General features: G+C 41.6%; 1 protein-coding gene across 1 annotated transcript; it reads left to right on the forward strand.

The window, feature by feature from the left end:
- The first annotated feature begins 838 nt into the window (after positions 1-838).
- LOC114647614 (uncharacterized) lies at positions 839-54095 on the forward strand. The gene is made up of 6 exons (XM_028796223.2): positions 839-1078; positions 25872-25964; positions 27667-27708; positions 31699-31844; positions 39304-39411; positions 53061-54095. The coding sequence occupies exons 1-6, from the start codon at positions 943-945 to the stop codon at positions 53184-53186; spliced, it is 651 nt and encodes a 216-aa protein (XP_028652056.2). The 5' UTR covers positions 839-942; the 3' UTR covers positions 53187-54095.
- Positions 54096-72089: the final 17994 nt, after the last annotated feature.

Genomic DNA, 72089 nt, shown 5'->3' on the forward strand with positions numbered 1-72089 from the left:
ACACCAAACTGCTCATCCACTATGGTGGTCTCTTCCCTTTGCCTTGTCTTTATCTCTCCTACCAGGAGGACAAAATAGCCCAACTTGGTGCCAGTGTGAAGCCCAGATAAATAGACAGTATCATGTAGGGCATCAGGCTGTAAAATTTAGGCAAAACCTTAATAATGGAACCAGATCTGTCCTCTCTACTCAGAAAAAACTCCAATACAGATAGCAAAACAATGGCACCACTACAGACCAGTAGAAATGGCTGTGTTTGTTGGCCAGCAAGAGTCAGTTTCACAATTAACCATTTAGAGTGACTCCATTGCTAAACAATGAGAACAAGCCCTGTTCACGCCAATCTGTGTGACTCGAGCATTGAAAAGTGAGAGTGATTCCATTAGTCACTAGTTATAGAGTGAGACTTGTCCACACATAACAGTGACAGCAATTCCATTACTGACCACTCAGGATGAGTCCTGTGCAGATCAGTGCTACTCTAACGCTGGTCAGCCATTTAGCTTCGGCACAAACCTTGTGACTCCAGTGCTGAGCAGACCCTGAACGACCAAGGATGCACATCTGCAGTCTGTGGCTGACTTTCTGTAAACATTATGACACTTGGCAAGGATTCTGATGGTGGCAGAGGTGCCAGTTATCACCAGTTGTCAGCGTGGGAATGTTCCAGATGAGTCCTTATTGAAATTCCCCTTGAGTTTGAGACTTTTCATGCTTCTGCTTTTCCATTCTTGGTTCGAACTGATATTCTTTACAATGAAGGAAGCACTTTTCTTTCTTTTTTCTGGTGGCCTTGCTTGGTTTCCACTTTTTGTCACCAACAGACAAAAATGCTAAATGAGCTGAAGTTTTTAGTCTCTCCAGACGTCACTAAGAAGCTCTCTGATTCTGATGTCATTTTGAGCTTTGTCCTTCAAGCAGTTCTGTCACCATCTGCTAGCAATGAAGAGCGTAGACTATGATTATGAAAATGCAGCAACTTGCCTAGAGGGGCACAGGGTGGCACCCCCCAGTGAAGACGGCTATGAATGTGTGGAGCTGAGCATCCAGAGAACGAAAGCAGGAAGTCACCCACCAGGTTAGTAACAAAGAAAATGGAATTAAAGGAAGAGCTCTCTCTAGGAGGCATGAGGAACTTTCTTCTTGAAGGTGATGTTGGCATGCAGTCTGGGCAAATATGAGGTGTGGCTTTATTTGTAAATGGTGCTTTGCACCACAAGCTGGCATTGAGTACTATATGGACAGACCACACAGAGTAGAAGGTAAAAATATATAAAATAAAGACTTTAAGCTGCCCTGCGGTGGGCTGGCGCCCTGCCCAGGGTTTGTTTCACCTTGCGCCCTGTGTTGCCTGGGATTGGCTCCAGCAGACCCCTGTGACCCTGTGTTAGGATATAGCAGGTTGGCAAATGACTGACTGACTTTAAGGTTAAAAAAAATGTAGGAAAGCAAGCAGACTAAAGTTGAACCTGAACTGTTCATACTGGAATGGGCTGGTGGTCTCTCCATTGTTGGTTCTTGACTTGCACAGCTCTGAACTGGATTAGGTGGTCTCCAAAATGAATGCCGGGTCTTTATCTATTTTAATTGTATGATGAATTAGCCCTTTGGTAGTGCAAAACATTATGGTGTAGTCATTTTGTGACAACATGTGGCTCAACAGATGGAACATCCATCCATTTTCCAACTCACTGAATCCAAACACAGGGGTCTGCTGGAGCCAATCCCAGCCAACACAGGACACGAACCAATCCTGGGCAGGGTGCCAACCCACCGCAGGACACACACCCGGGCCAATTTAGAATCGCCAATCCACCTAACCTGCATGTCTTTGGACTGTGGGAGGAAACCAGAGTGCCCGGAGGAAACCCACGCAGACACGGGGAGAACATGCAAACTCCACGCAGGGAGGACCCGGGAAGCGAGCCCAGATCCCCAGGTCTCCCAACTGTGAGGCAGCAGCGCTACCCACTGCGCCACCGTGCCGCCCAGATGGAACATGCTGCTTTGAAATCAATTTTGAACTCAACATTAATGGAGTGATATTAGAGTGGCATGGTGGCTCAGTGCTTAGTGCTGTTGTCTCACTAAATCAGCCTTGACTCCCACACCTGCTTGTGTCTTTAAGAGTTTCACTCTGCCGTATGTCCCACGTCCAAAGAGCTGGGCACCTCTGATAAATTAGCGGTGCTGTAAATTGTCTCAGTATGAGTGTGTGTGTGTGTGTGCATGGGTAACCTGCGGGGTACTGGTGCCCTGTCCAGGGCTGGTTCATGCCTTGTATTCAATGCTGCTGGGATAGCATCTGATTTCCTTGAGTCTGCGCTGGATTCAGTTGGTTTGGATAGATGGAAGATGATGATGATGATGATGATTATTGTTCAAAGTATTTTCTGGGTTAGTCCTGTTTCTACAGCCTATATTGGGCCTAAGGGCAAGACACAGGGCAGTTTTATGTGGTGTGTGTGCGTGTATATGTGTTTATTGTTTAGGAGATTGCGTTTGGGTTTAGGAATTTCCTCCATTTCCTATGTAATTAACATGTAATTAAGATGGCTGCTTTCTGTGGTTCTCTGTCTTTGTATTGGTTTAAACGCGATGTCTTTAGGCCAGTGGTTCCCAAACTTCTCTATGCCCTGCACCCCTAAAAATATTTAATTTATGTTCATAACCCCCTCCCCCACTACAAATGCAATATCATATTTGTAGATGAAGAAGTCAAATTTAAATTTTTTGAACCACATACAGTACTGCAGGTGAACTAGCTGAACTCAAAAAAATGAATTTTTTAGATTTAAATCTAAATTGAGCAATTTATAAATCTCAACAATTGTGTAAATGTGTTCCCTGTGATGCTTAGACACTCAATTGACGATCTGGGGTATCCCACAAAGCATCATGTGTTGTGAGGAAACAACACACAATCAATGATTTAAGGTTTTGGGGGATTGGTGACCCACGAAACATCAGTTGCTGGTCCACTGCTAAGCAATGAAACTCAGTCGACGAGCTTTGTCTCCCAATAACACCGGCACTGCAGTTCAAAAACAGACGTGCCGCACACTCCAAATTGCTGCGCTACTACCAGGACCACCAGCAGGAGAGATGGGCTGAGCGTAAGCAACAGGTGTTGCCTCCAATTCAGTCCCCCCTTGCCGTCCCCTGGCAAAACTTGAAATCAATTATGCTTCACAATCAGGGCTTCGACAGCAATCAATAGTAGAGCTCGTCCTTCTCAAGACAACATTGCAAGGTTCAAATTCAGTTCACTTAAAATAAAAGTTATTCGCCATTATGAATGCTCATCCCCCAGCAAGGAACCCACTAGAATGTACATCTCTCCGGCTCACTCTCAGGCGATAATTCAATTCATAACATAGAACAGGAGCACAAACTAAAACATGACCCATAGGTGACGGCACACTGCCAGACACCTACTGTACCACAATCAAGTCGGACCAGGCACCTCACTCAGTTCTGGTGAATCACAATGCAGTCCTTCCTCTTTGTTGCACCCCCTGAAATGTCATCTCACACCCCTGCTAAGCTTTTGTGTAGTGTGTGTGGGATAACACTAGTGGTCGATATGACAAATGGGCACAATAATCACCTGGTCCATTCTCCATTGTACTTCAACATTTTATTTGTTTGTGCATTTTGTACGTTGTGTGCATTTGGTATGGCAATAGTATTTCGTTTGCCTACCAGCGTTACGTCTGCTCTGTTATGGTGGACAGTTTTGTCTGTCAGTATAATTCTGTCTCAGTATAGTTTATGTGTGGCCTTCTCTAGTATTTCTAATCTGATTTGTATGTGCTGACTAGTTTGTGTTGTGGTGCCAGTTCTTGATGTCTAACATTGGCCATTGGATTGTGTCTGTGCATGTTGTCTGCCTGTGTCCTTTACAACCTGATGTGATGTGTTGGATTGATTCTTGTTCCTTGTTGCAGTATTGGCATATAAGGTCTGTAATGTTAGCATCCTTAGGAATATATTTCCTGTAGTTTTTCATGTTTATGATCTGATCTTGTATGACTAGCATAAACCCGTCTGTCTCACCAAACAGATCATCAGGCCTAGCCAACTGTTTGATGCAATCTTATCCACACAAGACTCGTCAAGTTCATGAGGATGTCTGCCAAGCAATGTTCTCTGGGTTCATGCTTGTGTTTTAGGTTGTGTGGTTTGTTATGTCCATAATAGGTAGGTTTAGAAGTATGTAGTTTGCCTGCATGAATGTCTCCAGCAGGGGGCGCCTGCTCCCTGGGATTATGTTCTTTACAGAAATGCTGGACATACTTGAACTTGTATTGTATATAAACCTCTTCAGTAGCCATGGTGGGAATAATCAGACAAGAAAAATATGGCACATACATATATATCTCGTCAGGTGTACGCACTTTTGCATCCCCTTATGGGGATTGTCGGAGGCTTTCACTCCCAGCTCCCAGTATACATTGTAGTATAATCATTTTTTACATACATCTCCAGGCTGAATAGAAGCCTTTGGAGCAATAAAATCATCGTCCAGCTCTTCATTGGGAATGCTGATGTTTGTATGTCCAGTTCGGCTTCTGGCTTCTAGAAGGTCCTTCACTATTACAAATACTCACACAGAATGCATATCCAGTGAGCTTTTATGAAACCAGGTACCATCTGAGCTTATGGTACATGCTGTATGAACTGTGCTCTTCTAAGATCCAAGTAGCACCTTTTCTCCTGTCTGTTCACAGTGGAGCTGCTCTAATCACTCTTTGTCTCTGCCTGAGGTGATGGGTCAAGTCTGCTTTAATCATCCAGGATCCTTGCCTGAAAAACCTGTACATGCATACATGCAAACACAATTAGGCTCACAAATCACAATTATCAAGTAGGTTTTTTTAAAATTCTGGTTGCAATGAACTATTGCTTTGTGTATTGTTGATGTATGCTGTTTCATGTGGAAGAACTTTCTTAAATTATTAATCAGTGTATTGTATAAATTAATTATATTTATGAGACCCCTTCCTGAGTCATTCTATGGATGCTTTGAGGTGGTGTTGTCTGTGTTTTGTGAGTACTGGTCATGTTCTCCTATGGGTCTGTAGCCAATGTATAACTCCAAAGGAGTGCGTGAGTATTGACATGGTGTGTACTGATGGCTCTAAACACACATAGTGTTGTTGTTCTAGAGAGTCTCTTATAGAGTTTATAGACAGTGTATGAGTACAGTCTGTATGTAATAAAAGTGTTATATTTTTACTAGCCATTTTTGTGGGGTACCCACAAATGCATTTTTTTGTAGTCAAAGACTCCTGTGTGTAAGTTTCTGTATTTCTTGTATACCTGCTTGAATATCACAGTCTACTAAAACCCGGTCCCTGCATCCCATGTGTGGCCTTAGGGGTGTGCGGGGCCTAGGGCTGACCAACACCACGCATGGCTGGTTACATCAGACGCTGTTACCGGTATGTGTGGACTGTATAAACTTGTGCGCGAATTTAATAAAAATAATGTTAACATACACCAGATTTTCTCATTACAGTATTCAGCTACATTTTTGCAAAATATCATGCAGTCTTCATCAAAATATAACGATATAATCTATTAAAAAAGTATAATTCATAATTCATGACAATACCATGACTAAATGCGATGCAGTGTCATGCAGAAATCAGCAGGGCCTCTTCTAGAAAAGTACCCAAATTGCAAGTATACTCTGATAGATAGATAGATAGATAGATAGATAGATAGATAGATAGATAGATAGATAGATAGATAGATAGATAGATAGATAGATAGATAGATAGATAGATAGATAGATAGATAGATAGATACTTTATTAATCCCAAGGGGAAATTCACATACTCCAGCAGCATCATACTGACAAAAAACAATATTAATTAAAGATTGATAACAATGCAGGTATACAGACAGACAATATCTTTGTATAATGTTAATATTTACCCCCTCGGGTGGAACTGAAGAATCGCATAGTGTGGGGGAGGAACGATCTCCTCAGTCTGTCAGTGGAGCAGGACAGTGACAGCAGTCTGTCACTGAAGCTGCTCCTCTGTCTGGAGATGATACTATTTAGTGGATACAGTGGATTCTCCATAATTGATAGGAGCCTGCTCAGCGCCCGTCGCTCTGCCACAGATGTCAAACTGTCCAGCTCCATGCCAACAATAGAGCCTGCCTTCCTTACCAGTTTGTCCAGGCATGAGGCGTCCCTCTTCTTTATGCTGCCTCCCCAGCACACCACAGCGTAGAAGAGGGCGCTCACCACAACTGTCTGATAGAACATCTGCAGCATCTTATTGCTGGCGTCCTTCTAAGGAAGTATAGTCGGCTCTGACCTTTGTTACATAGAGCATCAGTATTGGCAGTCCAGTCCAATTTATCATCCAGCTGCACTCCCAGGTATTTATAGGTCTGCACCCTCTGCACACAGTCACCTCTGATGATCACGGGGTCAATGAGGGGTCTGGGCCTCCTAAAATCCACCACCAGCTCCTTGGTTTTGCTGGTGTTCAGTTGTAGGTGATTTGAGTCGCACCATTTAACAAAGTCCTTGATTAGGTCCCTATACTCCTCCTCCTGCCCACTCCTGATGCAGCCCACAATAGCAGTGTCGTCAGCAAACTTTTGCACGTGGCAGGACTCTGAGTTGTATTGGAAGTCCGATGTATACAGGCTGAACAGGACCGGAGAAAGTACAGTCCCCTGCGGTGCTCCTGTGTTGCTGACCACAATGTCAGACCTGCACATACTGAGACGCACATACTGAGGTCTGTCTTTAAGATAGTCCACGATCCATGCCACCAGGTATGAATCTACTCCCATCTCTGTCGGCTTGTCACTAAGGGGCAGAGGTTGGATGGTGTTGAAGCTGCTAGAGAAGTCCAAAAACATAATTCTTACAGCACCACTGCCTCTGTCCAAGTGAGAGAGGGATTGGTGTAGCATGTAGATTATGGCATCGTCCGCTCCTACCTTCTCCTGGTATGCGAACTGCAGAGGGTCAAGGGAGTGGCAGACCTGTGGCCTCAGGTGGTGAAGCAGAAGCCACTCCATGGTCTTCATCACATGTGACGTCAGAGCGACAGGCCGGAAGTCATTTAGCTCACTAGGACGTGAAACCTTTGGGACTGGGGTGAGGCAAGATGTTTTCTAAAGCCTTGGGACTCTCCCCTGTTCCAGGCTCAGGTTGAAGATGCGCTGTAGAGGACCCCCAGCTCCGATGCACAGACCTTCAGCAGTCGTGGCGATACTCCATCTGGACCCGCTGCTTTGCTGGCTCTGAGTCTCGATATGCAGGATGTCATAGTCATAACTCACATTGATGTCATGTCAGCCGGTTATCATTAACGATACATGTTTTTGTGCATTAATATTCGGAAATGTTTATGGCCTACAAATAAAATGTGTTTCAGTGTTTCGACAGGAAGTGTGAAATTAACGTAGAGGTATCATCATGAAATCACTTACCGGTTTCCAAGTTCAGAGACGAAAATCCACTTTTATTGCCTTCTGTTTGGAAAAGTCATTAATGACATCTTCGTAGTCTAATCTGGATGCAATGTCTTTTTCTATAGATAGGAGAAGCCAACCCAGCGACTAATGGGCTCTACCTATTTTAGGAAGGGATTATACTGGAAACCCTTTTTGGGCGATGAAGGTGGACTATGGAATGTTTTCAAAGATGTACATGTATGGAATTTAACCTTGAAGAGGGATTTTAAAAGGGTTCCTCTTAGAAACATCTCAAATATATATATACTGGAGAATGTAACTTGATAAATCTGCTCGAACGGGACACGTGGACCTCAAAAGCGGGGCCCCCTTAGGTGTGGGGCCTGGGGAAGGTTGCCCCATTTGTCACTCCCAAATGCTGCTCTTGCCTTTTCATTGTTCTGTATGTAATAATAATAATAATATACAGTAATCCCTCCTCCATCGCGGGGGTTACGTTCCAGAGCCACCCGCGAAATAAGAAAATCCGCGAAGTTGAAACCATATGTTTATATGGTTATTTTTATATTGTCATGCTTGGGTCACAGATTTGCGCAGAAACACAGGAGGTTGTAGAGAGACAGGAACGTTATTCAAACACTGCAAACAAACATTTGTCTCTTTTTCAAAAGTTTAAACTGTGCTCCATGACAAGACAGAGATGACAGTTCTGTCTCACAATTAAAAGAATGCAAACATATCTTCCTCTTCAAAGGAGTGCGTGTCAGGAGCACAGAATGTCACATAGATAGAGAAAACAATCTCTAGCAAACAAATCAATAGAGCTGTTTGGCTTTTAAGTATGCGAAGCACCGCGGCACAAAGCTGTTGAAGGCGGCAGCTCACACCCCCTCCGTCAGGAGCAGACAAAGAGAGATAGAGAGAGAGATAGAGAGACAGAGTTTGTTTTTCAGTCAAAAATCAATACGTGCCGTTCAAGCTTTTAAGTATGCGAAGCACTGTGCAGCATGTCGTTTCAGGAAGCAGCTGCACAAAAGATAGCAACGTGAAGATAATCTTTCAGCATTTTTAGACGAGCGTCCGTATCGTCTAGGTGTGCGAACAGCCCCCCTGCTCAATCCCCATACGTCAGGATCACAGATAGTCAGCGCAAGAGAGAGAGAAAAGTAAGCAATCTAGCTTCTCAGCCATCTGCCAATAGCGTCCCTTGTATGAAATCAACTGGGCAAACCAACTGAGGAAGCATGTACCAGAAATTAAAAGACCCATTGTCCGCAGAAATCCGCGAACCAGCAAAAAATCTGCGATATATATTTAAATATGCTTACATATAAAATCCGCGATGGAGTGAAGCCGCGAAAGGCGAAGCACGATATAGTGAGGGATCACTGTATTATTATTATTAATCTTATTATTATTATTAATTATAGTAGTAGTGTTAGTATCATGTTTCCTGTGAAAGGAAAACTTCTGAAAATTTCTGTGGTCCTATTAATGAAAGATAGAAACTCTGTGGGTCAGTAATGAAGGTCAAGTCAGACAGTAGTAAACATTTTATTATATAATAATAAAAATCATCACAACCTGGAATTTCTTTCTTTCTTTCTTTCTTTCTTTCTTTCTTTCTTTCTTTCTTTCTTTCTTTCTTTCTTTCTTCAGCCTGCTCTATTATTTACTATACTGTATATGAAGAATTTCAATGCAAAATTCCATACATTTAATTGAGCCAAAAAAAAAAAGTCACTAAACACAATGGAGAACTCTAACAAGTTAATTAAATCTATATTAAAACATTCCATTTAAATCTAAAAGTAATGTGACTTTTTAAAAGCATTTTTGGCAAAACATATCCACTAAAAGTTCTTATTTGACAAAAGTTACATAAGTGCATAAGCGATGTATGCATTTAATAAATATGACACACAAAATAAATTCAACTAAAGCAAAGTAAGAATAGACATTTTAAAACCAATTTCATAATAAAAAGACTAAGAAGGATGTACTTTAAACAAAAACATGGGGGTAATCAGAATATAGGAGGCACAAAAACAAAAAATCACTTCACAAACACACAGCAAACAAGGTAACAAGGTCCACAAAAGGATCTGGGAAGAGCTTATGAGGCTCCATGTCCATCACGAATCATTTCAACAGCACCTACAGTACTCTCCATATTGAGATGATGCTCCATAACTCTTTCAGCACTTTCACCAGCCTCTCGATTTTCTGCTGTTACTTAACTTTGACCTGCAGATGAAGTGGCCTGAAGCACATCACAAATCTGACACTGTCAATTCAGAAAAAGCTCACTATTACTGTAAAGGTACACATACAGTACAGGAAACAAAATCTTAAAGTGACGAGCAGCTAGTGATGACTGCTTTGTGCAGAGACAAATGATACATAACATGGAGTAATTCTGATGTTTGATTGTAGAAAAAATGAAAAATTTAAAACTGCAATATTTGAAAATGTGCTGTGTATGCTTGTCAGTATGCCTTCAACTCAGTATCTAATGTTTGGTGGATCCTTTTCATTATGCAGTGTATGCGCCAGGATGTGTATACAGTTGGGGATTAATTGATTTGTAAATGCATTGTATACTAAACGACACATCATACAATAATTAACACAAAATAACCAAATAACTAAAATACACAATAAACTTAAACAAACCACATGGCTAGAAGGAACTTCCACAACCGCACCGGCTGTGTACGAAGAGCTCAAAATATTAAATCGGTTTGTACAAAAACGGGAAGTGGCGTTACTGACCATCTGAAGTACAAGCGCTTATCTTACAGTAACATGACGAACAGTAAGTCATGGCATGTTTTTCTAAAATATGGTTTAAATACGACATGAGACTCTCTATCAACGATCTTTCTACACCGGCCGTCCAAACAAACAAACAAACAAAGGGACAGGCCTACGGAGTTTACCACGTTTTGTGATATACGGTAACCCATCATACTATGTGTTTATTCTCGTACCTATTTAATCAAACGTATGGCCATTGCAAACCAAAGTCAACACTAGCAGCATCAAGAACACAGCAGAAAAGTGGCCTGGACAGGACAGTCCATCCCAGGCACAAACATGCACACGTCCTCACTCGCTTGTGCCAATGTAGGGTCATCCATACACACACCGCGCACGATCCGTGGATGTTGATGAGAAAAACAATGTACCAAAAACAGAACGTGAAGAACGGGCACATTCAATACGAGTCCATGTCGCTTGATCAGTGAAGCAGCAGCGCTAAACACTGAGCCACTATGCTTCCCCAAAAAATATGCGGGGCGGACACTGAGAGAGACCTTCCTAAGGTTCCCACGGAATAACAGAGGGGGCGGAGCCATTGAGTAAAGTCAGCCGTGGAAGAAACCTGTACAAAGACTGGAGTAGGACGGGAGAAGCACCTGTTTGTCAGACAGAAATAGGCTACCTATTAGACTCTCCTCCGCTAAAATGTCTGTAATAGAAATAAACGCAGAGGTGGCGTCACCAGACGCTGTTCACGGCTAAACCTGAGTGGGCGAGAAGAAGCTGCGCATCTCACCAGTGTCTCCGTTTAGACAGGGGCTGACCCATTGACCGCACTGTAGGTGAGCATCAAGGTTCTGAAGTTATCCTGAAGTTAATGCATGCTGCTTACCGGGAGCCGTCTTAATTGGTTATATTAGTTTATTACCTTCAAGGACCAGCTGTTGATTTATTTTGAAAAAATCCTTTCACATTCTGTATTTTAAACTTATCACGTTAGGACCTCTGCTGTCTCAAATTATTTGGTATTGCTCTGTTAGTTGACACGTCTGACTTGCTTCTGCACAATTAATTAGCTGGGGTTTAAAATGATTATCGAGGTCATAAGCTGTTGTTCCTTTCTTCCTGAATGTTCTACCATGGTAACTGTGTTACTCATTCATCTGAGTAACGAAAATGGCATGCAGAGTGGAAGCCTTAGTTACTATTAGGGAATTAACGCTTAAATATAACAATATTGTATATTATTATTACTATCATTATGTTGCCTGGTCGGTGGTGCAGTGGGTAGCGCTGCTGCCTCACAGTTGGGAGACCTGGGTTCGCTTCCCGGGTCCTCCCTGCGTGGAGTTTGCATGTTGTCTGCGTGGGTTCCTCCGGGTGCTCCGGTTTCCTCCCACAGTCCAAAGACATGCAGATTAGGTGGACTGGCGATTCTAAATTGGCCCTAGTGTGTGCTTGGTGTGTAAGTGTATTTGTGTGTGTCCTGTGGTGGGTTGGCACCCTGCCTGGGATTGGTTCCTGCCTTGTGCCCTGTGTTGGCTGGGATTGGCCCCAGCAGACCCCCATGACCCTGTGTTCAGATTCAGCAGGTTGGAAAATGGATGGATGTTGCCTGGTTTCAGTATACTCAGTTGACAACCTAACCTGCACATGTCTGAGGTGTGGGAAAAAATAACTAAAATAATAGTAAAATTTCCTTAATTTAACTACATAAGCTCAAATAACAGCTCAGTATTGTTACTACTTGTCCGTCCACCCAAACATTCCTAAACCTAAAGCCATTTGACAGCTCATCACTTCTTCTAATGACCTTAGAACAAATCCTGTAACATTCATCCATCCATCATCCATCCAACAATCCCTGGAGAGGGTGCCAGTGCAGCACTGGGTGAACTCATACACACACACACATACACACACTTGGGTCCTCCTCCTCCGCTTAAATCCAGTTCCTGCACATGGTCTCTGTGGAGTTTTCATGTTCTCCCTGAGTCTAAAGTGGGCTTTATACTGGATCATCTGGTTTTCCTTTCCCCAAAGATTTGCCAGTCAGGTCTGTTAGTGATTCCGTGTGGATGTGTGTGTATGCCCTATGAGTGAATACCACGTTGTCCAGGGCGCTTTGCTGTTTTGCACTTTGCGCTGCAAGGTTAAACTCCTGGCTATTACTGTATCCCTGAATTTGATTAACCAAGTTGTTTGAGAATATTATATAATAATAATAATAATAATTAATAACTATTACACAGGACTTCACCTCAGGTATTGCCATGGCTGATCCCTCTTTGTCCTTGCCTCTCAGTTAAATCTGTAGACCATTGTGCTGACATTATATGGAGACCCTCTTCCATCCGCTTCACAGCTTCCCAAGCAATTAAAGATAAATTTTTTTTTTTGTGCAAATAAAGAAAAAAATGAAACAAATTAAAGGTGTATCATTTCAATCCCAATATGATTCGCCTACAAAAATGCCATTACTTACTAGCCATTGAGGCCACTGGGGGCCATCACTGAGCCCCAAACCTTTGACAACATTACTCCACACCAGTCCCAAATATAAAAATGCTTATTTTTAATTAAAAACAGTACCTTCTCATTGGTTCTACCCAAATCACGACTCTTTTCCTTTTCTTTTCTTTTTCCTCCACTCCTCCCAGGAAGGTGGAATAGCTTCTTTTGAACCCAGACCAGGAGTACTTCTGGCATAACAAGACTGCCACCTGGAAGCACTTCTGGGCCAAGCAGAACCTCTCCCTGACAGGGGATTAAGTTTCTGACAGCTCCCCTTGGTCACACTCAAGGACCCCAGCAGGGCTGCCCAACAGAACTACAATTCCCATGCTGCCCTGCAGGTGTCCAAATGGGAGCCATACCAGAGGGATGCTGCTGCCCCCCCCCCATAAGGGGGGACACATGGCCCTGGGTGGTAGTCTCCGTCTGTCCTTCCACTATGATAACCTCCTGACTGGGAAAAGTATCACTAACCAACCTGGCCAAGATGCACATCCATCCACATCCTTCTATTATATGGGCAGTATATGGCATGTTGTCTATGACACCAGGATGGATTTGTTATGTTATACAATTACCTAAGGTGGAAGGTTAGCATTACCTTAGCACAACTCAGGAAATTCAGCTTTGTTTTCTTCAAATTGTTCAATTTGTAGGTTTAAATTTGTAGGGCGCTCACATAGAGTTTCCACCTTGGGAACTTTTATTTACCATCTGTCCGACAGCACAATACTGTAACATGATTATAAAGTCTATTATTGACCTATGAGCAATCCCTAAATAGAGCAGAAAACCGATACAAATTCACTTCCTGAGTTCAGATTATGGTGAGCCGTTCATCTCAGTCGAGTCCCAAACGTTGTCTGCATCATTCCCCTGGTAGCACTGACACAGTAGATTGTGCCCTTTTGAGCTCCAAATCCCAAAATGAATGAATTCTGTAAATTGTTGCTCTTTGCTTACACATAAATACACATAAACAGTCAATGTTGTCCTCTCTGCAACTCAAAGTCACCATAAGTGTCCCTCTTGTCCGCTGGAAGAAACTGCAGGTCACCCAGCTAGGGACTTCTGAGTAACCCCTGCATGTACCCCTTGGACTTGCTGATGTTATGTTTTATTTATTTTAATTATTTTTGGCCATTTATATAAGTGTTGTGTTCCACCCTTCCTAGCATTTTTGGGAGGAGTCTGATCTTCTTGTTTATTTGGTTATTTTTAATGATGTTAATATTTTTCAATTATGTTTTGTTGTATTTATGCAATTCCGTTTGGAAGTCAAATGGCTTGTCCTGTTGCACTGGTGACACGGTGGTTGTTGCATTTAAATCTGGCACTTTTGGATATTGGAGTTAACCCTCTGTGGATAAGTAAAACACTTCCTTGCAGTTCTCTGTAGTTTAGTTTTATAAAACAAGTAAAGAAGTTTGTTTCAGTATTTTGAAGTTGGCTTGTTTTCAGAACTACTCTGTTTATTGTTTGTCTTCAAAATTTTGATATTTGCCTGTCTGACTTCGCTGTGGGGCTTGTCCATTAATCTTGTCATGACAGCCTGTGTGTACCTGAGAATGAGCAGAACAGCCATGGTGTACCTTTGGAGTAGGACAATGACCATCCATGATCAAGCAGCCTGGATCCAGAGTCCAAGCTGCCCAACTTTAAGTAGCTGGTATTCTTTAAACCTCCTACATGAGCTCAGACTCCTTCCATGACTGAAGTTGTATTCCAAGGTCCAAAAGGTCTAGTATACTGGAGTCTGTCATGTCATATATTATCCCCGACTCTCACCCTTCACTGTGCGGTGGGTGAGTTGTTATGTGTCTTAATTTGGGTGGAGCATAACTGGGCTCTGTGGGTCACACAGCTGCCAAGTGCCTGCCATTGAACACCTCTGCCAGGTCCTGGTATCCCTGTGGAGGATTTATTTAGAAACTTCTATGTTTTGCAGTTTTGCATATTTTGCACTTTGTTTTTTTATTTTGACTATGTGATTATTATTACCCCTCCTTTAACTGCCACCTTATCGTGGTGGAGGGGTTTGCGTGTCCCAATGATCCTAAGAGCTCTGTTGTCTGGGGCTTTATGCCCCTGGTAGGGCCACCCAAGGCAAACTGGTCCTAGGTGAGGGATGAGACAAAGAGCGGTTAAACAAACCTCCTATGATGAAAAACCATTTTGGACGGCGTTTTCCCTTGCCCGGACGCGGGTCACCGGGGCCCCACTCTGGAGCCAGGCCTGGAGGTGGGGCTCGATGGCGAGCGCCTGGTGGCCGGGCCTGCACCCATGGGGCTCGGCCGGGCACAGCCCGAAGAGGCAATGTGGGTCCCCCTTCCCATGGGCTCACCACCTATGGGAGGGGCCAAGGAGGTCGGGTGCAGTGTGAGTTGGATGGTGGCCGAAGGCAGGGACCTTGGCGGTCCGATCCTCGGCTACAGAAGCTGGCTCTTGGGACATGGAATGTCACCTCTCTGAAGGGGAAGGAGCCTGAGCTTGTGCGCGAAGTTGAGATGTTCCGGCTAGATATAGTAGGACTCACCTCGACGCACAGCTTGGACTCTGGAACCAATCTCCTTGAGAGGGGCTGGACTCTGTACCACTCTGGAGTTGCCCCCGGTGAGAGGCGCCGAGTGGGTGTGGGTATACTTATTGCCCCCCGACTTGGAGCCTGTACATTGGGGTTTACCCCGGTGGACGAGAGGGTAGCCTCCCTTCGCCTTCGGGTGGGGGGACGGGTCCTAACTGTTGTTTGTGCGTATGCACCGAACAGCAGTTCGGAGTACCCACCCTTTTTGGAGTCCCTGGAGGGGGTGCTGGAGGGCATACCTTCTGAGGACTCCCTCGTACTGCTGGGAGACTTCAATGCTCACGTGGGCAATGACAGTGAGACCTAGAAGGGCGTGATTGGGAGGAATGGCCCCCCCGATCTGAACCCGAGCGGTGTTTTGTTATTGGACTTCTGTGCTCATCACGGATTGTCCATAACGAACACCATGTTCAAGCATAGGGGTGTTCATATGTGCACTTGGCACCAGGACACCCTAGGCCTCAGTTCGATGATCGACTTTGTGGTCGTGTCGTCGGACTTGCGGCCACATGTCTTGGACACTCGGGTGAAGAGAGGGGCGGAGCTGTCAACTGATCACCACCTGGTGGTGAGTTGGCTTTGATGGTGGGGGAGGATGCCGGTCAGGCGTGGTAGGCCCAAATGTGTTGTGAGGGTCTGCTGGGAACGTCTGGCAGAGCCCCCTGTCAGAAGTAGCTTCAACTCCCACCTCCGGCAGAACTTCGACCACATCCCGAGGGATGTGTTCCGTGCCTCTATTGTTGAGGCAGCTGACCGGAGCTGTGGCCGTAAGGTGGTCGGTGCCTGTCGTGGCGGCAATCCCCGAACCCGTTGGTGGACACCGGCGGTGAAGGATGCCGTCAATCTGAAGAAGGAGTCCTACAGGACCCTTTTGTCCTGTGGGACCCTGGAGGCAGCTGATAGGTACCGGCAGGCCAAGCGGAATCCGGCTTTGGTGGTTGCTGAGGCAAAAACTCGGGCATGGGAGGAGTTTGGGGAGGCCATGGAGAACGACTTTCGGACGGCTTCGAGGAGATTCTGGTCCACCATCCGGCGTCTCAGGAAGGGGAAGCAGTGCAGTGTCAACACTGTATATGGTGGGGATGGTGCGCTGCTGACCTCGACTCGGGACATTGTGGGTCGGTGGGGGGAGTACTTCGAAGACCTCCTCAATCCCACTAACATGCCTTCCAATGAGGAAGCAGAGCCTGGGGACTCAGAGGTGGGCTCCCCCATCTCTGGGACTGAGGTCACCGAGGTGGTCAAAAAACTCCTTGGTGGCAGGACCCCGGGGGTGGATGAGATACGCCCGGAGTTCCTCAAGGCTCTGGATGTTGGAGGACTGTCTTGGTTGACACGCCTCTGCAACATCGCATGGACATCAGGGACAGTGCCTCTGGATTGGCAGACCGGGGTGGTGGTCCCCCTCTTTAAGAAGGGGGATCGGAGGGTGTGTTCCAACTACAGAGGGATCACACTCCTCAGGTCCCTGGAAATGTCTATTCAGGGGTCCTGGAGAGGAGGGTCCGTCGGATAGTCGAGTCTCGGATTCAGGAGGAACAGTGTGGTTTTCGTCCTGGTTGCGGAACAGTGGACCAGCTCTACACCCTTAGCAGGGTCCTGGAGGGTGCATGGGAGTTCGCCCAACCAGTCTACATGTGTTTTGTGGACTTGGAAAAGGCATTCGACCGTGTCCCTCGGGGAATCCTGTGGGAAGTAATCCAAGAGTATGGGGTACCGGCCCCCCTGATAAGGGCTGTTCGGTCCCTGTACGATCGGTGCCAGAGCTTGGTCCGCATTGCCGGCAGTAAGTCGAACCCGTTTCCAGTGAGAGTTGGACTCCGCCAGGGCTGCCCTTTGTCACCGATTCTGTTCATAACTTTTATGGACAGAATTTCTAGGCACAGCCAGGGCGTTGAGGGGGTCCGGTTTGGTGGGCTCAGGATTGGGTCACTGCTTTTTGCAGATGATGTTGTCATGTTTGCTTCATCAGACCGTGATCTTCAGCTCTCTCTGGATCGGTTCGCAGCCGAGTGTGAAGCGGCTGGGATGAGAATCAGCACCTCCAAATCCGAGACCATGGTCCTCAGCCGGAAAAGGGTGGAGTGCCCTCTCAGGGTTGGTAGCGAGATCCTGCCCCAAGTGGAGGAGTTCAAGTATCTCGGGGTCTTGTTCACGAGTGAGGGAAGAATGGAGCGTGAGATCGACAGGCGGATCGGTGCGGCATCCGCAGTAATGAGGGCTCTGTATCGGTCTGTCGTGGTGAAAAAGGAGCTGAGCCGCAAGGCGAAGCTCTCAATTTACCAGTCGATCTATGTTCCTACCCTCACCTATGGTCATGAGCTATGGGTAGTGACCGAAAGAACGAGATCGCGAATACAAGCAGCTGAAATGAGTTTCCTCTGCAGGGTGTCTGGGCTCTCCCTTAAAGATAGGGTGAGAAGCTCAGTCATCCGGGAGGGGCTCAGAGTAGAGCCGCTGCTCCTCCGCATCGAGAGGAGTCAGATGAGGTGGCTCGGGCATCTGATCAGGATGCTTCCTGGACGCCTCCCTGGTGAGGTGTTCCGGGCACGTCTAACCGGGAAGAGGCCCCGGGGAAGACCCAGGACACGCTGGAGGGACTATGTCTCTCGACTGGCCTGGGAACGCCTTGGGATTCTCCCGGAAGAGCTAGAAGAAGTGGCCGGGGAGAGGGAAGTCTGGGCATCTCTGCTCAAGCTGCTGCCCCCGCAACCCGACCTCGGATAAGCGGGAGACAATGGATGGATGGATGGATTATTATTACAAGGAGAACCTAAAAGAAGTACTGTACCACATTTCAAACATTTATTCTACAAAAACGCTACAAGATAAAACAAATTTTATTACAATAATTCTTTGCATTTATATAGCGCTTTTCTCACTACTCAAAGCGCTCAGCAATTACAGGTTCAGGGCCTTGCTCAAGTGCCCAACAGAGTAGAGTCCCTGTTTGGCATTTGCGGGATTCGAACCGGCAACCTTCCGATTGTCCGTGCAGATCCCTAGCCTCAGAGCCTTACGACACAAGTATACAAAAATAGATTTACAAATAGGTATACAAAATAGATTTTTTTCACTGTGTTTTAAAAATGATGTCTTCAAGGTGGTGGCCGTCATTTGCGATACACTCTTCGAGATGATGTCTGAACACTCGTATGACTCGTTTGGCCATTTCAAGGGGAATAGCGTCGATTTCATGGCAAATAGTGTCCTTGAGGTCTTCAAGGCTTTGAGGTCAGTGTGTGTATACATTCAACTTGAGAGAGCCCCACAAGAAGAAATCACACGGAGCGAGATCAGGTGAACAAGAAGGACACCTGACATCGCTGCACAGGGAAATCAGCTTCCCAGGAAACATCTTCCGCAAAACTTGCACGAATCTCCACACAGTATGAGCTGTTGTTCCATACTGTTGAAACCAGGAATCCACCACATCCATTTCTTCCAGTTGGGGCCGCATAAAGTTCTCTAGCATTTCAATGTAATGTTCTGAAGTGACTGTGACCATTGCTCCCCCCTCCTCAAAAATGTAAGCGCCTACAATGCCAAATTCTGCAATGGCACACCAAACTGTAACACGCTCACTGTGCGGGGGTCTCTGATGAAGTTCACGAGGGTTGGTTTCAGCCCAGAAGCAAAAGTTTTGCTTATTTACGCACCCATTCAAATGGAAATGTGCCTCGTCGCTGCACATGATGATGGCATCTCAATGAACTGTTAGCAGAATATTTGTGCACAACTCTCTATGGCTCTCACAGTCTCTCTCAGTGAGTTCCTGCATTGCCATCATTTTGTATGGATAGAAATTAAGGTCCTCATGCAAAATCCTCCTCAAAGACATTTTGGAAATGCCTATGGCAGAAACATTTTTGCACGCTGAACGTCTAAGAGACTGCAAAATTGCTGCCCTTACAGCTTAGATGTTTTCAGGCATTTGTACAGTCCAAGCACAGCCTTGAGATTTTCTGTTCAATGTTGTACCCATCTGTCTAAATTTAGCCACCCACTGAAGAATTGTTTTCCGATATGAGACGTCACCATTAGGAGGAATGCTGAAGTGTGTTCAGAAGGCGCGTTGTGTAGTGATGATGGATTTGTTGTTTTTGAAGAACGCACAGTGTGCAGCGGACCAAGGCATGAAAACTAGAAGGGATCGCCTATCAAAGGACCCCCACTCTAACCCATTCAGCTGCCTCTACCTTGCGCAATGACTTTCAGAAATGTGGTACTTTTTTATTTATTATTTTTTATTTATTATTATTTATTTTATAAAATTATTATATTATTTTTTTATATTTTAAAAATATAATTATTTTTTTTGGGTCACCATTTTGTATCTTGTTTTTTATCACATTGCCACCATTTTGTACATTTTTGAGTGTCTGTAGCTGGGTTGCATTTAACAACTAACTCCTGTTGCTATCATGAGACGGCCAGAAATCATGGCGTGTGACGTCATCAACTTGATGATATTTCAGATGGTAGCAAATTTTAAGCAGACACCAGGTTTTTGTATTTGTTAATAGTGGTAATCAGTGAAATTTGGCAAAGCGTTTTTCACAGTGAATATGATGTGTTCAATGGTGGTCTTGTTCACCAAATATTTTCCTGGAAGTTTGCTGTGCAGATGGATTTGTCAAACATTTTTTTCCTAGCACCGTATGATAATTTGTGAGGCCAGCGTGACATCACAGAATAATCACGCATGAGCTTTCACTCTGATGTCACTGCCCACTCAGTACTCTGGCTGCATTTGCACTCCACAGTTTTTCCATTTGAGATATTCATTAGCTGACCATAATGAGTACTACCACCGAATATATAACACTAATTCCTTTGTGCTCACTCACTAGCCACTATGCCACATGGGTAATTTTGTATGCCAGACAAATTCATGCACAATTAGCCATAAGGTGCAGCAGTCAGAATAGCCCTTAAAGGATCTCTCCCACTTCGAAGCCAGAAAACACAGGAAAAACTGTGAAGTAATAATAACAAAACATTTATCACTATTTACAAGGTGTTTCAATCGTCTGGATGGAAGATAAAAGTGCAAAGCATCTGCACAGAGATTGGAAACAAAAGGGACTTTCCGGCTACATCCAGAGACGCAATTTCAAATAATGGAATAAGTCTATCCCATACTTTGCTTCATGGTGTGGCCAATGTGTGCCCCAAGATGGGAACTCTATGGAGCCACGTAAATGTCAAGCAACAACAAAAAAAAAAAACGTTTGAACGAATTAGTATCTCCATTGAGTGAATTATTAACTTGTTCGATTGAATTACGTTAACTCGTTCAAAGGCAATATTTTAATTTTTTTCCCTGACTCTTTTTTAAATAGTAATCAGCCTACTCCGTATTAATTCATTCAAACAGATTATTATTATTTTACCCTGTTGCAGTGCAGTTCTTATTACGGACCCCCATACGGTTTTCCTGGCATACAGTCCAGTGAACCGTAAGTGAACTGTAAGGTGTGTGTTAACTCAGTAAACTGGAAGAGGAACAAGCTGGAAGACCACTGCGTTTGAAATGGGTCTTTTGAGGAGTCCTGAAATGTAGGAGAAGTTATGAGAATGGATTTATGGAATTTTCTTTGAAAATGTGATATTCTGGAGACAGTGATGTAAACTTTATTAGAAGAAAAGGAAAGTTTAGAATGTAGTCGATAATTACACTGAAAAACTTAGAAAAGACTGAAACTTTTGGCTTGTAATACTCTGCTGGTTCAGGTTCACTAAACTGTATACAAGGAAAAACAAATAGCTTCTGAAATAAGAAAAACATAAAAATAATCTGTTCAAACTAATTATGTAATTCATTTGAGTGAGTTACTAATTTCCTTTGAATGGCTTTATAATTGATTTGAATGGATTTTTATTTTTTGCTTGACACCTACGGGGTTCTGTAGAACTCCGTGAGAGTGTAGATTTATATTTTTTTTAATGCTAGTTTGTTGTACCTTGTTGGTGGTTATTGTTCCATCTGTATCTTTTATACCCAATTCAAGGTAGGGTTCTCACGTTTTTGGCCGCAATAATCTATCCAGCAAAGTTAGCAGATACTTCCCTGGCCCTGAGAGACAATTACAAGACCCCTGAACCATTACAACCCACTCGAAACTAATTCAGTTCCTCCTTCCTCATCAACTTCAGTGCATTGCGCCAAGTTTGGCAAAGTTCCCAAACATTTTGCAGAACTCACGGAGTGAACTCGGGGTTCACTCATCATAATTTGTGTTTGTGTGTAGTTATAGCAATTTAAAAGAACATTAAAATTTACAGGTTGTTTTTGATGTTTTGGTTGGAATTTGTTTTGGACGATGGTATTTTTGATGTTGATTGTCTTCCCAGCCTGTGATGTCTGGACATATTTTGACTTTAATTTTTCATGTCCTGGGTCTGCTGTGACATTTATGGTATGCCGATTGGAGCTCTGGCAGTACAGAAACGTCAGCAGAGCCTTCTTTTGTGCTGCCTTACTCTGCGTGGCCCTGTGGTTTCACAGCAGATGGGAGTTCTGCTGTGTGAGTTTGAGCCTGTCATGTTGAAAAGGCTTAGATTTAAAAAAAAATTGCTTTTATTTCCTTTCTCTGAGTTTCACTTCCATTCATGAACATGTGGCAATTGCTAATTTATACAGTTTTATGTCAAACAATTGCATTGTTTTTTTTAACATTCTTTGTTTTGCAACAAGGTTCAACAAAATTGCCTCACATCTCCAAAAACCTAGGGTCTGGTATCAGGCTGGGCACTGTCTATACAGAATATGCACATTATGGCTCCGTAACCATGTGAAGATGATGATGATGATGATTCTAAACACATGGAGGTTCTAAAGGTTTGGCTCTGTGCCAGGGTGGGAGTATATAAGAGTGTGCCCTGCAGTGGACCACCATTGTGTCCTTTAGAAGTGTGCACCATTCAACACAACCATCCTGGCTTTGGCTTATGAGCTGGGAATGCCAAGCTGCAGGATTTCAAAGCAGAGTGCCATCCGGTTAAACATGGTTGGTTATGTGGGTCTTAAATGGGGTAAAGAACTGGAGCAAGAGGTAAAACTTTTGAAAAAGAGACAAATGTTTGTTTGCAGTGTTTGAATAACGTTCCTGTCTCTCTACAACCTCCTGTGTTTCTGCGCAAATCTGTGACCCAAGCATGACAATATAAAAATAACCATATAAACATATGGTTTCTACTTCGCGGATTTTCTTATTTCGCGGGTGGCTCTGGAACGCAACCCCCGCGATGGAGGAGGGATTACTGTAGATACAAAGTGTTTGTAAAATACCCTTTACATTTCATTAAATTATACAATTTAAATCCTTTAAATAAAACCACTATGTATGCATACTAAAAAATGCATATCTGGCATGAATCCGCTTCTTTGCCCACGACTGAACAACTGTAGCTTCTTTACTTTTGGAGCAACTGGTAGTTTTTCAAAATAGGTTGAGAGAAGCGAGAACAGAGTGAAGCAATTGTCCCTGAATATACGTAGAACAGATATTCCGAAAATTAAGAACACAAGGTCGGGTGTTCAGCAATACATTATTACTGTAGCTAAACTGTCGTCTAATCAGGCAGCTCCTTTGGGTTGCAAGGAGTCGAAGAAGCCATTATCTAACATCTGTGGATATTTTGCTAGTTAATGTGAGCCTCGCCACTGTTGGGACTTTGTCAGTTGATGAAATTTGGTTGTGTGTCCCTTGCGATTCAGAAAGAACATTGGAATATTAGAGTCAGGGGTGTTCAATTAGGCTGGTAATCTCGATATTACAGGAGCGTATGGAGTGCCATTTGTTCCAAAATGAAATAAATTAAAGGGTAATAATGAAATATACAGTATAATCACTGCGGTGGGTTGGTTCCTGCCTTGTGCCCTGTGTTGGCTGGGATTGGCTCCAGCAGACCCCCGTGACCCTGTGTTCGGATTCAGCGCGTTGGAAAATGGATGGATGGATACAGTATAATCACATGAAAAAATACAGTGGTATTTATATAAAGGAGTCGTTATAGTTTGAGAAACTTCTACAATGTATAAGAAAGATTGAATGGTTGTTAGGTGACAAAATCAGCTAAAAAGACACCCTTTGAAATAAATTACAATAAAATGTGCCTTCCAGAAAACCCTTACTATGAAATATGAACAGCCTTTAAAACTAAAGTATTGTTTTAATAAATTCTGCAAAAGTCAAATTAAAAATACTTATTGAAATGGAATAAAATGCTGATGTGCCATTTCATGATAGCTAGTTTTAGTATTTTCAAATATAGTGTTCTATTTGACAGTGTCACACACATGCGAATAATAGTAATACCAGACCAGACAAGGGGGTGGCGAGCTGCACTAACTCTCTCCCTCAATCCTCTGCAGACCATCCACGGGAAATCCTGCTAGGTTCCGGCACCATTGGTGATGTCACTTCCAGTACCGGTACCATTGATGACATCACTTCTGATATTGGTGGCCGGAAAGTGACGTCACTTCCAGTCCCAAAGACGTCACTTTCCCGGTTAGCACTATTGATGATGTCACTTCCAGGCCCAATGACATAATTTCCTGTTACAGTCCCTAAGACGTCACTTCTTGTGATGGCCTTTAAAGCTGCCATCTTGCCTCCATGCCATCAGTTCCATTTTGAACTCCAATCTATGCATATCAGTGACATAACTTATACCCTTTTGCAGCCAGGGAACAATATACGGCTGGCTGCCCCAAACCTTGTTTTTTGACTTTTTGTCTACTTATTGTGACAACAGCTATTTTATCACATTTACTTATTTAATTAGTTCACTTTGTAGCTGCATTTGTTGAGGGTTTCCAGCTTTTCCAAATAGTTCAGTGAAGTTCAAAAGCAGCTACCAGAAAGGCACGTCTCGTCATACCAAAAAACAAAAACAAAAACTCCACAGTCCAAGTGTCTTTGTTTTAAAGATTTTAGTGAAATTCAAAGGAAACAGTTCACAAAAAATAAATAAAAAATAAGGAAAAAGGTTAATAATGCACACACAAAAAAGGGGAACTTGTTGTCTATGGTGTGCACCTAGGTTACATTTTGTAAGATTTCACTGGGACCAGTGTTTGCTCTGCATACATACAAAACAGTCAGAAAGCCCTTCATGCTTCTCTGTCTAACAGTTCATGTTTCTCCCTAGCTGTCTGACTTCCATCTGGGAACTGCTGTCTTATACTGAGAGCTAACAGTAAGAACACTCCTTTAACTTTAACTTACAGAATCTTCCATTATCCAGGATAAAGCTAATTATATTCAATTTCAAACTAAGTAAGCATTAAGGTAAATTCACTATTAACATTAACTTAATTTATACACTTACAGTATAATATGATGAGGTTTCTTTTTTGTTTTATCTGTTGATGAAAGACTGTTTGTTCTTCTTTAAGAATAAAGTGTACTCTTAATGAAAACTAATTTCATTTGTACAACTCAGAACCCAAAACGTGACAATACGTGGATCAGGATACTGTGAACAGGAATAATGGATAAATATGTACAGATAACTATTATACAGGTGTACTTTGATTTCATTGAATTGTGTGATTATATTTCTTTCAGATACCTAATTTTAATTTATATATTTATGGGGCTGCATGGTAAGATTATGATTGTGTCGTCACTACCACAGTAATCATGTCATTAGGCTGATGGCTTCAATAGAAAGGTACCTTTTCTTAAATTCTTAAATCTTATAGTGTTTTTAAATAATCATTTCTTTCTCACTCGTGTGACAACGATTCCATCTGTTAGAGAATTGTGAAATGGAAAAATCAACAAAAGCCCGTCAATGCAGTCCAATTGTGATGTGACTCTCAGAAATGCGCTGAATGGCTCGTCCCTCGACCCCACAACTTCCTACATGCAGATGTGCCAGTGAGGATTCCACTCCAGTCCGTTGTGAGATAAACAATTTTGCTCCCTGCATGTAGCTGGCATTCTTGGTTTCTCTATTAGGTTACATCTGCCTGATGAATTTATTTGTATTAATTGTATTCCTTTTGACAATTCAGGATCAGTACAAAGTCATATCAGATTTGAATCACTTGTAAAATTAATTTGAACAGTCAAACAAATAACAGGATGAGCCAAAAATCCGAACTGAGTCACATTTACCTGCAGTCGGAATGAAGCTTAAGTACCCTGGAGCAATATATGGACTCAAAGGAAGCTGGGGTGGGCTTTTCATCTTCTTTTTAGCATTGTGACTTTTCTCTTCTTCATTGCTACGGGACTGGACGTTACGACTGGGGGGGGGGGTTGCCTCTATGCCTCCCCCGAGAGGGTCCCTTTGAGGAAGGTTCTTTATGGGCACTTTTAGTTTATTGAGTTACGGAATTCGATGGATCAACCTGTTTGTTCTCTACACTTGTCAAAACTCCAGTTTTGCCCTAATGGATGTGAATGATATCCCACCTACAATATGACGACGGGTTGACCATTCTCTCTGTTTTTCAGGAAGGCAATTCTAGGAGAGTCCGCTAACTAATAGGGCTCTTTACTTAATGCAGCTCCTCTCTTCTTGCCTTCAGCTTCAAGCCTGCAAGTCAAGCTGGTTTGCTTTATGCTGATGGTTCTCCACACCATACTGCTGGCAGTCATTCTCTTCTTCGTTGCCTTCCATTGTAAGTTTTTTAGATCATTTTGCTGCCTTGCATCTTTTACTTTGTAAAATTTAGATGATAGATAACTATAGTGGATTCAATAAGGTAGTCAGGCACCGCCATTTTCTGCACACTTTATTGTGGCGTAGATTTACGTTAAATGGATTTTAAATGTGTAAATTTGACATTTTTCTCTGTCAATCTGCATTTAATAACAAAGTGAAAACATGTCTTCAGGGAGGTTTGAAAATGTATTAAAAATCAAAAGCTGAAATCTCTCATTTATGTAAATATCGAGACCCCCTGACCCAAATTTGGTCACTTTCTTCCTGTTTGCTTTAATTCTCATCAAAGTGTGTCTTGATCTTGATTGGAGTCCAACTGTGGCCAACTACATTTATTGGACATCATTTAAGAAAGCACCCACCTGTGTATTCACACTGCATGACAAGATCATTAACCAAGCCATGAAGTCCAAAGAATTCTCTGTAGGCCTCTGCAAACAAATTGTGGTGAATCATAGATCAGGGTTTGAAGCCATTTCTAAAGCTCTGAGTGTTCCCAGTAGCACAGTTGCCTCAATAACTATGAAATGGAAGAAGTTTGGAACCACCAGGACTCTTCCTATAGTTGGCAATCACGCCAAGCTGAGTAAGAAGGGCCTTGGTCAGGTAGTTGACCAAGAGCCCAATGATCACTTTAACAGAGCTTCTATTCTTTAACAGAAGTCCTCTACTGAATCAGTCTGAAGGATACCCATCTTGGCAGCACTCCATCAATAAGGCATTTATAATAGAATGGCTTGATGGTGGCCTTTTGAGTAAAAGGCATATGGCAGTTTAAAGGACCCTGAGAGCACGAGGAAAAAAGATTCTCTGGTTCTGATAAAATAAAAATTGAACTCTTTAGCCAGAACTCCATGCTCTATGTCAGGTGAAGAGACCAGGCACTGTTCATTACCTGCTTAACACCATCCCTACTGTGAAGCATGGTGGGAGCAGCATCATGCCATGGTGGTGCTTCCTAGCGGCAGAGACAGAGGGGACTGGTCAGAATTGAGGGAAGGATGAATTCAGCGAAGTACTGAGAGTCCTTGAAGAAAATCTGCTCTAGAGTGCACACCACCTCAGACTTTCAACACAACAAATGACTCAAAGCTTACAGCTAAGACAACCCTGGAGTGGCTTTGGGACACATTTGTGACTGTCCTTGAGTGACGCAGCCAAAGTCCAGAATTAAACCCCATAAAACATCTGTGGAGAGACCTGAAGACAGCAGTTTGCAGACATATCCAGTCTAACGCAGCTTTAGAGGATCTGCCAGAAAGAATGAGAGACTCACCAAGAACACTCAAAGTTGGAATTGCTGCCAAGGGCACTCCTGCAAAGTACTGAATAAAGAGTCTGAATACTTACGTGATTTCAGTTTGTGATATGTAATACATTTGTAAACCTTTCTAAAAACATGTTTTCACTTTGTCATTATGGGTTATTGAGTGTAGATTGATGTGTAAAAATGGCAAGTTTGTTAATTTAAAATTAAATCTACAATACAATGGAGTGTTCAGAGAGTGAAGGAGTCTCTATACTTTCAAAATCCACCATCAAAACATTTAGTTAGTTCCTCATCTTTATCGAATACAAGTTTTTACACTGTGGTCCACTTGAAAGAAACATGATTTTATGATCTTCCTGTCAGATTGAATATCTAACATTTTTTACAGATTCCCACAGTAGGAGTGTCCTGCTGAACATGAAAGCAGAAGGTAAGATTACATGTGTCACACATTGCCACCCAGGTGGAACCCATACGTGCAAAAAATTGAAAATATGTCTAAACAATTGAACTGTTAAGAGAGGAGAGAGAGTAATAAACAAGTTAAATAAAGAGAAATAAATCAGAGCCATGGTACTCTGCTCAGCAATAACTCTACAGGTCAATGAGTGGGACAGTACCCTACTCACCTCTTTATAATCTCTGGCCAGGCTACCTTAGTGTCAGTAAGCCTTTGTTCCAATTCTGGACTGGCAGAGACCATTTCTTACCATTCTTGGGGCTTCCCAGCTCCTCCTGTATAACATGGAGCCACTAGGACACAGTACCCTCTGGTGGACCCTTGTGTGCACTACACACCCATTGACATTTTTTTGTTTATCCAGCTATACAAAACAATTATCACAATAAAACAATATTTATATTGTCACACATGTGCGATTGGGAGGCAGCTAAAGGGCCTGAATAATATTAGTACCACGCCAGACCAGAGGGTGGAGAGCTTCACTGACTTTCTCTCTCAATCCTCTGCAGACCAACCATGGGAAATCCCACTTACTTTCAACAGTGCTTATGTTGACCTCACTTCCGGCTCAGGGGAGGTGGGGGAGTGGGCAGGGGGTTTGATAAGTTTGGGTTGCCATTGATGACTTCACTTCATGTCCCGGCACTATTGTTGATATCACTTCCGGTTCTGGTCCCGATGACGTCACTTCCTTTCTCTGCTTTTAAAGCTGCCATATTTATCATCCTAAGTCAGTTCTGTTTTGGATTTAAACCTATCAAGAACTCAATACAATTTAACCCATATGCAGCCAGGGTACAATATATGGGTGGCTGCCCCAAACCTTTTTGATGTTTTTGGACTATTCTTTTGATAATACAGTATATATATATACTATATATATATATATATATATATATATATATATATATATATATATATATATATATATATATATATATATATACTAGCCGTCCCCTGTGGCTCCATCTGCATAGTGAGGACAGTGAGGCGAGGGCCCCGCCCAGCTCTCTACTCCTGATGTCACTCTTCCCCCTCCCCTCGGCTTGCAGCCTCTGTCTCGGATTAACGTGAATATATCGCTCCTGCAAGTGAACTATGATTCTCAGCGTGACGAGAGAAGTCGCAAAATCAACTGGAATGTTCAAGCAAATTATAGAAACAAACCCAATCTAAATCCGTTAAGTAGTTCTCTCATTTGCTTCCTAAGCGAAAGTAAGGAACACCTCGAGGCTGGAGTGTGAGTGAGGAGGGTCCTGTCCCCCTCCCCTTAGCCTGCTTTGTGTCTGTTAGATTCATGCAAATAAATCGGTACTGCAAGCGAACTATGACACATAGTGCAATGAGATAAGTTGCAAAATCAACCAGAATGTTCAGGCAAATTATAGAAGAAAACCTGATCTAAATCCATTATGTAGATCTCTCGTGAAAAGCAGACAGACATACAGACAGACAGACAGATGTTGGATTATATATATATATATATATATATATATATATTCACGGCATTCGTAGTCTGTGTCACAATCTGATTGTATGGGTGGTTACCTACCAGGTAACGCTTGTGGTTGGCCAGCAATCTGCTAACATCCACCACGGTGCCCTCAGTTTGTGAGGAGCAGATCATAGAATGGTTGAAATAGTTTACTGTCAAATAAATGCAAAGAGTACGCGACACGTGTTTCGCCCTCATTCTGGGCTCATCAGGCGTACACACTCCACTGCATTCCCTCTCGGGAATCGAACCTCGGACGTCAGCGCCAGAGGCGATGCCCCTAACGTTGCGCCACGGCGTGTGGTTCGTTTATTTGACAGCATGTAGATCGGGGTAATTACATTCAATATATAGATATATATATACGGTATATATATATATATATATATATATATATATATATATATATATATATATATATATATATATATATATATATATATATATATATAATGAAAACAACTCTCATTGCCTAAACCCCCCAATCCTAAACCTTTACCAGAGGTCTCAAACTCCTGTCCTGGAGTGCAAAGGGTTTTCATTCTCACCCTTTTCTTAATTAGTGACATCTGCAGCTAATTAACTCTTCTGCGTTAATTTTAATTGACTGACTCAGACAACTGTGACCAGTAGGAGGTATAACAGCACCCCAGACCCAAAACACAATCTCACGAACACAGTTCAAAATCATGAACATTTATTTTATAAACTACCTTTGTCTGGTCCCTCCATGTAAAATACAACATGGCACCACAAAGTATCTTCTCTTCTCCACTTCTCCCTGGTGAGTGTCGTCAATCTCCTCTCTCGACTCTGACTCCTCGGCTGAAGCAGAGCTGCCTCCTTTACCGGGACCTGGGAGTACTTTCAGTGCCATGACACTGTCCCTCAGAAGCACTTCTGGGTTAGGCAGAAGTCCCATTAAGTAGGGACCATTAATCCCTGCAGTGGCCCCGGCAGAACACACGGGACCACAATTCCCAGCATGCCCTGTGGAAGTACCGTAACCCAGGGACATTGCCATCTAGCGTTTTAGGGGAGTAAATAACCCAATTAAGTTGCCTCCCCATCCCTAAATTGTACTGGCATCCCAGCCAGTTAAGGATCCTTTATGCTTTAGCATATCCATTCCTGTCCATCTCCTGGCTGTAGCAGAGACCACCCTTCCTATTTTTTCGAACCAGCCTCCCATCCAGGTAAGAAATCTTGGACAGAGACACCAGCCCATGCCTGACATCCATTTCCCCCTTAATTATTAGCAAGCAAACAATAATGAAATACATAATGAGATACCTTGTCCATCATACAATATCTGAAAATAAAGAAAGGTGAAGGACATTTTGACATTGCTGTTAGTAAAAAAGAAAAACAACCACTTTGGAAATGGCAATCCATAGAATTAAATAATGGGTTTAAGTAACAACAAGAATTGACTTCTGATTAAGAAACTGGTTGGAGTTTGAGGCCTCGACTTAGCTGGCCATCTGTTTGCTCACTTCACATTTCATGTCATGCCGTTAAAGGACCGAGTCTTAAAAAGCACGTCAATTATAATGAAGGGTAAAGAAGTTAATAAGCAGCAAAACTGACCACTAATAAGAAAATAATAATTAACTACACATTAATTACATTTATATACCACTTTACTTGCTACTCAAAGCTTTTTAAATAATGTGTAGCAACAACCTGGAGGATGCTACGGCAGCCTTTATTATGTCAGTATGATCACCACACGTTTTCTATTAGGTGGTGAAGGGGTGAGAGAGAGAGAAAGACAGCGGATAATTGGAGGCCAGAATGACTAGGCCATGGTCGGTAACTTAACCAAGACATCCGGATAAAGCCTACTCTTTATGAAAGATGCAGAGGGATCTTTAATGACTACAAAGAATCAGCACCTCGGTTTTACGCCATATATACAGCATAGTGTCCCCGTCAGTGCACTGAGCATTGGGATTCATACACAGACCACAGGGTAAGCGCCTCCTGCTGGCCTCACCAACACATCTTCCAGCAGCATCCCAAGCTTTTCCTAGATTGTCTCCCATCCAAGTACAAGTACTGGCCAAAACCAAACATGCTTAGCTTCAGGTGGACGACCTGGTGGTATGGCAGCTGAAAAGGGTTAGAATAAAAACCTGCAGCCACAGTAGTGCTCGAGGGCCAAAGTTGGAGACCCCTGTCCTATTCCTTCAGGCTTACAGTATAAGGATCAAATCCCATTGCCAATTTTTGAAACCTTTGCTCTCATTAACTTTGGCGCAGACCTTCTTTTTTTAAATTTGTAACGGCTTTTCACAACAGTAAGAGCGGAGTAATTTCAGTGGACAAATGTAGGGCTTATTACAAATTTCAAAGGTACAACTGGTTTTGCCCACAGACAAGTGTACAGTACATGATTACATTTCAAGGGTGGTTGTTGTTTTCTATTCCTTTTTTGTCTTTCCTTCTTTGTGTTTCAGAACTGAATGGCCAGGTAGAGGAGATTTGGCTTCTCAGGCAGAACCAATTCTTCTACTTCTCTACTAAAGAAGGCAGCTGCAAGTTTGCTCAAGAGTTTTGTGCCAAAAGGAATGCCAGCCTGGTCTCAGCGAGTGGTGCTAACAAGGTGAGTGACAAAGGCATGTACTGTATGTGTGTGTGTTAATGGACAAGAATGTACTACACGTGTTACCAGCTTTAGCCACTTAGAGATCCCTCAAGGTACTGTGACAGCACTGTCGTAGAGATCCTATATTCCTCAAGAGGCTCAATTATACCTAATGTAAAAAGGCACAAACTGAGGGATGAATACAAGGAGAACATAAATTGCAAATGCACAGACTGAAAATAAAAACCTTTGACTCTAAGTGAGTGTTGAATCTCTGACTGTTTGTGTATTGTCACAGCAGGTTCATGAAGAATGTCATATCCTTGGTACTTCATACCATCTTTACTCTTTATAGGCTACAGCTCAACATTTAATAAGGTTTGACCATTAGAGCTGATAACCAGACTTTTAACTTGCAGCCATCTACATCTGGATTTTGGCCTTCATAACCGCTGTTCTTCAACACAGGCACTTCCCAAAGTTCTGTCCTAAGCAGGCTGTAATGACTGAGTGACCAGACTAAGTTTCAACTCCATCATTACTTTAGTGGATGACACCAGCATTATAGGCCTGATCACCACCAATGATGACATATCTCAGAGAGAAGAGATTTGTCCTCTGACAACAATCTTTCCCTTAATGTCAGCTGGTCATAGCCAACTACAGTACATTGGAGAAAGTGCTATGGAGAATTAAACTTCTTGGGGTCCCCATTACTTATAACCTGAAATGGTTACAACACATCTCAAGAGTCAAAAAGGCTCACTAATGCCTTTACTACCTCACATATTGGAAAAACCTGAAATTGTACATGTGCTCAGTAGAGTCCATCAGTGATAGGCTGAACTGGTCTCATAACAAAGAGGAACTATAGAAGAAAGGGCAGAGCAGACTCTTCATCCTTAGGAGACTGTCTTCCTTTAATGTGAGTAGTGACATCCTTCACATCTTCTACAACTCTGTGATGGCCAGTGTGTGTGCTGGACTGGTAACATCACTTCAAGAGAGGCCCACCGAATAAACAGGCTAATAAAAAGGACAGACTTAGTTATGGGACACACTTTGAACCCTTTGTAGGTAGTAGAGGAGGAGAGAATGAAAGCAAAACTCAGTGCCATTATGAACTATGCTGCACATCCTCTTTCTGACACACCAACACTGAGGACTTTCAGCCAACAAATAATTTAGTGTGTCAAGAAGCACTATGGGAGCTCCTTTATACCAACAGCATACGCTTGCATAACGCCTCGATGTGACTGTGACAGCTCTTTTTATCTTCAGCCAAGTCAGTTTTTTTTTTCTTTTTAGTAATACTTGTGTGTATTCGTTTGTCATAATATTTAGGTATTTATTTACTATTAATTCCATTTCTGTAAAAGTCCAGTTTCTGCCTTGGAGAGTGTCTGATCAGCCCTGGACAGCAGGGGTGTGGTGAAGGTGGCACAACTGGCACACAGCTACATTCACTTCATGACACATGCAATCTTGGGAAAGCAAACAGTGTTGTTGAAGACCTCAGTGAGCCGAGTTTCATTTCACATTCAATTTCATGTTATACATTTGTATTGTTTTTAAAGTGTATTTGGTGCTTTTTTGTTTTTTGCCTTACTGGTTATTGTATTGTTTGTCCGATGTTCACAGAATGCGAAGCTTATATAGAAATATGTATTGCTTGTGAATTAAGTGCATCATTTCAAGCTGTCTAAGGATACGGTGTGGTGGGGTGATATGGGAAATGGATGGCATAAATGCACTTTGGCTCAAGTGGCATTTGTAACCATTTTAAATAATGTGGGCAGCACAATGACACTCTGGCCTCTGGTTAGGTACCTAGCCTGGTTATCCTGCCTATTTGTTGAATTCCAGTGTCCTCCCTCTTCCTAAAGACATGTGGCCTAAAAGGGGGACGCTCCAGCTTCTCAAACCCGACACAGACAGACACAAGGCACAAATCCAGCACATCACACAAGTGTTTTATTCATGGGAAATACTTTCCCAATCGTTTCCCACAGCACCAACCCCAACACAAATAAAACAGAGGAATAAACACACAGCACTTGGTGTTCTTTCTTTTCTCTTACTCTTTCCACCTCTTCCTTCCTCCTGCAAGCTTTGTCTTCTCCCTCTCGGCTCCTGCTCCCAGAATGAAGGCAATGGGGAGTACTTCTGGTGGCCCGTTAGCATGGTCTGGAAGCACTTCTTGGTGAGGCAGAAGCCCAACGAAGTACGGCTCTGGAGCCCCTGCACACCCCATGGCGGCACCCATGAAACCCAACAGGGATGAGCAACAGGACTTCATCTCCCATGAAGCACTGGAGGGAGTCTGTGGTGCTGCAGCAAACCAGGGAGGCTGCCATCTAGCATTCTGTGGGAAGTAATGCCCTATGACTGTTTTTTCCTCCAGTGCTTCTGTTAAAGACCCCAGCTGTCCACCACAATGTAAATGTGATGGACTGGATTCACAGTCATGTTTGATTTCTGCCTCATTCCTAATACTGTCAGGATAGACATCAGCTTCCCCTACACTTTAAAGGAATGAACACTTTGAAAAACAGAGATGGAGTGATGTGTAACCAGACTCCCATCAAGACATGGGGCTCTGATCCCCAGCAATCAAAACTTGAGCTGAACATGCTTAGCAAAAAGATAGATGGAGGGATGATTTCCTTAATGGACCCTTCTGTCAGTTTCTTACTGTGACACACCATGTTGGGCAACAGCCAACATCCAGTGTCACCTCTGAGGACATTTAGAGGCTTTCCTGGCCACACCAGTTGTAAACAGGAACCAGTCCTGGACAGAATACCAATCAACCACAGGGCCTATCAATTTAAATTTGATGCTTAACCTAACCTGCGCATTTCTAGGATGTGGGAGTAATGCTGGAGCACCCAGATGACAAAACACACACAGACATGGATAGATCATAGAAACTCCACACTGACAGTGACCCGGTGTGGAATACAGTTTCAGGATGCTGCACCAATGAGGCTTTATTCCTTACCAGTGTGCCTCTCTAAATATTGCAGTTGCCTTTTGCGGTCCTACCTCCATATTGCATACACTCAGGTCCACCATCCAGCCTTAAGGATCTCCTGCTTCTTGGAAGGTGACCTTCAGCATCAAGACCTGAAATCTGCCTAAAGGTCATTTCCTACATTTGTAAAGTCCTTCTTAGAACCTGCTGGAGTGGACCATCAGTGAAGGACCTTGCATTGCTATAGCTGGCCTTATCTTCTTCCCATTTGTTCATAAACTTGGAGCCCAGTGAGATATAAACTCATATTCAGCCTTAAAGTTCCTGTTTTTATGCCACATGGGCACTCTTTAATAAATGCCACCTGTTCTTTTATCAGGACCATTTCTTTGCAGTCATACTAATTATTACCATCATTTCTAAATACTCTTTGATGGACCAGTGTCCTGGCAGAATGGTTTCTGACTTGTGCCCAGGGCACAGCAGATATGCTCTAGCACCCCTTGAATTGTATTTTTCAGATTTGAAAATGTACTGCAGATACGTCATTTTTAGCTTACTAAAAGAATCACAACATTCAAGATATTAATCCCAATCTCTTGCTCACAAGCTGATTATTCAGGCTGTATTTCAATTGCACAGATAACTAATGCACGGTAAAATGCTCATTCTTGTATGTATTATAACTTGTTTTGTAAGTTGCCATGGATACGAGGTTCCTAAATACACAAATAAATACGTAATAATAATAGTCACATCGTCACATTCACAGAATTCAGTAAAATGTTTACCTGCATGTCTGACCAGCATGCAACATGTCACCTCAGGCATGTATTAAGCTACAGCATTTCATAGAAGCCACATACCAATTTGCAGTGCCTGATTTCTCGTGTTTCTATGTTCTTCTAAATCAGTTGTTTTCCATCTTTATTTTTTCCAAAGTCCTGTAGTGTACCACGGAAATAAGTGACAGTCTCCCTACATAGGCCATACTGAACATTTGCTACAGTCTTGACAAATGTGCTTGTTTATAAACTTACATTTATTAGCAAAAGCATATATGCTATTACAGAGCCTGTTTTCAAAGCATAATGTACAATTAATTGTGTGTTTTTAAAGCAGCTTATATGTTTTTTATTAAAAAGTATTATTTACTAGTACTAGTATCTTAATCATAGCATAAAACAAGTTGACATTTTTATAGATAAATAATAAACAGTAATTACCAACATATTGAATTTGTTACTGCAGATATCTTAATAAGGACAAAAGCTGCTCACTGCTTACTCTGCTCAAGTATTACTTATTTAACAATTAAGTATTGTGGTACACGAGAGACTGGCATAGTCCCACAACAGTTGGGGTGCCAACCCGGCCACCAGTTTAATTGCACACTAAAACAAAAAAAGTTCACAAAATGAACTTCAGATAAACAAAATTAGAACAAGAAGCTTTTCGGCAGGTTCAGTAGTATCTTGGGGTCCGTCCTGTAGCAGGCTTGGGTCAAGACTGAGCTGCCTCCTTCTGGGTACGGCTGCCTTGATCTGGTTGGGACAGGAAGGGGTGGGGCATCTCAGAGCGAAGGGGCTGTTGTTACTTGCCCTCATGGGGTGTCTTCTCAGAGCTGCCTGAGGGAAGAGGCAAGACTGTTAGTGACAGCACTCCCACTCGTCCCGGAGTGGTATCACCCACCTGATCTGAGCCAGCAAGGTGACCCTCTAGCATGACAGTATTTGTGAAAATTTAAAAAATCAAAAGAATTTTTATAATGCAAATTTCCACACTGCAGACATTTTCCTCATAATTGCAAAAGCTACTTGGTTGTCTTCTGGATTCAGCTCTGGAGCATTTCTATCAGTGATAGCCAGACAGACATTCAGATGTGTTTTCTCTCCACATACAACAAGTCAGCAGAAAGGACAAAAGCATCCTGTGGGTCAGTGACAGCAGTCAGGTGGGCAGTCCTGACACCTGTGCAACTTTAAAAGGTAAAAGCGGTGGCAACAGCAGGGGATTTGAAATCAAACTACATTTTCTGTCCTGCGACTGTTAAATCTTTGCCATCATACTAAAACACTTGCATCTCTTATGGCAAGATGACATGTCACCTTTTCTTGTTGGGTCAATACGAGTCACCCGGTCACATTTTAAGTACAGGTTAGTAGCTGCTGTGAATGTATGTTGCACAAGTAAATACGAGTAAGTGTCAAACCCGGAACTGGTATGCACATGCGGGGAGTCCATCCGCTCTCTACCCAGATATGATGTGGACACAGGTGCAATCCAGTTAAACCATACACAGATATAATCTATGTGAAATGAACATTAAAGGGGGTCTTGGAGAAAAATAACAGTCAATGTAGGCTCTATGTGGCATGTTTTAAATATTGATGAAGCAGACTACTTGAAAAAGATCTCGGGCTGAATCTGGGCAGTAAACTTAAGTTTGACACCTGGTGCAGATTCATTTTTAGTATTTTGCTGCTCTTTTATAATTATTTTCAGTTATCATGCTGCTCCCCTGGAAGTTTGCTCGGGCCACCCAGTTAAGAGCCTCTGCTCTAAATCAGAGTTTCTCAACGTTCAGTCCCCGGGGGTCTCCCATGGCTGCAGGTTTTTATTCATTGTTGTCATTATTACCTTTAATTGATCTCATTGTTTAATGAGCTGACCTCTGTTTTCCTTTTATTTTGCATTTCAAAAAGCGCAGTTGCTTACTTTGTTTTTTTTTTTTATTTTAATTCAATTTTTCTGTAGCGTTTGTTTTCTTAATTTTATTTGAATATTGACAACTGATGTTGAGCAGAGCAGACACCAGCATGAATGACCCGAGAGGAGCAGCTACTTTGTGTTACCTACTTGTGTCATTATTAGGAAAGAATTGGCTAAATAATCAAAACATTCTAAAATTCAAAAATATACAGTATTTTAAAGGAAAAGAATAAATTCTTACTCGTCTCACAAATCCATCAATCAACTTTATTTAAAGTGCAGAATCGCCATGTAGCATGGTCCCAATACACTGTACAAATAAGAAGAATATATAGAACATGATAAAAGTAATCAAATAAAAACAAAAATTAAAATAAAACAACCACATCAATGTTGAAGGAATAATAAACAATAAAATTTTAATAAAACAACATTGTTTCACCAAGTTGAGGTATACATATACATTTCTGCTTCATACAGTAAAAAACATAGCATATCCAGTTTGTAATTTCCTTATGGTTGTAAAAAACTGGGAATTAACAGCTTGCTTAATTAAAATAGGAGTCCAATTTAGAGAAGAAGTGAGTTGGGACAAAAACCCTGCAGCCACACGGGGTGCTGAGGACTGAATGATGAGAGCCACTGGTCTAAATAAAAGGGTGCACTCATCTCTCTATTATAAAAAAAAATCTTGGAAGGAGATGAGACATGATTGTCTCAGAGACACTTTCAAGTCCCACGAGACGAGTCTTTGTGCCAAGCGATGTAACCACACCCGGGACCGGAAGCCCCGCGAGACAAGAGCTTATGCAAAGAGATCAGGAAAAGTCTTGTGTGGTTATGTCAGACACATTTCTTGTAGAGAGAAAGAAATGATATTCACAAACGGGCAGTTATACATTGCATTGTTACAATGTAATTCCAAACACGGAATCAAAATTCAATGCGATATTGACGAAAAGGTAAAAGCAAAACGAGATCGAATATATGGACATAGGTGATATGACAGAAGTGTGCTGCATTCAGCCCCTCTCTTCACAACGTGAGCGGAGGAGACGTTTTGGGTGCGCGAAGCATGCAGGTGGCAAAGCCCCCTAGCATTCTCAATAAAAATTACATTAAGTGCTTCCTTTTGGTACAATGATGTTCTCCTTGAAAGATGCTGGTTTATTAGCCTTAATGCAATATTAGAAATTAAGCACATTACAAAAATTTTGCCATTCAGCCCAACTAGCTCGTCCATCTTATTCAGCTAGGTTCTTCAAAATAATATCAAGTTGAGATTTGAAGGTCTTTAAAGTTCTGCTCTCCACCACACTACTCAGTCATGTATTCCAAGTGTCTATTGTTCTTAGTGTGAAGAATCTACCCTTAACAAGTTTCCAGCCATGTCCCTGTGCACTGGTTGCAGATTTGATTTTAAAGTAACAGCTGAAGTCTACTGTACTAATTCCTTTCAGTATTTTAAACACTTCCATCATGTCCCCTTCTTTGTCTAATCTTAAAGTAGATGTGTTCTTGTGCTGTGAGACTACATTCAGTAAAGAACTTGATGAGCTTTCCCATGGTGGTGACTCTATAGACCTGAAAAGGCACTGCCTGGCAGTGTTTGTGTGTGAGTGTTTGGGGTTTATAAGACTGCAATGCCTGCCATTGCATTTAAGGTGTGCCTGCTTCCAGAATGGAGAAATCAAGCAAAGATTCTCACCTAAGTCCCATGTGTAAGGATGTGTACCATCTTCATTTTAGGCACCAAGATGACCTCCTTTGTCTCTTAAATGTTTGCAGGACTTCTTAATGTCAAAGGCAGCCTCCAAGAACTTCTGGACCATGAAGTCTTTTGGAACTGAAAAATCTGCAGTCCTACATGAAGACTACTCAGGTTGGCCCATGGAGGTGATGTATCTTTAGATGCAGAGGATTATTCTGCAGCAAGTTTTATTTGCTTATTTTTTGATAAAAAAAGATATTGTATGCATCTACATGGGTGATGGGTGCCTTTACTTTGACACAGTGTGTGATCTCAGTGTCACACTTGTTGCTGTCATAAATTCACTAGACTAGGAATCCAAGTCACATTTTCTTTCATTCTATTTATATAACTGGACGATCTTGTCGAGGTGTAGACTTTAGAAAGGTAAATGTGTTTGCATGTTTGTAGAGCCTTAAGAAGTGTGTTTTCACTTTAAATAAAATAAAAATCCTTAAATGACCAAGCAAATAAGGAAATTTAAAATAATAGAAAAATAGTAACTTAACCTCTGTGGTGTTAACCTCAAGCATTTCTCCGGTTCAGAATTCAATGCAGACGGTTAATGCTGAATGTCTCTTGGGGTTGAAATTCTGTATAACTACAGTTAACCCTGAACATCTGTTGGGTCTGAAATTACATGTAAAGATGATTAACCCCGAGCATCTGTCGGGTTTGTAATTTTGTGTAAATAGTCTGTTGGTTTATACTGTTATGATTTGATGTAAACTGTTATCCATCTAGTGGTTAAAATAACATAATACTGCAAACAATTATGAACATTTCTATGTTTTGCCACTTTATGGTAACTCATCAGTTTTCATGAGTGGGGCAGAGCCAAAACATAACAATAGTGTGGAAACGAAAAGCTGTAAAGCCAGTTTTAGAACAAACTGAAACTGAACCATTAGTTGAATCAAGCGATAGTAATGACAGTATGAACTGGTCATAAGACCTTGACATGGATAGTAAAACTGATACTATACAACTGAACTGCCGTGATATGCCGGGTGACTTTCCTCAGTAATGCTGTAGTGGGGTGCAGTATCTACGTGGCAAAAATACAAAAGAGCTGTGATCACTTGGCAGGTCAGAAAAGATGTCAGCCCCCTAAGCACCGCTCACCATGCAGCAACAGCTAATGTTTATGTAAGGAGAAATGTGGAAGTCAGTAAGCCTTGTACTGTGGTAGCCTACAGTAACACATGGAGTTCAGGCTCTCATGTGCAAGCAACAGAAAACAATATTTTAAGAAAAGTGCACAAAGAAAGATATTTCTGCTGTACAGTATAGATTGTGATGTCAGGCTGTGCATTGGTGACTTTCTCCAAACATGTCACACGAAGGATATGTACCAAATCTGCATCAGTACACTAGTGGGCACTCGACAGACATTTCCTACTGTATTTATGCTGAAGCTTTGATATTTGAATGCTTCTGTGACATGTAATAACATTTTTTCTTGTTGAAAAAAATTCAACTTTTTGGCTGATTTTTCTGGGGTAAATGAAATGCTTAGGAGGCTACGATTTTATGGCAGATGGTTTTGTGGCACAGCATTAGCTATGCTGTCTTCTGGCAGTCAGTTAGGCTCTGGACTGAAGTTTACATGTTTTTCTCTGTAACTGTATGTGTTTTCTTTCTGAGACTCCACTTTTCCAAGATACCCCCACCTCCTATTCAATGCTTGTATCATGTCATATCCAATCATGTCCTAACGAAGACAGAACAGGCTTTACATTTTTTACCAAAAAAGAAAAAAAAATGCAATACGCAGAAGCAATATGGAAAAAAAGTAAAAGCGCACCATAATTTAATAGTTGATAGAATCACCTTAGGCTGCTTGAAATAATCATTTCCTATCAGAGTAGTTTCTGGCATAACAATACATGAATTTGATCCCAATACTCATCCTCCTCCTCACTGTAATACTCTTTCACTTCATTGATTGATGATTAAGGCCATTTGTTTATTAACAGTTCTCCTAAAAGGCCTAGTAAAGGCTGTTTTTGCCTGAGGAGGTTAAAGAGCTTTGGCCAACTTCTAGCAATGCACCATTGAGAGCATCCTGACCAGACGCATCATGGTTTGGTTTGGTAACCTGACTTGCCAGAATCACAAGCTCCACCAAAGGACTGTGTGTACAGCTTCTAAAATCATTGGAGTTGACTTTCTCCTCCAACCAATGTCTGAAGAGGGCTGAATCCATCATCTCTGATCAAGCATTTCTGCTGGATGATGAGCTCATCCTCTGTTTTGACTTCTGCCCTCTGCTAAACTGCACCAGAACCTATGTATATGCCCCACCTGCCTCAGAGACAGCTTCTTACCTCAGCCATAAGGTTACTGAATGCCTGATCAGCAGCTTGATTTTACCTGCCCTGTACTCTACTGTACCCACCTGCTTGTTTATGTCAAATTCTGCTGTATGTTAGGTGCTATTAAACTGTGCAATCTGTATGTCTGTACAATTCTGTTTTGAGACCATCCACAACGGACGCCGTGAAATGCGATGGCTGCTTGTCCATTGCCGAGATAACTGCATGTTCACAGTGCCACAGAGGCAACCGGAAGCTCATCACCTACTTGCACACTTTTGACCGATAGGTAATGTGGAGAACACTCTAACTTGGCCACTGACCTGGCCCCAGCCCTGCCTGTTTGCTGTGTCTGTGTGTAGTAGAGTGGTAGTTCCCACTGCAATAAATAATGTTGCTGTTCCTCTTTCAAGTAGAATAAAGCTGATTTCCTGAAATCCTCAGACCGAGCCACATCCTTTGGGTGCAAGGCAGCGACGCACACATCACAATACATTAGACCAGTGTTCTGCTATTTATTTATTTGTTTGTTTGTTTATACATAATCTTTTTGTTTCGTTGCCTGTACATACTTCCCTGTTCCTGTGACACAAGAGTTTTACTTTGGTGATACTATGTATGTGACAATAAAGATCTATTCTAGTCTAATTTAATCTAATCTAAAAAAATCAATTTAACACAACCTTGATGAGTCTGGGCTGTGATTTGACCATTATAAATCCACATTCTTTTCTGTTTTAACCAGATTTTATGGTATGCTTGATATCTCTGCACTGTTGCCTGGCCTAATGTCAGCCAGGCGTTATTGTTGGAAAGATGACACATTCTCCTGCAGGATGCTCTGCTATAATTTAGAGTTCATGGTGGACTCGATTGGTTTGAGAGGTTCAGGTCCAGTGTTGTATAAAGAGCCCAATAGCTGTAGTTGAGTAAAGATAGAGATACTGTTTGCTCCATGAGCAAACTACTTAAGCAGCAGTTTTAAAGTATCTGATATTAAGTGTACTTAAGTATTGCAATCACAAGTATATACAGGATCTCTTCCATTTAAAATATAGTCACAGAAGTTCTTACACACTTGAAATAATTCAGACTGCCATTTTCTGTGTGTCAGTCGCAGTGTAATCCCAAAAGTATAAAGCTTGATGCAGCAACGTTCAGTGCGAGCGGCCAGGTCAGCAACTGTATCTTAATTCAGTTGGGAGAGCGTTAACTGGAGAGGCGTCCAGGCTTCCCCCCTTTAGGAAAGAGACAATTCATTCCAGAATTCCCTTTAGTAATGTGAGTTTTCATAATGCCAACATCCAATTACAATTCATTTAAAAGGAAAACATTTTTAAGTGTTGTTCCCTGGTATCAGAAATGACCCCCAGTTTTGTTCAAATAACATCAAACTACATGACCATTGGCAGATTTAGTTTAATATTAAGCTTAGTCTTTAAAACAAACCCTAACAAGACACTGCTCGTCATTATTGATTTTTGATTAAATGGTTTACCCAGACTTTACCACTTCTAGTTTCACATTCAAAGAAATGGCTTTCAATTTTCCTTGGACTTTTCCAGTGATGCCCAAGATAATGTGAAAAGACATGTGAGCAACAAAAGCACACCATTGCACCTCACCCTGCTCAGTTTATCAGGTAGACATGTGGATATGAGCCATGGAAATAAGTGACACGTCACCAACATCCAGTCCCACCCCCAATATGCAGTCCGGCCCCGCCCTGTGCTGCGGGCTGCAGTGAGGTGTGCTTAGACTGTGACAGTGGAGATAATCAGGTGTTCAAGCCAGTGGGACACATTTGAAAAGTGGGGAAAACCTGTATTTTAGATAATTGACCGAGTACAAAATTGTGCGTATTTGCATAGCAGATTTTAAAATTGTTGTAACAAATGCGTGTAAAAAATATATTGGAGGAAATTTTTGTTTGAAAATACTGTGAACTAAAAGTAGACAGAACATTTTACACTGAAACTATAAATATTGTCTAAGCATAATCAAGTAGAGTAGCAAAGCATTTCTGCATTGTTACTATACATGAAAATAAAGTTTATTTGTAAATAGTTTGAGAAAAATTAATTAAAAAAAACACAACTTGACAGAATCATTTTTGTTTTGTAGTGTAGTAATACGTTTTTACACACAGAATTTTTGACAAAAAAAAGTCAATTAAATTAATATTATTATTAGGTTGATTTAATTCTATTACCACTACAACATTGTTACAATAAGAATAATGCAAGATGAAAATATAGTTAACAAAAACAAATATTAAATGTCAAACAAATAATACTACGGATTTTTCATGATAAAACTGTCGGTTGCTTTTATGGAGCATACCAGAAATGTTCCGAGCATTAGCTGGATGATAACATACATAGAAGACCGTAAGATTGTTACAGTCTGCTTTATACAGTATATAAGATTGTGGCAAATTGTTGGAGAGGTGTTCATTGAAGGTGCTTTGTGGAAATAAAACTCTTTATTGTATTTATATTCTTATATTGTGGACTGTGTTGCTGTATTCACAAGATTGTTACAGTCTGCTTTATATATAAGATAGACAAAAGATGCTAACAGACAACACAAAACATAAAATCCTCACAGGTGGCGCAGTGGTAGTGCTGCTGCTTTGCAGTAAGGAGACTGTGGAAGATTGTGGGTTCGCTTCCCTGTGTGGATAGCGCTTTGAGTACTGTGAAAAGTGCTATATAAATGTAATGAATTATTATAAAATTACAAGATTAGTTGGACTTTTTCTCTCCCATAGACTTCCATAAGGCTCATCCAGTGAGTGCCCTTCATAATGTTTGGTACAAAAATATTTTTCCTTGATTTCCCCTTCTCTGTGCCACAGTTTAAAATTGCAAATCAAACAATTCAGACTGATTAAAGTCCACATTGCAGATTTTAATTTCAGGGTATTTGAAGACATTTCGGTCACATCCTGTAGAAATTACAACATGTTTTCTACATGGTCCCCCTATTTCAGGGCGCCATAATCTTTGGGACACAGCAATGATGAGTATATCAAAACAGTCATATTTAGGACTTTGTTGTATATCCTTTGCATGTAACTTATGTATTCCATCTCTTGCCTTAAAGCTCTCGCTCTTATAGAAAAAGGCACATAACTTATGAATTCTGATTTTTCAATTCATCTGTTCTTTAGCTAATTATTAAGCTTCTCATGGTTTACGCTGGCTCACCACCCCCATCACATACTGGTCAGCTTCCTCCAGACACATGGAAGGATTTTTCAGTGCACTTTCTTTTCTTTGTTCAGGTGGTCTCCTTCTTTGTCTTTGGCTGCGCTTTATGTGTGCTGGTGGTAGTGCAGTTTCTCTTCGAGTGTTTCACACAGCAGTCTTGGTTTCTAGCAAAATGACATCTTCTGAACACATATAGTCCCTTTCTGTAGCTTGTGCACTTGCTATTCCTTTAGCAAGGATGGGATAATGGTGACCTTGTGCAAACTCCAATACAGATGAGTATTCCACCATTCCAGTCCAGCATAGTTACTCTCTGCAGTAAAGAGATGGCTTCAGTCTTTTGTGGCTACACCGTATCAGCTATGGGCAGCCAAAGTTAATGGGCCAGGTTGAGATGTAGTGTGGTGAGAGAAGACAGCAATCAGTTAGGATGTTACAAGGGTTTTATAGGGAGGAATAGACACTGTGTCATTGACTTCTTTAGGGCACATAAGCCCATCCTCTTGGTTGACCACTGGTGCAAAGCTCTGCCCATAAATGTTGCTCATCATTGATTTATGGTCATTAGTTCTGAACTTGAGTGTCCAGTTTGCACATTTGACAGAGATGTCCTTGGCTGTTACATGGTTTGTTATTGATCACATTATCAGACAAGGCTGTAGACGCTGCATTCCAAAGGGAAGCCCATTCAGGAAAACTGAGACTTTTAGCTGGCAGTAAGAGTGTCTGTCAGTGATTCACTAAGGCAGGTTTAGTTTCCAGCCTGGCAAAATATATAATGCCAATCTGTCCTATATTAATAAGCCCAATCAAGTTTAATAACCAAAAGCTTAACTCTTGCCTGCTAAACTGATTTTACCATTGTTTAATGTGTTGGTGATTTTGCTGTCCAGTTTCATAAACACACAAGTAATCGACATTCCTGTTAATTTAATCTAGAGAATCGTTCAGTCATATCAGTAGGTATGCATGTTTTTAATCTGTTTATGCTATTTTTGATGTTTTCTTTAATTTGGTTATTTTATAGTTAACTTAATGTAGTGTTTCTTTATAGCTGGTTTATGGATGGTTATGTCCTGTGGCATCCTTTGGTTTTTGTCATGGTCATTGCTTGGCAAGCGGCTAGTACTGCTGAGTTGATTTGTGTTGTCAGGTGACTTCACCACAGCTCTCATATAAGAACAAGAATTGGGCGAGTCTGTCGTCTGAACTTTGAACAAAGAATAACAAAGTTAAGTAGTTAATAGGAATTGCAGCACTTGTGTCCTATCATCAAGTGTAGTATTTTTATTCTGAGTAAAGATAATAAATAATCTGTTGGTGACTAAACTTTTGTTTACCATGTTTCTATATCAATACTCAGAACCAGCCCTACGTTTAAAAGCAAAATTCTACATTGTGTAATAGAAACTGGGGCATCAGCCTGTCCCAAACCCCAACACGAACACACAAAGAGTCCTGGGTTCAGATAAAGGATGGTCTATTAACCGAATTCATTCAACAGTACTCTCTCTCACCACCGCACTGCCCTCCTCCAGTTGAGTGTTGCTGTACATCCTCCCAGCTCCGACTCACCTGAACAAGGGAGTGCGGTCCCTTTTATTAAGGACCCAGGAGTACTTCCAGTGCCAGGGCCACTGCCCGAAAGAAGTACTTCTGGGTTATACGGAAATCCCATTTTAGAGAGCGCATCTCCTGACAACACCCCTTGTGGCACCCATGGTCCCCAGCAGGGCTGTATTGCTGGACCACGTCTCCCAGCATTCCCTGCTGGTTCCCCAGTGGATGCCGATACGGAGGGCTGCTGCCATCTCCTGTTCTGTGAGAATAAAAAGTCCCCAGCAATATCTCCCACTTCCAGTGGGCTGTCTGTTTATCTCTTCTGGCAATCACTTCTGGGTCTGGCTCCTTCTTTCCTCTTAGCTGGGAGGGCCATCTGTCTGCTCAGAGCCTCCTGTCCGGGTAAGGAACCGTCCCCCTCTCTGGTCAAGTGTGGCATTTACAATTGGTAGAATTTTTAGATTTTTTTACTTGAGTAAAGACAACGCAGAGAACAAGTACAGATAACCGCTAATGGTTTGCTTAAACCCTGAAAAAAATTAGACATTGGACATACAGTACCATTGAGGAGTAAAACAAGTTACCAGCATGTGTGTGTGTGTGCGCCATTGCCAACAACTGAAAATGGGGCTGGATGAAAAGGAAAAAGGGTGTCAGTCAGGAATATGAGCTTTTTAAAACTTTCCTCTTCATTATTCCATACACTATTTAGTGTAGGCTTTCTTAAACTTTTTTTTTTTTTTTGTTGTGACCCAATCTTGCCTTTCTTAGTGTCTTCCAGAACCATTCTTTGATGATCTTCAGAATTGTCGATTGCTTCATCAACCTGTAGCAACACCCAATTAGGACACCATATTCGACCCATTCACATTAAATACAACAATGACTCGCGACCCACCACTGGCAGCCTGCGATCCATTTTGGGTCTTGGGCCACAGTTTAAGAATCTCTGCTTTAAAGGTTTCAAAATACATGAATTCTGTAATTAGATTTGTAATTTAGGGTCATTTTCTGTTGGTTCCCTTAGGGGTGCCGGGATTTTGGGTTGTGTTGTTTTGCGGATGATTCAGAGGTTGTGACATGCGGTATAAATGGCTAGCGTCACACAACTCTTATTGTCCACATTTCTGGATAGCCACAAAGAGTTTTTTTGTGGTGTTTAGTGGTATTTTAGTGTCTCTTGGCTTTATTATTTAGTACTATTTCTGACAACACTTTTAGATCATGTTTTGAGTTTTTATCTTTCAACTTTGACCTTGGCCTTTTTGGTGAGTCCCCTTAACATCTTTTTCGAGTCTGATTTTTCCAATCCAAGCAGTCCAGTCACCCAAGGTTTACAGATTGCCACTGTACTAACTGATCCCACGGTCTGTATTCCTCAAACTGGGACATTTATCAACATCTGTGCACAGTCTGTTCTGAAGCCGCTGATATTGGAGACCCCTGCCTCTTTCTTGAATGATTGATATTCAAGTAACATCTGGAAGTGATACAATATGCTTCCTGTATAAAGTAATGTCATCTTAGCGTTCATCTTAGACTGGAAAAAACAAAACTTCTTGATCCTTCCAATCCTCCAGCCCTGCCAGCTCATCACTCATGTCATTGTAGAGGTGACAGGGCACAGTGCCAACTAATACATCCTTCAGGTTCAGGACATCCCAAGGCTAACATTGTAGTTGTCACGTTTACTAACCGGTGGGCCTGCACTGGCCTTTGAAGACCTAAGTGTCACTCATATCTTCCTTGACTGTAAAAGGTTAACATTTCTGACAGGGTTACAAGAGGAGTCCCAAAGTCAGATCCTGGAGGGCCACAGATGCATGAGGTTTTGTTCCAGTCACTTTCTTAATTATTAGTCAATTTCTGCTGAAATTGGAAGAGGTGTTATACTGCTAAGCCATTTATTTAAATAAAGTAACAAATACAGTAAGAATTGGTGTCTAATTATAAAATTGGTTGCAGTGAAAATCTGTGCCCCTCTAGGAACTGAATCTGAGGCTACCTCCACACTACTACATTTTTATTTTTTTTAAATTCAGACATTAGTCTCTGTGTTCATCTTTCGTCATCTTTTGTCCACACTACCCCGAAGATTTTTAATCCCTGAAAATGGAGACTTTTAAAATGCTCTCTAGAGTCGTATACTTCTGAAAACACCGACTCAGTGTTGCAATGTGGATGTGCGAAAATGGAAGAGTTTTGAAAAACCTGTAGGCTCAGACGCTAATCACACTCTGATTGGTTTGGGCTTATCATGTAGCCTTTCTCTGATTGGATCTGGCTCGTTACAATATCTAATTTCCTGATTGGTCACCTTTCACAGATGAAAACCATATTTGAACAGTAGATACAGATAAGTTGCTTTTCAAGACCTGTGCTGTGTTGCTTACCTGTATACATCTAAAATTGCGTGTTCTATAGTTTGAATGCTGCATCCTTGAACAAAAGCTAAATAATTTACTAATTTCTATATTTTTGTGATAAATCAAGTGCCTGGGGTGTTACCGTTCCTTCAAGGATTTTCCCATGGATGTGGGCCTGTCCAGTGCAGGTGAAAGACTGCGTTGTATGCGTTTTTGGTTGAGTGGACAAAGCTTTTTTTGTAATGTGAAATTGCCCAGTGTTTATGGAAATCATTTGTTTGAAAAGCTGTTTTCAAATGAAAACATAAAGAGTGTGGACATAGCCTGGGGTGAATTATATTTAAACAGTGCACTCACTTCGACACATCAGACTTTTCGAGTATGTTTTACTTCCCTTAAAACATCATCCAATGTTCTTTTGTCCTGGAGCAACTCAGTGCTTACTGTTAACATGCGTCTACTCAGCAATTTGAAATTCAAACAATTTAATTTAAGGTAACAAAGTGTGTTTTTTGAATTAGCGCTAAAATGGCTACCAATTTAAAAAATGGTATGAATAAAAACCTGCAGCCAGGTTAGCTCTCTGGGAACTGAATTGGAGACTCCTGGGTTGCAATAACCACAACTGAACAGACGAGGACCCATAAAAACAGCATCTTCTTCTTTCTTAGCGTTTATCCCGAGTTGGAGCAAAGTCCACTTTTCTGCACATTGATCTCCACTTCTTTCGATCGAGGGCGTCATCAGGGGGCGACGTTAGCAAGTCGCATGTCTTCTTTAAGTCGATCAAGCCACAAGCAACTAAAACAGCATTTTGTCTTTACATAAAAAGTATCCATCCAACCATTTTCCAACCTGCTGAATCCGAACACAGGGTCACGGGGGTCTGCTGGAGCCAATCCAAGCCAACACAGGGCACAAGGCAGGAACCAATCCTGGGCAGGGTGCCAACCCACCGCAGGACACACACAAACACACCCACACACCAAGCACACACTAGGGCCAATTTAGAATCGCCAATCCACCTAACCTGCATGTCTTTGGAATGTGGGAGGAAACCGGAGCGTCCGGAGGAAACCCACGCAGACACGGGGAGAACATGCAAACTCCACGCAGGGAGGACCCGGGAAGCGAACCCAGGTCCCCAGATCTCCCAACTGCGAGGCAGCAGCGCTACCCACTGCGCCACCGTGCCGCCCACATAAAAAGTATATTTAATTTAATTAATTTTATATAATTTGTGCAATATTACTGCATTTTATTATTTTTTGGATGTTACTGAATTTTTTTGCCAGGTTTTAAGTTTCAAAAAATCACAAGTGACCCCTACTTTGTGTTCTGTGGGTTTTTGAACAGATCTGCAAATTTGTGTTTTATGACTGCTAATTCTGTATTTAGTTGCATTATTGTGGTATTTCCATCTACTTACCCTTAACCTAGGGGTAAGTGTACTTCTCAGGTTCGTTACCGGGTTGGTCTACTGTCGTACCTTAAGATGAACACACACATACATAGATATACGCATACACAGAGAAACTCAACAGTGCCCTATGAATGACACACACACAGCTGGGTAACCTCTAGCACTTTAAACCACACAAGTACCTTAGGAATAACACAGCCTGTCACTCTCTCAGCACTTCAAGAGACTTATTATTGTTGGCATGAACAACATACAATGTTTAAAAATATATCTCAGACATAAATATTACTTTAGTCTCTAGGAATATATTCAAACATCAACGCCATTCTGCAGATGGGGAAAGAGAGAAAAGATTAAAGATCAGTGCGGACCCCTGGTTTAGCAGATAATCACACTTACTCAAGACTGTAAGCCGTCCCCCATGCGCATGCGCGTGACACCTGTTATATTCTGTGTCGATATATCATACAGGCAATGGACTCCGGAGTGGTGTGTGTTGGTGCACATAAGAGCTCTACTGCACTTTGTACACTTGACAGTAAATGAGAACTAAACTGATCATGCTGCATTGTATTTTTTATCAAAGCCTTAGATCTTTGAATAAGCCAGGGCCACACGCATGTCAGAACACAGTGGCAATAAACACATAAACATTACACACTTCCTGTGGTGTATCGTGTGCACATGCAGTACAAAAACACTGGGGAAATGGAAGGGGCAGATTAGGCAACAGAGCCAAGCCAGGATGAAAAACATGGAAGTGCCACAAAGCAGAGACTGGATTTTATAGTGCATGCCGAGTCACTCTTGATGAGGATATGATAATAAAAGAAAGACAACATTTCTGAGTCAGTTAAAGTAATTAGTAGCTTTCACAGTTTCTTCTTGGTAGACATTTACTCAAACCCATAATATGGTGACGTAGTTCTAACTTGTGGTGTGCAGCAACTTTAAATGACATAATGTACACATATAAAGAGGTAGATTTATTCAAGCACACAGTAAATCAAAACAGTTCCTGACTGTTATTACTGTGATTTGGTTGACGCCGTTATCCAAGGTGACTTACAACATTGGAGAGAAACAACTGGGGCCATTTTTTTTTTGTTTTTCCAATTGGCGCATAGGCAGGTGACGTGACCTGCTCATAGCCAGGCAGTGTCAGCAATTATAATAATAACAATAATTCATTCCATTTATAGTGTGTTTTTCTAACCAACACAAAAACACTTTACAAACAGAGTAGGGAGCCACTTCAGCCACCACCAATGTGTAGCATCCCCCTGGATGAAGCAGCCATTTTTGTTCAAGGCCAAAAGACCACTGGGCATCCTACTAAAAAATATGCCAAAGTAGCTCATTATTGTTATGCTGCACATTCCCAGATGAATTGATGCGGTGCATCCTGGGAGATGGAGTGTCCACATCTCTTCCAATAGCCCAGGTGGCTGCAGAGTACATTGATCACATTATGGCTGCAGAGAGGACGGATGATGACTAGGAGTGGACTTGAACGCAGGACACTGGCCCCAAAAAGCAGCAGTATTATTCACTGCACCACTTTGTTGGCCCCCAGCATTCTCTTCAACGTTTAGGAATTTGTTACAAATGTGGCACTAATGAAACTTTATACAGGTTTGGAATGTTGGCACTGTGGTTAGGACTGCTGCCTTACAGCACATGGACCCAGGTTCCATTGCGGTGGTCTCCATGCCTGCAGAGGGTTTTTACTGGGATTCGTGGATTTTTTCCGACATCTGCTTTCTTTTTATTCACTTAACCAGTAGCCAAATTAAAATCAGGTGCAGCTAAGAGGGAGCTAACAAATAACTCTATACCCCGTGCACCTGTGTGTAATTATTAAAATAAAGAATATATAAAAAGAATAACAAAGAACGTTATTAGAACAAGGCACACATTTTCTTTTTCCCTGGAGAGCTGCGACTCTTAATGGCAGAATAAGAGCAGAATGTCATGATTCCATTTACAGAAGCTATCAACTTGTAATTGTAACCAAGTGGTCAGACTCAAGAGGTGCCATTTGTTAGCACTGCTGCTTCACAGCTCTGCCATCCTGGCTCTAACTCGGTGCCCCTACCATTGTCTGTGTGCAGTTTTCACGTTCTCCCTGTGGCTTTATGGAGTGTGAATGCTTTCCTCTCACCTTTAAGGGTTTCATGCAGATATTCCACTTTCTTTCCAAACTCCCCCCAGATGTGCAGGTTACGTTGACTGTCATCTCAAAGCTGGTGGCATGTGTGAGTGTGCCCTGGCATGGACTGGCTTTCCATTTAAGCTTAATGCCTCTTTTGCACTCAGTACCATCGGGATAGAACGTGGTTCAATACAACCAGAAATGGGAAAAAAAGGTTCAGGTAATAGTTGGTGTGGATGGATGCAGGAATGACAGGACACAAAAGGAAAAATTTGGGGTGCCAACCGGGTCATCCCATTTAATGTTCAGTAAGTCAAACAAAAGAACCACTCCTTGGTGTATTTGCCCTATGGGATTCTGGGCTGAAAACAAAAGAAAAGGTTTTGGCTTGCTAGACGTAAGTTAAGTCAGTCTGTTCGGGAGCTTCGACTGGTGGGCAGCTCTTGCCAAGAATGACATCTTCATCCGGGAAGCTGGGGCTTTTATGGAGGGATGGAGTCAGCTGGGTGGTTTCTCTGCACTGTGGAGAAAGAAGGAGATGACACTGCTAGCGATAGCGCCCCCTCTCGACCCAGTGGGTTATTGCTACATACCTCGAATAGAGCCTGTAAGGAGATCCTCCAGTGTGCATGCGTGACAAAGGATGGAAATAATTTAATCAGTTTGGGCAGAGTTGAGATGAAGCAAAGGAAAGGTGAACACAGACTGCACTCTTCAGTGTTCTAATTGTGAAAATCTTTCCTTTTTTATCCAATCAGAATGATTCAGATGATGAAGACGGGTCACCTCAAGCCTGCCGATGTGCCTTGTTTCCAAAGAAGCGTGTCCAAGCAGTTAATGGCTGCGAAGAAAACAACTCCTGGATTTGTGAAAAGAGAATATAAAATGAATTTTCAGGGTCCTTTGCATAATATATTTCCTAGGAACTTTATTTTATTTTCTGTAGGGTGGGATTTTGTTCTGTGAGTTATAAAAAAAAAAAAACTTAATACACTTTAAATTAAAAATTCCATTTGTCAAGCTGGCTTAATCCACGGCACTGCAGGGTGGTGAGCCCATGTGGGCAGTGACAGGAGAAAAGTAAGAACCAACCCAGCAGGGGGCGCCAGTACTTCATGGGATACTTTCAGGCACAGACATACAGCCGCTCAGATTAGGGCAGTGTTGGAGTTGGCACTTAACCAAGGCTGAACTTATCTGGGATGCTTTCAAGACTGGCATTTATTTATGCATTAATTTTTTATTTTCCATGCCTGTCTTGAAGGTGACTAACATGTTTGCCATTTATCTTTATGTGTTCAGATGTATAAATGATGCTATATTATTTTTGTGTCCCCCCACAATGCCAATTTGAACTACATGGACATTGGCATTTTCTGTGGGTTTGTTTATAGGTTGGTATAAAGTGATGCCTGGGTGAGCACACTGTGTGATGCCACAAATAATTACATATAAAAGATGGGGACGCTAACCTTCGCATCATCCAAGTTTGCAGATAACCTAACAAAAAACCTTAACATTTCACACGCAAAGCCTCAGCTTGTGTCTCTTTCTCAGTTAAGTCTTTGTTGTTTTTGACCTCATCCTTTGGTTTGGTTTAGGATTTTGAATTCTTGCTAATGATCTTAGGCTACGTTTGACTTCTGCAATTCTCCCGATCCTGTTTCCTTTGCTTTGATGGTGTCCCTTTCCTTCCTCGCCCCAAAAGATGAGAAAGGAAAAGAGGGGTATCGACAAAAACCCAAAAAAAGCCCAAGGAAGGACACACAAAGTCCACATGAAATTGTGGAGCAACAGCACTAACCACTGCACCACCGTCCTGCTCAACAACAAAATGAAGTGGTGCACAATGCAAAGACTAAACCTTGGTGACATAATCCTCAGGTGGCCTTCTGGCCTAACATTCTTCCAACAATGGAGTAGGAATTTTTTAGGAACTGATAAGAAAACTATATGTCGCATACGGCTATACTGGGAACAATGGAAATAAAGTGAGGAGTCACCCAGTCCACCTATGATGACAGCAGATCAACACACTGTGGAATTAATGATTTGTTACAGAATGTGAAATGAAACATCAGAAGTGTATGAAGAATCAATGGCCACTTATATACATGTAAAAATCAAATACAGAGCTTTCTTTTTTCTTTCATCCATCGATATTTCTCCCCAAATACTTCAGAAGTCTTATTTTGTTTTGAAAAGTGGCTAAGGTTAGGACCAGGTTGGAGTTAAAGTTAAGGTTCATACATTAAATTATTAGTTTTTATTTACATATTACATCATTTTGTCTTCCAGGGTGCCAGGTGAAGGCACAGGTGAAGGGTAGTGTTGATTGGTGAATTTTCTGGGTTCACTTGCGATTTTGTTAGATGATTCCCAGAAAATTCATTATGCGGCTGGATTAGGCAAACCTCTCTTTCTCAGCACTCCATGATGCTTTGCGAGGCTGCAGAACCGTAGCTAGCAATGTTACCTGTGCCTCCTCTATTCCATCCTTTCCTACAAGTAAGTTGAGGCCTACTTCCCTAACGTTACTTGTCAGTTATTCAGTCATATGCTCAAAACATGTAAAATGCATGGATTTTTTGCTAAAATATTGTTAGATACTTCCAGAAAAATCAACGCACATCATAAACATAAAACACATTCCTATAACATGCGCAGTAGTGCAGTTATTAACATTGTTGTCGCACAGCTCAGGTTACATTTTTGGCCACAATTATTTCTCTTAGCATAGTTGTCAGATGCTTCCCTAGCTACTTAAAAGACCATTGCACCTTTATAATCTGCTCAAATCTAGTTCACTTTCTCCTTCCCCATTGACTTTTGCCAGAAAACCTTTCCATGATTTTGATGAAGTCAAGGTGAAGTGAATTCAGTGCAGTTCACTGTTTGAAGGCTATGAGAAGTGGAATTTAGTTAATGTGGAAAGACCACCAGTCTGCCTCCAGCTCCACACACACTGGTGCGAGTTAAGTAGTATAAAGGAGGACAGGTGGTCTACTTTATCTGACTCGTGGCATTAGCGTGACCCCTAGCAATGACCCCTGTTATGTTTCATGGGGGATTTTGTTTTTTTCTTTTCTGTCTGTTTTGTTTCTTTTTAATGTTTGGTTTTAGTTTAATTTTGGTTAATTGCTTTTGCTTAGTGTTAGTTCAATGTGTTTCTCCCTTAACGTTACTTGTGTATTTAAGTTGTGAAATGAGTCTCCCATTTAGGTAAGTGTCCTCACATGCTCAGTTTAAGTAAGCTGCAGCACCTGAGGGCTATCATCACCCGTGTCTGCCACTTCATCAGTGGACTTCAGCTCACCGTGTCCTTGCAGCTCTTTCTGATTTCTTTACAGTGATGTCTCTGCCTTCTGGGAAAGTGAGGCACTGCTCTCCATCAACCAGCAGATGGTGCTGTGCAAAAGTGAAATAAGTACTATTGTTAAAATGATTACGGCAAACTCAAATTAATCATTACAATCAATTTTTTTTGCTAATTGCAATTTCAGATATACAAACATATTTCTTTTTGGAGTCTGTGAAGTTTTCTATGTGCCTAGCTCTGCTGTCCTGTTTCTGGGAAGGCCCTTGGACCCTGAAGTGTTCTGCCTTTCCTTTTGCTCAGGTGTGCAGATGTGCAGCCGCAGTGTTTCAGTTACGCATTGGACCGTGAAGACCAGAGCCGTTTTTAAGCAACATGTTGACTGAGTTTTTGAGATGTAATGTAAAGGGTGCATGGTCTTGTACAGTACATCTCACTATCTTGGAATAGACGTCATCATTACAATTTAACACTTTGCCAATTGAAAAAATTATGAATATCCATTTGCATCTCCGATTACTATATATACTCGTGGATAAGTTCTTCCACAGATAAGTTGGGACTTGATTTTATCGTATAATTTCTGGTACTTTATAATGTCGGTCGTATAAGTCGAATGTGGAAAACTCACGCTATTGGTCCAAGAGATTATGATATGCTAACGCCCACCTGAGAGAGTAACCACAGAGTACACTGCCTTTTTTTCTATGTGGGTGCAGCAATGCGCTGTATCCGCTCTGCTCCTAACCCCTCTCACTCGCTCTATTGTGCCTACGTGACCACACAGTAATACCCAAACTATTCCGAAGCAACGTTTGCACTGATTTGTGTTTTTTGTATCTCACACACTCATACACCTTTAGTGTAAGAGTACCCCTTATCTGCGATGGAGTGTTCGATCAGAAGAAAATATGAAGCTGGTTTTGAATTAAACGTTGTTGAAGTAGCGAAAGAAATTGGTAACTGCGCTGCTGCAACAAAATTCGATGTGTCTGAGAAACTGATACGAGATTGGACTAGGCAAGAAGATATATATAAAAGAAAAATTTAAGTGTCGCATTTTTGAACGGGCATATAGGTCAGGGTCTGATTTTATCATCGATTTATCGGGTTTCAAGACCGACTTATACGTGAATATATATGGTATATGATGTTGATTTTGGTGTTGTCTGGTGGTTGCTGTTGTAAGACTGTGTCTCCAGGGATTATTGTAAGAAGCCACAAGCCCAAGAGATGTAAATGTGAACCAAAAATCATAGTCAGTGCCAAGGCTAAAGCCAGAAGACATAGCACAGGCAACCAAACCAAAGGGACCAACCAAACAAAGTCAAAAGCAAAAAAGGTATTCAAGAACTGTGAAACAGACATAGCACTTTGGCCTATTTAGCTAGAAACTAACTACCGCTAAGAAACTGGATTGTTTTTTTTTTTTGTTTTTTTTTTTGTCCAACAGAGAGCTGTTTATAGTTGGAATCATGGCCATATTTATATCGAAAGTCTAATGAGGTCATAAAGCATGACGATCATGATCACGTGATGGGCAACCTCAATCCCGAGACAAATTACTTCCTGTCAAGTGATGTTCTGATCGTGTGGCATAAATAAATAAAGCAAAAACTTCCAAATGGAAAAATAAAATTCCAAAACAACTGAAAATGTTTAAAAAAAAGAAATGAATGATGCCCCAAAAAGTGTATAGTTATAACAGTTGTACTGTATAACAATATGTTAACAGATTATTTTTTGTGATAGTCAGCTGAAGTCATCATTTTATCATCACCGGTGCTGGTATCTTAATACTTTGTGAGTCGCACTGTCTATCTCTCTCTCTCTCACTCCTTCATGAGAGGTGTACTTGAGGCCGTCTCCTTCCTCGGCCACCTGCCAATTGCACCTCCACAGCTCCTTCTATTCGCACCTGATGATCATATCTCTAACTTGCTCACTGCCTGTTCATTCGCACTGCCGGCTCTTCCTCACACTACTTAATTGGGGTCAAAGACAATACTAACTGCACGCACTTTCCCCAACTCTGTAAGCCAATTGAAGGCCAGGATCTTTCCCAAGGCTCATCAGCAGCTATGTCCATAGCTTTAGGGAGAGTAGCAGGTCTCACAGGGATCAGTGCCTGATCATCTTTATCTCTCTGTCTCTCACACGCGCACACACACATGCAGACACACGCACAGCCTCCTCATGACTTGTAATTGTAGGGTCCAGACTAGAGGAGGCTTTGTTTTATACTTCATCCTTGGGACAACTACAAGCAATTTGTCAGAGGATCTCAATGACCTTGGGGGACATAAACAGTAGGGAGGTCTGAGATACATGGTGGAGGGAGACCATTCAGTGCCTGAAAAACAAATAATAAAGTCAATTCTCTGTTTAACGGGTAACCAATGGAGAGCAGTCAAGACTTGTGGAATGTACTCGTACTTTATGATGCCAGTTAAAAGACAAACGGCAGTTTTTGGGGCATTCTGGAGTGTGGATAGTAAAGTCTGGCTAGGTCTGGTATAAAGTGCATGGAAGTAGTCTACTCTGGATGATACAGAAGTCCCAAGGAGACATCACACTTTTGAGATCATTCTTAACTGATAGAAAGAAGCTCAAATAACAGAATTCATTAGGTTGTCAAATTTTAAACACAGGTCAAAGATCCAAGTGGCCCAACTGAAAACTTTTGTTCTTGTTCTTGTGTATTTGGTTTATTAGGTTTTTCTGTTTTTTGACTGCTGCCTTAATGTTTTATGTTTTGTTTGTATTTTTTGATCTTTTTGCATTTTCTGCACCTTTTCCGGATTTTGTCCCTATTTAAAAATGTAGTATTAGTTTTGTCCTTTTCTCTGAATCTTTGTACCTTTTCTCACTGGAACCTTTTGCTTGGATTTCTTGCATCTTTTCACTTTACGTTATATGAATTCTTTGCTTTGAATCGACTGAATCTTTTGGTTGGCTTGACTTTTGTTTAATTAAATAAACTCAATTCCTTGTGTGATGCCAGGTTTTTTTCCCCTCTCTCCTTTTGTATATTGGTGGCAAAGCATAACAAGTCCAAAAACTGGAACTAGAGCAAGTATTCAGCCTCTTGACCTGCAGCAGATTCCAATGAAAAGAATCCCTTTGAAACCATCACCTCCAAGAGGCCAGAAGTCTGAAGCCAACTTTCATCAGGAAAGTACTGGAGTGCCCCCGTGGTGCTGCTCAGAAAGTGGAACACCAAAGCAACAGTCTGTTATGTGCCAAGGCCAATGCAGAAAACTCTTGTGGCAGTATATAAATCCTAGTAATGAAGTCTCACTTCACTGGGCCTGCTGTTTTATTGTTGTATTTTTTTATTATATTATCACTGTTGGTGGAGAAGGCGGCTTTGAACATTACAGTTCAATAAATCAGTTATTGTGTCTGTGTCTGACTTAATATTTTGCATTTTGTATTGATATATTAAAGGTTTATATTTAAAAAGTCTACAACCGTCTTTTGCCTAAAAATAAACATGAGAGAATACAAAAATGAAATTAAAATAACATTTCTCTCATGAACTGGGATTTCTAAGCACTAAAGAGTTCCGAAGCACTTCCAATAATGCCCACTAGAGGGGGCTATCACCAGCAAACCCTGGCTTGTAATAATGGCAAGCACTGAATCTTTAAAAAGTCTGTTCTTCACAATCACTCTGAAGCTCCATACAGCCATGGATTTGCCACTCCCAGGCATGTTCAAAATGAACCGCCAGGAATTGTGGGAGACCTTCAGTGATTGGCAGGTGGCCCCGCTTCTTGTGCCAACCACCCACAAAACCCATGGAACATAACACAAGCAGCTTACATACATAAACAAAATCACAACCAAATGAATGGTGCACGTAAACAACATAAATCAAAGAATCAAAAATGAACAAAAGAGACATAAAACATGACTCTAAACCCAAGGCTGAGACGTGATGACAATTTCATTCTCAAGCTCACTTAGTTCAATTCAGGTTTGTGGGAGGCTGCAGCCAATCCTGGCAGCATCAGACACAGGGCAGTAACTAACATTGGGCAGGGCATCCATGCACCGAGGGGTTCACTGCTGCACATACCCACACGTTTACATTCTCCATTAACCTTACATGTGTTTCTGTGGGTTGTGGTGGAAGGGGTGCATTTTTAGGATGTTTCTTTTGTAGTGTTTTTATTTTTTAGTGGCAGACTGATTGTGTGCCCCTGGGCAGTCCCGATTCTGATCATCAATGACACAGGGAACTAAATCAAAACAAGCAGACAGATAAAATACGTCATGGCATAAACCCAAATTTAAAATGAAAGTTTTGTATTGGGAATGAAACGACATTTACAGCCAAAGTTCACTTTATACTATAAACAGCCACATCTTTCTTTGCTCTCTTTTGGCAGTGTGGTTAAAAGGTTAAGCTGTAAGTCACAAGGCTGTCATTTCTGTCCCCTTCACCCCATCACTAGGTGACCCTTCCTTGACCTGCTCATTAGAACATCAGAACAATCCAGATGAGATCAGGCCATTCAGCCCAACAAAGCTCGACAGTCCTACCCACATCAAGTCAAGTTTTGAAAGTCCCTAAAGCTCCGCTGTCTACCACACTACTTGGTAGCTTATTCCAAATTGTTCCATTGAACAAGAGTAATTCAGTTCTGTACATGTGAGGTGTCTTTGGACAGTGACCTATAGTGAGGTGCAATATACTGTACAGTAAGTGAGAGCAGTGTAAGGGACAGTCGGCAGCCCAACCCGGCCGGCACGCCCAAGAGACAGAAGGATGGGAGATGACACCTTCTTTAGGGCACTGCCTTCCCCAGAACGCTAGATGGCAGCTCCCTGGGGTTGAAGCGGTGCCCCAGATTCCCACAGGGCACCATGGAACTTGGAGTTCTTTACCTGAGCCCTGTTGAGGTACCATGGGTGCCGCCAGGAGGCACTGCAAAGACTGAGGAGCCATATGGCATGGGGTTTCCGTCTTACCCAGAAGTGCTTACAGACTACGTGAGTGGAACAGCAGAGCCAGAGTAAGGTTGAAGGTGGATGAAGTACGGTAGCCCCAGTGCAGTGGCCCTGAAGGACAAGTGACAAAAAATGTAAATGTGTGACGCACACAATTAAGCAACGTGACGCGCACATTTAAACGAGGTGACACGCAGAATTACTGTAAATGTGGTACCACACAATTAAAAAAGGTGACACGCACACATATTAAACAAGGTGGGAGGAGCGGAGGAGGCAGTGACAAGGAGAGAGAAAGAAAAATAATTGTGTACTGTTGTGCTTGTGCTTGTACATACTTGTGGCTGTGGTGGGAAACGCTTTGGGAAAAGTTTCCAATAATAAAAATCGTTTTGTGTTTTAAACTTGTGACCTGTGCCTGTCTGTGTTGGGTTTGGGGAGCTGGAGCGTCCACAGCAGGTATATTTTGACTTAATGTGTGCACCCTATGTTTGTATATGTACTGTAATAACATCATCGTTAGATTCGCAGATGACACAACATTAATTGGGCTGATCAATGAAGAGACAGCCAACTGAGAAGAGTTGCAGAGCCTAACAGAAATACCCTGTTACTCAATCCCACAAAAACTCCATCGATTTCAGGAGGCACAGGAATGATCTGGTACCACCCACCATAAATGGGTAGAAGTTAGAAAGAATCCCCACCTTTACATTTTTGGGAACTTACTGTACATCATGGTGGACTTCTCATGGATGACCAGCAGTGCTTCACTGGTCAGGAGGGCACAGTAGCTGCTTTATTTCCTCAGAGCATTAAAGAAATTCAGCCTGAGCAGCTTCTACTGATGTTCCATCGAGAATGTCCTCATTTACTCTCAGATGGTTTGGCACTCTTGTGTTTCCAGGCCTCCAGAGAGTCTTAAACACTGCACAAAAGATCATTGAAACTCAGCAATGGATGACACCTACCATCACCGTTGTCTCTGCAAGACTATTAATGTTGCTAAAGGCTCAACTCACTCCGGTCACTGTCTGTTCCTCTTGTTGCCCTCTGGTAGGCGTTACAGGACCCCATATAGCCAGACCTCCAGGGTCAAAGACAGTTTTTATCCTAGGGCTATTACTGAACTAAATTTAGCACTAAACAAGTAGGAGTCTCCAGGAAATGCTCACTTTGGGCACTTTATATTTTATTTTTTATAAGAACCGGTTTTATACAGCTAGCTCAGCCTATGTTTGTTTATATTTATGCATATTGTCATTCACTTTATATTTATTGTTTTATATGAACTGTTTTTCTATAGTTACTAGTCATTTAGCCCGTTACAATAACGGGCGCTAGAACAGTAGTGCATAAACATTAGTAGGAACGGTCTATATTAAATGGCAAGGGACTTTGACCTCATTCTTTTTGTTGGTCGTATTTTTCTTTCTTTCAGACTTTCTTTTGTTGATGTTTACTTGCTGAGCTGACCGTTCTTCGTGGGCTGCCGCCGTGTATTGTGTGTCTTTAATTTTCTGTGACAGTAATACTGTCTTGTACGTCCGCTGGCTTGAACGTCCGTAATATACCTTTAATTTTCTCTGGCAGTAATACAGGCGTGCGCGTCGGTAATATGCCTTTAATCTCCTCTGTCAGTAATACTGGCTTGTATGTGGCTGTAATATGCGTCACTGTATTGTGTACCTTTAATTTCCTCTCGCAGTAATACTGGTTTGTATTTCCGTAAAACGCCTGTAACTTTCTTTGACAGTAATATCACGCATCGCACCGTGCCCCACGCATGCGCACTTCACCAGAAGACACACACACACGGACACCTGGACGCACACAGGGATTTTATTAAAGAGGATGACAGACTGCATTTATTTTTATATTTATACTTATGTCTGTGTTTAAATGTATGTTATCCTGGGACCTGCTCCTAAATTTTGTTGTACATTATGCTATGACAATGAAGGCTATTCTGTTTTATTCTAGTTTATGTGATTCTGTTCTAATAACACATAGAAATATTAGAACAATTTTGACAAGAATAGGCCATTCAGCCAACCAGCTTTCCAATCCTATTCAAGATTTTAATCACTGCTTTTCCTCAAAATTGAAAAGAAACTGAAAAGTTTCAACTCTTTCAGTCTCTCCTTATATCTCACACCCCTCAATCCTGAATCAGCCTAGTCCCTCTCCTCTGGACTTCCTCTGGCGCTGCGTTATCTTTTTTTGTAATATGGAGGCTAGAACTGAACACAGCAGTCGAAGCGAGGCCACACTCCTGTGACTTGTACTCCACACCTCGTGATATCTAAACTAACCCTCTGCTAGCTTGTCATGAAGGCACAGTGAGCCAGAATTTTACACTTGGAAGGGATTGGGGGGTTACTGAAACTCCAATTCTGTTCTGAGCTTTTATTTTGAAAAAACTGTCAGAGATAAGGTGACCACAGAAAGGACTTTTATGTTGATGGAAAGTATAACAGGAAGCTCATCATCCTGAGTAAGGTAGAAAAAAAGAAAGAAAAACTGGAAAAGAGGAAAGAGAGAGGAGATCCTCCATCTTGGGGAAACAGGCCTGAAGAATAGACTGCAGGGACTAGTCCTGAGGATGACAACGAACTACAAAGTATTGCAAAGTGCTTGTGGAGTTCTAGGTGGAATGGAGAAGCTTCCAGATAATTAATATAACAGATTACACTTACTGGATGTTCACCGACTCTAGACCAGGAGACCTGGAGGGCCCCAGTGGCTGCATGTTTTCATTCTAACTCTTTTCTTAATAAGTGACCTGTTTTTGCTGCTAATTAACTTCTTTTAGAATTAATTTTAATTGATTTGTTTTTTAACATTTATTCCCCTGAATGTCTTCATTTCTTTCCTTAAATGGCACCCAAACAGAAATGAAATGTGAAGTGAGTCAGCCAACAGAAGACTAAATAAGCCAGGGCCTCAAACTGCAACCAATTTCACTCCAACCAGTTGCTTAATTAGGTGCCAAGTCTTGTTGTTAATTAAACCCGTTCTTTAATTTCATGGCCTTTTGCTGCTCTCATTATGCAATGGCGTACATTTCTGAAATTGTTGATTTTCTCTTTTCTAAGATCACTGGTGAAATGTTTTGTGGACTGGAGCAGATCAACATTCCTGAGACCCTCACCTTTCTTTATTTTCAGATATTGTATGATGGACAGTTTTGCTGGTCATGTTTTAGCTCATTTTGTATCTCACTATTCTTTGGCAGCTAATTAAGGAAAAAGAAACAGTTAATGGGGTCTGAGTCTTCAAGAGCAAGTCAATTAAAATTCATTCAAAAGAAGTCAAGTAGCAGCAAAAACAGATCACTAATTAAGAAAAGGGTTAGAATGAAAACCTGCAGCCACTGCGGCCCACCAGGACCAGAGCTGGAGACCCCTGCTCTCGACAAAGGCAAAAAAAACAGCCAGCACTGGATGGAGTTAAGAAGGTCAACGAGGAATGGCTGAGATCAGTCCTATTTTGTAGTGAAAATGGAGACTATTCCCTTGGTTGGTGGAAAAGTAGAAAATAAGACTCATTACGCTTGAGTTTATTTTTAACCTTGTTCTTCTGTATCCATAGATACGTATGTTCCAGTGTTTGTTGTTATTGATGCATTCATTCAAGAAATCTAAAGATATTTTGGTTATTTCACACCGTAAATTAAAGGGCTATAGTTTTTTGAACATTCTAGAATTCAACCTTGGTGTGTTGGTAACTCAACTTGGGGATAGTTGATTGTTACAAGCTTCCTTGATCGGTTCTGTTCACTCTCTGGATGTGGATAATGACCACCCTACTGTGACTCCTAAATCCTTCTCATAAGGTGTATTCTCAATTTTCAGACCTCCCATTGTGTATTCAAACCTAACATTTTTACTTCCTATGTGTAATACTTTACATTTACTGATGTTAAATTTCATCTGCCACCAATCTGCCCAAGCCTGTATGCCAGCGCTATTCAATTACAATTTCAGTTGGGCCAGATTTTCAAACCAAGAAATGTAGCTGGGCCAGACATTTTCAGCAGCCGGTAAGAAGCAAGTAATGACAAATGTTAAATCAACACAAATGAATTAATTAAAAACAAGTAATGTTTATTCATTTGTGCCCTTTTCACATTTGGTCACATCTGCCACTGGCACATTAAAAATGTATAAAAAAGCAACAACAAAGCTATAAGTGAACAGAATCTGAGGTAGTAGCAATACTTTTTTTCCAATTTTGAAATGATCTAGGCACATCTCAAAAAATTGATTATATTTTTATATTATGTACATTAAAGAACCATCAACAACAAATCAAATCAAATTAAAAATATATTGAACAATTATTATAAAAGTAAAGCTGAATAAATTGGACTGTGCAGCTTCATGAATTAAAAAAGTACCACTTCCAGTTAGCGGAAATAGCTCAAAAGTTGATAGAAATCTACATTTTGTACCTAATACAAAATATGCAATATGCAAAATTTGGTTGACCTAAGTGAACACATACTCAAGTTATCGTGTTTACACACACAGACACAGACATAATTCCAAAAATGGTACTTTCGCACCCAGGGAGTCTAAAACTTCGAGATAAATCAAAATCTCGAAATCGAATTTTTGGACGATTACAATACTTTCCCTCTACTTTGTACATGAGAAAGTAAAAAAGTGCGCAGTATTAGCAATACCATTTGTTTCCCTTTTGAAATATGAGATCCTCCCTCAATTTAAATAGATTTTTTTTTAATCACTGATACAGTATGATGGAGGTTAAATTCGAGTTCCACAACAAAGCCTTTCCTGTTGAAATTGTTTCCTCCTCCCAGAAAAAAATAAATGTTTTAGAGCAAAGCACCACGTATGACATGAAAATGGACTGGTACATTTACAGTATTTTAATGATTTGTCTTTAAAATGCCTTTGTACAGTGTTATTGGGTGTCAAGTAATGAATTATTAATTAAAACTAGCGACTGGGAGCCCGATCGAATCGGGTTACAAATTCTACATTTGTGGTGGTTCTGAGGCTAGGGATCTGCACTGGCAATCAGAAGGTCGCTGGTTCAAATCCTGTAAATGCCAAAAGGGACTCTGCTCTATTGGGCCCTTGAGCAATGCCCTTAACCTGCAATTGCTGAACGCTTTGAGTAGTGAGAAAAGCGCTATATAAATGCAAAGAATTATTATTATTACTTTCTCTGCAAAAGAGAAAGTCCCTGAAATGATTTTGTTCTAATATATAGATTTGAGCAAATTTTGGTGTTTCACCCTCTCCAGGGTGTAAGGGTCCAGATTGATGGTATATTTGGCCATGTATTCTGTAACAATATGGACCATGGCCTGGAGGCAGGGATATTTGTGCACCCATGGATGCACAGGCTAATGCACTGTTGTACTTTCTGATACTTTCCAAGAAGTGTTTGGGTCTAAATATGTCAACAGGTTCTTAAACCTGTCAGGATATCTGTAAGGGTTAATTTGAACTCGACCTTTATGGCAACAATTGTATTCTCCACCTTGCTTGTTCTCACAGGTGAAGTTGAATGAGTTGCAATGTTTGCACAGCTTGTCAAATGCGCCAGAGTGGAGCTCAGGAACTTGGCATGGCAATGCCGTGCCGCTGAGCATTTTCTCACCGCAAGGCACGGGCTGCTCGATGTCTTTCAACCCGTGCTGCATTTGCGGCTGCTCCAGCTTCTTCAGTCGCTTGTGCACGGCTGGCACGATTTCTTTCAGCATTAGTAGCATTTGTAGCCGCACGCTGCTCATCCGTTTGTTGTGCACGTTGTGTACGTCTGGTCACATTAGCAAGTCTACGTTCTTCGTCAGTCATGTGACTTCGTTTCCTACACATCCTTTCCGCGGTCGCTGCTGTTGTGGCTGCATTGCGATCGTCACTCATTTTAGATCTGAGATCGGCTAAAATTTAAACAATGACCGTTGTTAATACCCAGCTGTCATTACTCATGCTTCTAACTTGCATTGAGTCGAGGTATTGGCGCGAACACCATACATACGGATACTATCAAATTATATACAGTAATCCCTCGCTATATCGTGCTTCGACTTTCGCGGCTTCACTCCATCGCGGATTTTATATGTAAGCATATTTAAATATATATCGTGGATTTTTTGCTGGTTCACAGATTTCTACAGACAATGGGTCTTTTAATTTCTGGTACATGCTTCCTCAGTTGGTTTGCCCAGTTGATTTCATACAAGGGACGCTATTGGCAGATGGCTGAGAAGCTACCAAACCAGAGCGCGTATTACGTATTAAAGAAAACTCCTCAAATATATTGTGAGCACAGGGGCTGTTCGCACCCCTAGAGGATACGGCCGCTCCTCAAAAAACGCTGAAAGATTACCTTCACATTGCTGCCATCCTTGCTGGGCTTACATGTGGCTGCTTTGTCAAGTGATATGCTTCCTGCATGGTGCTTCGCATACTTAAAAGATTAAACAGCACATATTGATTTTTGATTGTTTGCTTTTCTCTCTCTCTCTCTTGCTCTGACATTCTCTGCTCCTGACGGAGGGGGTGTGAGCAGGGGGGCTGTTTGCACCCCTAGACGATACAGACGCTCCTCTAAAAATGCTAAAAGATTATCTTCACATTGCTCCCTTCCAGCTTTGTCAAGCGACATGTTTCCCGCACGGTGCTTCGCATACTTAAAAGCTTGAACGGCACGTATTGATTTTTGATTGTTTGTTTTCTCTGTCTCTCTCTGACATTCTCTGCTCCTAATGGAGGGTATGTGAGCAGAGGGGCTGTTTGCACACTAGCCTAGAGGATACGGACGCTCCTCTAAAAAATGCTGAAAGACTACCTTTACATTGGACATCCTTGCAGCTGCTTTGTCCGGCGGTGCTTTGCATACTTAAAAGCCAAACAGCCCTATTAATTTTTGTTTGCTTTTCTCTTTCTCTCTCTGACATTATCTGCTCCTGACGCGCACTCCTTTGAAGAGGAAGATATGTTTGCATTCTTTTAATTGTGAGACTGAACTGTCATCTCTGTCTTGTCATGGAGCACAGTTTAAACTTTTGAAAAAGAGACAAATGTTTGTTTGCAGTGTTTGAATAACATTCCTGTCTCTCTACAACCTCCTGTGTTTCTGTGCAAATCTGTGACCCAAGCATGACAATATAAAAATAACCATATAAACATATGGTTTCTACTTCGCGGATTTTCACCTTCTGCGGGGGGGGGGGGGGGGTCTGGAACGTAACCCCCGCGATAGAGGAGGGATTACTGTATAAGGATTATTACTATTATTATTTTTTTTTACTAAATTTTATTTTCCATGTTTCTTTGTTGATGAGCTCCCGTTGAAGAGTTTATTGGTAACGGAATATATAGCGCGCACGCCAAAACGACTGAAGTAACAACTAACAAAGTGGTATTTTTGATACCATTTTACCAAAGTTTATTGTCCGCTGTAAATCACAGAGCAACCCAGTAAAACGACTGCAATACACCTTAAACCCTAAAACTCAGACTTCATCACATCACTGTACGTGACGAAACAGCTGGCAGGCGAGTGCTCGTACACGTTTACTGGCGGACAGGCCGGCATTTTGCATGGAGAATGCGTTAAATCAGAAGAGAAACGGCATGCAAAGATGCGCGAACACAAGGGGATGCGTGACAATCACACTTTAGTATGCCGTGTCAAATCGGAAGGGACAACTGAATTCCAGAGGGCACAGATATCTTCATAACAGCGGACCTATATGATGGACAGAAGAATTTCAAATGTTTTGCATTCCTACCTTTTGTTTTGAGGACCGGTTGCATCATATTCAGCCCTTAATTCTGGCACAAGTGTAACCAGCCTCTCATTGAAATTGATCATTTGGAATACATGGCAATCCCCTCAGCAGCGCCATGTACTTATTCCCGCGCACATGTCTCCTAATCTGACATCATTTTCGCTGCGACTCCCACTCACCCAGTGCAGGATATAAACTAGCCTTTATACGACACAGGGGTATATAAGGGGGAGCCCGTAACAACTCATATGTTAATGGTACATCTGCTTAACAATAAAAAAAATAAAGCCATTTGCATCTACTACAATATAATTATTTTAAAGTTTCATTGAAATCATTATCAACTGGCGAACTAAGTAGATATCGCCAAAGCCTATTTTTGGTTGCATTTGGGACCATTTTAGTTACCGTCCGGAGCCCTGGTGACACCACAGGATAGATAGATAGATAGATAGATAGATAGATAGATAGATAGATAGATAGATAGATAGATAGATAGATAGATAGATAGATAGATAGATAGATAGATACTTTATTAATCCCCAAGGGGAAATTCACATACTGTATGCTGGCCATGTCCCTCTGTAATGATTCAGATGATTCTACATTATTTAGCCACATAGTCTATCTTTGGCAAACTTAACCAGCTTGTTATTTATATCCTTAGTCAGATAATTTATATATATTAAATAATATATAAATCAGTATGAAGGTGTCATGAATAATTAATTGTGACAAGTGAATGCTAACGATCTCATTGATATTGTTATGTTGCTCATATGGGAAAAGACACACAGCGCGTCACATTTAAACAAACAAACTTGTGCTTTTGATACAGGATTTCTTATACTCAGTTTGTTTCAGATTTGGCAATAGAAAGACTATGTCATAAGGACAATTTCATTGTTATGCTCTTTAAACATTGGATAAATAAGTAGGCTTTGTAAGCCATCATTAAGTGGGAGGAACATGTAATTAATGTCGAGGCGAAAGGGAAATTTAAGGAACGCCAAACTGCTGAGATCTTCAAATAACAAATGTTAGAAAACAGCAAACAGGGTGCAGTTCTTCACTTTCAGTCGGAGTATCCTATTGGGGGTCATGATAGCAACACACCGACCTGGACAGACCAGACCACCTTTCCTTAGCAACTTTGTCCCAATGATCCTTGGGAATTTTCAGATGTTTGCTGGTCAGTCAAAAGATATAAAACCTCTAATTTGTCCCTGGTCTTCTTCTACAGAGCCTTGCCTGGAAAAAAAGAAAGAGTTTCATTTAGATCAAGTAGATATGCTGGGTACAAGGCGGGCCTGACCCTGAATTGACAACATGTAAGTGCATGAGGGGGCTCTTCAAGGGATTGGCACCCCATCCAGATTGGCCCCTGCCCTGTACCTGATGGTGCTGGGTCAGCTTTCAACTTCTCCATCTCCATGATTAGGTGAATTTGATAGTATGAATAGAATAGGTAATAAGGTAAATATAGAAGGCAGTGTCCCGAGTGTGTGCTTGGTGTGTGGGTGTGTGTGTGCGCCCTGTGGTGGGCTGGCACCCTACCCGGGGTTTGTTTCCTGCCTTGTGCCCTGTGTTGGCTGGGATTGGCTCCAGCAGACCCCCGTGACCCTGTAGTTAGGATATAGCGGGTTGGATAATGGATGGATGGATGGTTAGAAGGCAGACTGGTGTATTTTAGCCTCTGAGTGACTGGAGTTGGGCTACTCTGTGATGGAATGGCACTTCTGTCCAGGGTCCTACACCCAATGCACTGAAAATGACAGAACTCAAGAAGTGCAGGGTGATGAAACCTTTCACAAGAAATCTACAACGTTTAGATAGATAGATAGATAGATAGATAGATAGATAGATAGATAGATAGATAGATAGATAGATAGATAGATAGATAGATAGATAGATAGATAGATAGATAGATAGATAGATAGATAGATAGATAGATAGATAGATAGATAGATAGATAGATAAACAAGGCCTACATCAAGCTTACTTCTTTATGAAGTCAGAAGACGTCCAGCACTGTCTATCAGCATAACCTGTTTGACTTTAATGTACTGATCTTGGGTGTCGACTGTTGACAATGAATGTTGGTTTTGTTAGAGTTTAGGTTAGCGATAGGATGGACCTCTGGTTTAGAATTTAGGCTTATTTATTTTTTTGACTACATTTAATCCTCTGGTTCCATAACATTTCTGTCTGCCCAGTGGTTCTGATAAAAGAAGAATCAAAAAACAAAAGAGCAATCCCAGAAACCAGTCAAAATACAGGAAAACAAAACAGAGCAAAACGAAAAGGTCGACAGAACACAAGACATAAAAAAGATTAAGAAAAAAGGAAGCCAAACAACACAAACAGAAGAACTACTGTAATGCCACAGCGCTAGACTGAGACACTGTAGGCCCTTAAATAGGACGCCAGCACACACAGCTGCACCGTCACCTTCCACCAATATCTGAAACATGAAACAAAGTAAATGAACATAAACAGAGGACAAAAGAAATAAAAAAGAAATGACAAGTAAATGACCAGATAAAAACACAAAAGAAGTTAAACAATTGAGGAACATAAACTATAAAATGAGTCAGAAAACAAAATAGGGACAAAGGACAAAAACTAAAGCCACAGAGGAAGCTACGGCAAAACCATAAAACAGATTAAGCCAAATTTTGTGTTTTTGCTCTTCTTCCTGATCAGAGAGTTTGGAGTTATGGAGGAAACTCACCAAAATGTTGGTCCTCTGGTTGAAGATGACATCCCTACCTACAGTCTCGTTATGTTGGAGTTATTAAAGGCAGCGACATGGCTGAATCCGTGACACCTGTCATAGTTCTATGAAGAGACTGATCCTTTTAGAGTAAGGAAACATTATTTTTGACAAAGTTTGTGCTCTTCTGTCATCAAGCATGGAATACGGTGGGCAGAAACTTTCTGTCATCTCAGAATTTCCACAGTATCCTGAACCGCATGGTGCCCTATGACAATCTTTGCTTCAATTTCTCTAATTCTCCATCTTTGATTCTTTCAGGGGAGCTCATTAATTTTTACTTTGCTGCTCTTGGTAGGGCTGATGTCTGATATCTGGGTTTCTTAACGACTGTCTGGTTCTGATAGTACCCATGTAGGCATCTCCATATGCGCTTTGAAGTCAAATGTGACTGTCAGCCACTGAGATTGTATCCTTTACAAGTGAATTAGTCACCACATGTTGTTAAAACTACTTGTCCTTGTCAGACATTTACTGAACTATGAACACATGACTAAGTTTGGTGAGGCCTTCTTTCTTTCAGGTGTGAGATGAGAAATGGAATTACAAGTTAGGAACTCCATCCATCCATCCATCCATCCATCCATCCATCCATCCATCCATCCATCCATCCATCCATTCTCTACCACTGCTTCCAGGTTTTCCATATCCCTCTTTGAATTACCCCCCCCCCCCTGAACTTCCACCTTATCATGGTGGAGGGGTTTGTGTGCCCAAGTAAGCCTAGGAGCTATGTTGTTTGGGGCAATTACCCCCGGTCAGTGTCACCCAAGGTAAATTGGTCCTAGGTGAAGGACCAGACTAATTGTGGTTCACATGACCTTTATGAGAAGAACTATCAAGATCACGCAACCTATGGCAACCACCGCCATGGTGGGGGACACATTGATGAGTGCTTGGTGGTCAGGCTTTTACCCAGGTTACATGGCCAGGCACAGCCCAACTGAGAAACATGAGAC

Source organism: Erpetoichthys calabaricus, chromosome 3 (genome assembly GCF_900747795.2).
Source record: "Erpetoichthys calabaricus chromosome 3, fErpCal1.3, whole genome shotgun sequence".
NCBI lineage: Eukaryota > Metazoa > Chordata > Cladistia > Polypteriformes > Polypteridae > Erpetoichthys > Erpetoichthys calabaricus.

What these genes read in the sequence shown, in the direction of transcription:
- LOC114647614 (XM_028796223.2), top strand. Translation starts at nt 943, where the DNA reads ATGAAGAGCGTAGACTATGATTATGAAAATGCAGCAACTTGCCTAGAG. An exon ending in CTTCTTCGTTGCCTTCCATT is followed by an intron (nt 25,965 to 27,666) that starts GTAAGTTTTTTA and finishes CATTTTTTACAG; the next exon opens with ATTCCCACAGTAGGAGTGTC. An exon ending in CAGCGAGTGGTGCTAACAAG is followed by an intron (nt 31,845 to 39,303) that starts GTGAGTGACAAA and finishes AAATGTTTGCAG; the next exon opens with GACTTCTTAATGTCAAAGGC.